The sequence below is a fragment of the Eublepharis macularius genome, chromosome 5 (assembly GCF_028583425.1).
Source record: "Eublepharis macularius isolate TG4126 chromosome 5, MPM_Emac_v1.0, whole genome shotgun sequence".
NCBI classification, from domain to species: domain Eukaryota; kingdom Metazoa; phylum Chordata; class Lepidosauria; order Squamata; family Eublepharidae; genus Eublepharis; species Eublepharis macularius.
In genome coordinates, this window is record NC_072794.1 from 142870404 (window position 1) to 142924469 (window position 54066).

The 54066-nt window shown below is 42.9% G+C and overlaps 2 protein-coding genes across 4 annotated transcripts; both read right to left on the minus strand.

Annotated features, from left to right (window-relative positions):
- Positions 1 to 5511: 5511 nt before the first annotated feature.
- On the minus strand, positions 5512 to 25825 carry BLCAP (BLCAP apoptosis inducing factor). 3 transcript variants are annotated; one of them, XM_054981950.1, is made up of 3 exons: positions 25744 to 25800; positions 10418 to 10590; positions 5512 to 7428 (listed from the first exon to the last, which is right to left on the minus strand). In XM_054981950.1, exon 3 carries the CDS (start codon positions 7292 to 7294, stop codon positions 7031 to 7033), a length of 264 nt encoding a protein of 87 aa, XP_054837925.1. In that variant the 5' UTR covers positions 7295 to 7428; positions 10418 to 10590; positions 25744 to 25800; the 3' UTR covers positions 5512 to 7030. The 3 variants fall into 3 exon arrangements, with proteins under 3 accessions (XP_054837925.1, XP_054837924.1, XP_054837926.1); XM_054981949.1 differs by lacking the exon at positions 10418 to 10590 and having other exon boundaries at positions 25744 to 25825; XM_054981951.1 differs by lacking the exons at positions 10418 to 10590; positions 25744 to 25800 and adding an exon at positions 25679 to 25699.
- Positions 25826 to 30013: 4188 nt separating this feature from the next.
- Positions 30014 to 48661, minus strand: PIGT (phosphatidylinositol glycan anchor biosynthesis class T). The gene is made up of 12 exons (XM_054980637.1): positions 48469 to 48661; positions 45287 to 45464; positions 44156 to 44283; positions 42067 to 42167; positions 41473 to 41559; positions 39873 to 39960; positions 39682 to 39779; positions 37921 to 38086; positions 37169 to 37369; positions 34075 to 34240; positions 33870 to 33953; positions 30014 to 31886 (listed from the first exon to the last, which is right to left on the minus strand). The coding sequence occupies exons 1-12, from the start codon at positions 48641 to 48643 to the stop codon at positions 31634 to 31636; spliced, it is 1725 nt and encodes a 574-aa protein (XP_054836612.1). The 5' UTR covers positions 48644 to 48661; the 3' UTR covers positions 30014 to 31633.
- Positions 48662 to 54066: the final 5405 nt, after the last annotated feature.

Here is a 54066-nt window from a genome sequence, read left to right on the forward strand (position 1 = left end):
GCCTAGGAGCCACCCGTCTTTCTTCTGAGCAACTGTTCCTCATGTTTTAGGAAAGTGGGTGTGATACGCAGCCTAGGATACCCACCATAGGGAACGCTCAAATGCTCCAACTACATATGCAGCTCAAACATGGCAATCCCTTGGAACCAGCAGCAACTGTGTATACCAGAATTAAAGGGCAAGGTTCCCGTGGTTTTCCAACAGCCCCCAGGCACTTCCAAGCAGGACAAAAGAGAATGCCACCCATTATAACTTGGGCTACCTAAAGGCTATTATATCTGCTTCCTCCCTCCTTGACATTTGGGTGATTCTCCATAATTGGGTTTCTGATACCCTTAATGCAGCGCAAGATCTATCAGATACTAAGCCTTATCTATGACCATCAACATCTCTGGAGACAGCCATCAGACACTTGCAATCTACTGTCATCTCTTGAAACATCTGTCTAGTTTGACACTCCAGATACTTGAAGCACATTGATAGCAGCGACTATCATTTTTCCAGTCAAGTAATTAGATGCAAAACCACCAACAGAATTTAAACTTTTTGGCTCCAACACAATTCTGAGGCGCATCCTGTTCTTAGCACTTTCAGCACTTTTATAATATAGCATCAAATGCCCCCAGTTCTTTGCAGCAGTTTTTCCTGGCTTACTGCCTACTGCCCCATATGATTTGTTACCGGCTCCTTGGAGGTGCAAGCTGGCCTCTGTTGCTTCACTCCACTTTCACTCTCCACAGCATAGTGGTTCAGTGGCTGGGTTGCAAATCAGTACTCTGATCATTCGAATCCTACTACTGCCATGAGCTCAGCATGGGCCTTGCTAAGCCCCAGTTGTATTGTTTGTGACTCTCCCTAGTAGTATCCTAATCTGGGACCTCTGGGCACGTGAGCAGAGATCCTATAACTTACCCAGTTTTCATGTATTTCTGCTTGCCATGCACATACAAAAGAAGGATGTTCCAATATTTGGGGAGTAGACATGTGTAGGCTATTTTGGTAACAGGCAAGGCCCTTGCCCCCTGAAGAACAAGTAAGTTGTGAGCCTCCTGGAGGTGCAGGCCTCATAATAGAGATGGTCTTATATATGGCTAATTTGGTTGATGGTAATTGCAAGTGTGGTTCTCTGCAAGCTGTCTACTGAATACCATTGCTCTAAACCATGAGGTGCTACTAGATTTGTGCCAGTAGAGAAGGAGCAGCTCTCCACTGAAAGATATAGAACTTTTAGCCAACTTTTGATGGTATATGAACAGCTACCTTTCTTTGTGAAGCAAAATCTGGCCAGTTATCCAAGTTAGATTACTGCAGTGTACTCTGAATGTTGTTGCCTTTGGAAACACCTGTTGTTAAGAATGTGGTAGCAACTTTCAATGGGTGCTTGCAGAGAACACACATCTTGCCCATCTTGGGAGATAAAGCTGTTAGTGGCCAAAGACAGGGGCTTTTTGACAGCAACATCTGGACTTGGGGCTGTGGTTCCTTCAGAGATCTGGTGCCAAACATGTTAGACTTGGGTCACCAACTTTTTCTTTAATGAGAGCTACTTCTGATTAATGAAAAGTATTCAGAGCGACTTCCTTTTTCCTCTCCAGCACCTTATAAAGTTTTGTTCTGTCTGTCCAAGATGAAGATCATGGTCTAGGAGGAGCACCAGAAATGACAGTATTCACTAAGCAACACAGAAGAAAAATCCTATGAAATAAAAGAATTTTTAAATAGCCTAGAGAACACCTTTTCCTGAGTCTTCTAGGGCATACACAAGCTACTCTCCAGCAGTTGGAGGAGACCCCTTTAGATAAAAACTTGGGTTCTTCTCCCAGCCATTCTGATTCCTCCCCCCCTTCTGCTTGAATGATGTTTTATTTAGTCTTTGCCTAATAGCTTATAGCAATTTTAATCTTTTGCTCTGCTTTCATGCTTGAAGATGCTTTTTTAATCTGCAGCTCTTTCAGAAATCATAGCGCCTGCTGCTGCTTATATTACTTTTCCTGATGGGGGGTGAGGGGTGATATTCTTGATGTTTGCTGGCTGTAGGTCTTTGTTCTGAAGCGCTTTATTCTGCTTCAAGAACCTCATTGACTTTTAAAAAATGTAAATAAATAAATGATAGCATCCTCACTAAGGTTAGATGCCTCTTCTTTCCAAAGTACTCATCAACCCTGTAATCTAAACCTTAAGAAACATATATAATTAGCAGGGGAGGATAGTAGGAAAAGGGAATAAAGGAGCAAGAGGCACTGCTTCAGACTTCACAGGGCAGGGGAAGCAGAGCTTGCAGGAGGCAGGACAAAGGACACAAGGGCCTTGGAAAGATTTTAGATCTTGCAGGATTCCCCTCAACCTATACAGGGAACATGAGTCAGTGGAAACATGGGCTCAGATCCAAAGAATCGTTTAGCGTCCCACAAAGGCCTTATGCTAGACCAGATTTTTGGTTTTGGGTTTTTTTAAAAGGCTGACTGGCTTGCTTGGTGTTCAGCCCTGAACCCAAGGGGCTTTGGATTTGCTTTTCTTCAATAGCAGCCCCTCCTTGCCCCACGTCAACTGCTTTTGAATCATTTCAGAAGCAGCTTGAGAGACCAGCTGACTTCCATATCGCCTGCATGAGGGCCAGATGTTTTAGGCGCAGGACCCGTTTCACACTTCTTTGGATCTGGGTCAATATTTACAGATGGTTCTAGTGGGCTATATTATGTGTAACTTAGGACTAAACACCATCAGACAGGGAAATCCTTATGTATTTGTCCACATGTCCAGCTGTTCCCACACGTAAAGGTGGGGAGGGAGCTATTTGACAGAACATGGAGCATGCATCCCTCATCTCACTGTATGTCACTCTGAGCTCCACTGCTTGGAGCATTTTTCTTCCAGGCGGGCTCTGTTCAAATGCAGATGGGTTGGGAGAAACAAAAATGCTCTTAGCAGCAAAGTGATGGTATACAGTAGGGAAAAAAAGCAAGACACAGCTGTCCTCACACCTTCTACTTTCTATGAAAAAATTAGACTCCTTCCCTCCCAGCCTGAAATATGAACAGGTGCCAGAAAGAGAGCGCACGCACTGGACACTTATGGCATTTTAGTCGTATTTACTTTATTAACTAATGTGTAAGTAGAGCATAGGGAGTGGGGAGACCTATAGATAACTATAGTTTTTAAAGACATATTATTGTTCCTGTGGTCATATAGGATACAGATCCACAGTAAGCAGGGCCGTCAGAACGTAGTGTTTCCCCCCATTGCATCTAGGCTGTGTCCACAAATCATTAGTATGCTATCATTGCATTATAGCAATTGGATTTTCCTGCATGGACAAGGCAATCTAGGTCTGTGGCACAGTGCTGTGCCACAATGCTATCCAGCAAGTTGAGGATATAGCCTTAGTTTGGCAGTCAGGTGGAAGAAACTAACAAGATCAGGAGAACCAGGGAGGATGAGAGTTCATTTTCCCCATGCCATAGTAAAAGCATTTGCTTATTCTTGCTTGTAGCGTCTGATTTGTTTGGCTGCAAGTCAACATTGCTACCTTCCATTCCACTGCCCCACGGGAGTCTTCTGGAGACACAGTCAAAGGGCACATTCGCTTGTCAGTGTAATTGCTCAGCAGGAAAACTTCTGCCATCAACTGGAGTGTTTCCCAATGTAAAGTAATAGCAACAAGCCATATGAAAAGTTTGGGAGAGGAGGTGGGCTAGAACACTAAGCACCATTCCACTGTCTTACATTTGGAACATCCTTATGTTATACTCAAACTGGGATTTTCCCAGCTGCATTTTAGGAATGGCTGTGAGATTTGTGAAGAAAGGCTCCCCTTTATTTTTCTTGCTATGGAAACCTTACAATGGTAGACTAATTCATTTCATGAGCTTTATAAATCCCTCATCATCTCTATGATTAAGGCAATTTATCACTTCTTCCTCTGGCCAATTAACAGTTTTATACCTGAACCCCAAACAAGATATTTTTTCAGGACATTCAGATGTTTGTGATTTTTTAAATTCTGTTTTGGTTATTCCAAAATGCTATCACTCTTGAGCAGCTCCAGGTGTAGTCACACCAGATGAGCACTGGCCTGCAATTATATTTTCTGCTGTAATGTTCATTTGAAGCGTTGAAGAAAGCCAGCCATTCAAAAAGCTGCCCAAGCATTAATTGAAGCAGGCCAACTGGAAACTTTTTCCTCATATGCATGTGGGAATCAGTTCATAAATTTTGTCTGTTTCAGTTAGCATAGCATTGAAGCTGAGTGATGCAGAACCTTCAGCCCAGGCAAGTGAATGGAAAGCTCAAACCAAAGAATATTTCTTGATATGAAGATGTTAGTGTTACCTTCCAAAGGACTTCAGAAGGCCCTCATCTGCCCTTTTCCTGGATTGAGTCTATTTTTTTAAGGTATTTAAGTCTGTAAATATGTAAAAGTATAAAGCTTAAGTGGTTATAGCTGCATAAACTATGACCAGTTGTTCACAGGCAACCACTTTCTTGTTAACAGCCATAGTTCTATAAGTTCTCTGTGGTGGCCCCTATCCTGTGGAATGACCTGCCTGAGGAGGTCAGGAGAGCCCCCACTCTGGCTTTCCACAAACAATGCAAAACTGAACTATTCAAAAAGGTATTTTACTCAAATGGGAGGACTGTATTGTAGGGATAGGGTCAGACGCTTCGCTAATGAGTTAGGGACCATAGACTTCATTACTATATTGCCTTACATATTATCTGTTGCTTTAAATATGTACCCCTATGTACCACCTGTGCACCACGTTGTCTAATGTCAGTTCTAGAATTTATGTTCTGTTCAGTGTTTTTTCTACTATGTATTGGATTCTTGCTAATGCTATGTCTTTTAAACTTGTATCTATTTACCCTAGGGCACTGTTTATGGAAATATACTTGATACTGATTGTACTAATCTCATAATGTGTAATCCACCTTGAGAATCCATATGCCCTTTTAATAAGCCAGGGAAAAACAGAAGACCGTCCCCCACCCCGCTGCTCCCGAGCACTGGGCATAACTAGTACACAGCCCAGATGTTTCAATAGTTTTCCTTGTAGTAGCATGCACACAGCTGTTTGCAACAATTATATCTCCTGTGTAATCCTAGGCATGTTTACTTGGAAGTAAGTTCCATTGATTTTAGTGGGGCTTATTCTTGAGTAAGTGAGCACAGGATCGCAACTTGAAACTAAGGAGAAAATAAGTCTAAATATCAGAGCACTAAAAGAGCATAGCTTGTCCATTATTACAGAAGTCATAGTGCCTTTTGAGCTCCAAAAAATGGTAATTTAAACCCTTTGTGAGAAGGGTCAACAGGCCAGTGTCTAGACTGCACCACCACAGCTCTTGTTTCATCCCCCTATAAGCTTAGCTTTTGTTTTCAATTGCAGTTTCTCTTTGGAACAAAAGGTATGATTTGAGGGGGAGGGGAAAGAAGAGAGATAAAAGGCTACGGTTCCAGAGATCTTAGTCCAGCAATACTGAATACATCACAACTGGCACTAGTCCACAGACCAAAGTTTATAAAGCTTTATTAAACTTTTTGAACAGCTGTGCAATGAACAAACAAAAAAACCAAAAAAACCTCTGGAGGTTTCACAATTGATTTTTCAGTTCCAGCTCCTGTGGGAGAGAAAAGCCTTTCCAGCAATGCTCCTCCAGGGGAAGATTGTGCGGATACTAGTGGGTAACAAACAAGAAGGTAACCTTAAAAAGTTACAGGAAAAAAAACGTGTGCTAGCCCTCCCCAAGGACAAGTTTACATTTTTCACACAAGCAAAGGATTGCTAGGGAAGGCAGAACAAGAGAGTCCCTGGAAATTACTGATGTGCAAGAGAACAAACAGCAAACGGGAACAATAAAGCTATGATGCAGAAAGCTCCAAAGGGCTTTCCAGAATCATTATGGAGAACACAAAAAAATGGGGTGGGGGGACAGGGGTGAAGAAGAGCTGAGAAGAGGGAAGTCTTATTTTGCTTCCTTCCTCCCATGCATGTATGCAGCAGCTCATGTGCTTGCGACAAGACAATAATACTCTTCCCTTCAAAGAGGGGAATCAAGTGTCACTCACATGACAGGTCCAATTCAGTATTCAAAAGCAAAACCCACCTCCCATGGCAAGCCTAGTACATTTAATACCCCCTGCCAGCACTCTGCTTCTTCAAGCTAGAAATATGGAGAGCTTAAAAATAACAAAGGGAATGCTAAAAAAGGGATCCCCAAACATTAAAACGCAGCATGCTTCTTGTCAACTCAAGACTTCTGTAAACCATGGATATTTGGCTGGGAAGAGCGGGAAGAGATTTGGCTGGGAAAAGGTAGGGTAGAGGAAGACGAGCTTCTGTGCCCGTGCTGTAGAAGTGGCATCATGACAACTCTAGGATTTTAGAGCTACGACCTAGGCAGATAAATAGTTCAGGAAAACAATCTGGCAGTGCACACATTCCAGTTTGGCTAGCAGACGTAAATCACAGCCTCTGGCTCGAGCAGCTTCCATGCTTGTTAAGCCATTTGTAAGTTCTCCCTCAGATGTTCCAGGTGACTGAAGACTAGACCTTTACCAAAAGCAAGATGGAAAGGCGGCTTCCTGGCTCTTCAAAGTCAGAGGCCATGCATTTGAGAAGGCCAAACCACAGCTCGATCTGGACACGGGGTCAGACAAATTCAACTCCAGCATCACGCAACATTTAAAAATTCAGCAGGTGTCTTCGCCACCAGATCAGAGCTAGAAGAACCGATTTCTGACAATACAGAAGGCAAGAGCACAAGCCAATCCCACTCCCCACCCCATGAACTGCGTGGCTTCAAACCCCAACACAGATGTTAACACCAGAGTTATCACCATGGACAGCTTTTGTCAAATTTTACAGGCAGATAGTGGGAGGGTAACTGATCATGGATGAAACACTTTAATCCAGACATACAAATAGGCTGCTTGTACTCCAACAACATGCCTTACAATCCTTCCTTCTCATAGAACTGTTCTTTTAAAAGAAAGAAAAAGGAAGAGGAGCTTGCAACCAAGTGGAGGGTTTTAGGTGCCAACTATGCTGGGATCGTGAGCAGCGTCCGGCAGCTGGGAGCCAGAGCAATGATACAAGAAGCAGTTCCCCCAGCAGCTATAGCAGATGAGGAACAAGGCGGCCAAAAAGACCAAGGCACAGATTGTGCAAGGTTTCCGCTCCAACAGGAAACTTAGTAGATAGAAGCCCATGAACATTGAGTGACTGAACCACAAGGCAGGGTTGAGGGGCTTTGGGATAAGCAGAACGGGCAGTAACCACTGGAGGCAGTACATGGTGTCTGGTGATCAGGATGTCACAGTGATGGCAGCAATCCAAAGTGAGTATGAAAATCCTCCTCTGTGCATTCAACTTGTCAGAAATCCGTTGAGCTGCTTTCATAAAACTGCGTTGTAATGCATGGATAAATCTTGATGGAAAAAAGAGGAGAAAGGACAAGTCAGCAAATTTGTTTTCTAAATAGTTTAAAATACACCCCCCCACATACCGAGCAGAAAATCTTTAATTTCAACTACCATGGCAATCCAGATGTCGCTATAATTATCTCTGAATTGATAATGCCCAAGTTAAACTACATAGTGCTAACAGCATTGAGATACATGAATTTGTTCACAACATAACTAGTTTATTGACTGGGATTTGTACTGCCAATCACATCTCACTGGAACATACAGATCTGCATGTAATTCAAAATGCTGGTCTTGACCAAAGATCTAAACAGTGTAGGACAAGTTCTGCTGCCCTGACCATTCTGACTCCATTTTGTAGTCCCAGTTTCTATTTCCTTTTTGGTCTGAAAGTAGCCCTGTCTATCCTGCAGTCTTGGAAAGATATGTCTCACTCCTATATGAGAGCTGCTTGCCAAAAGAATCAGGTGTGCACCTCAGCTAGAGGGTGCATATGCAAGACGAGAGTTAGACCAGTGACCTATTTTTGCATGATTATTAATCATGTAATACGATGGCTAGCTAGGTGCATGGAAAGGTGCAACCTGGGCACAAAAGGAGAAGCCAAGAGAGATGATTCAATCAGGGACAGTAAGTTCTCTAATCATTATTGTAAAAGGTTTCAATCCAATCAAAGTACAATAGCCTGATGTCTGGTCTCGATCTACCCAATAGGAAAGACTTCCAGAGATCTCTGTCCATAACCAAAGAAAGCTGTTTCTAAAGATGTTCTAGCCCTAGTTCTTTCTTGTTCTGGCTCTCTTTATTTGGAAAGGCTTCCACTTTGAAACCTCGCCACCCAGAAAACACTTCCTCTCTGCCTCAAGCCTTCACCCATCCTTCCTTCTCAATACATTCAGGGGCTTAAAGGTAAAGGTGCAAGCACCGAGTCATTACTGGCCCATGGGGAGTATGTTGCATCACAACGTTTTCTTGGCAGACTTTTGTTATGGGGTGGTTTGCCATTGCCTTCCCCAGTCATCTACACTTTATTATTTATTATTTATTTATTCAATTTATATACCGCCCATCCCAGGGGCTCTGGGCGGTGAACAGTTAAAATTGATAAAAACAAAAACTAAAATCAATATACAAATAATAAAACAAATTAACAAGGTGCAGTGGTGGGGAGAACCTTCCCCACCCCAAAGGTGGGAGGCCGACATGGCACCGCCCCCTTCAATCACCAAACGCCTGGCGGAACAGCTCTGTCTTACAGGTCCGGCGGAACGATAATATGTCCCGCTGGGCCCGGGTTTCCCCAGTACCCCCAGAAAACTGGGTACTCATTTTACCGACCTCGGAAGGATGGAAGGTTGAGTCAACCTTGAGCCAGCTACTTGAACCCCGCTTCCGCCAGGATCGAACTCAGGTCGTGAGCAGAGCTTGGGCTGCAGTACTGCCGCTTACCACTCTGCGCCACGGGGCTCTTTCTGCCTCCCACCGTTCATGAAAAAAGTCACACATTTGTCCCTACTATTCCCAGCTCCTATTAAAAAAGCTTCCTCTCAGCTTTTTAAGTCATGCTCAGCTTGGTTTCAGTTCCATTCTACATTGTGTCAGTCTGTTCATCAGTGACGTTCAAATTATATCAAAACTCCTCCTCACACACAAAATCAGATTGTATAGTAAAATTATGCTGATTAGCTCTCATTAATAGCTTGGCAAGCTGAAACGATCCTTGGTGAAGAGACAGCCATTACACTAGGGGAGCACAATCTGTAACCCACCAGCCAGGTACTGGGAGTCTACTGCTCTCCCACATGGAAGGTAACAGAAAATGACTTATGAGGAGTCATGGGGAAAGAAAAATCCCACACCCCCAGGAACATCCACTTTCCCCAACCCTCCCTCCCTGTTCTGGCTGCTTCCCCATACCCGCCCCCCCACTTAGCCACCAAATGTTTCCGCCTGCCCACCCCCTCCTGCCTCCACAGGCCATTTGTCAATTCCTCCCTACACTGCAGTTCCTGTTTCCAGCTTCCTTCCTCCCAATCACCTCTGTCATTACTGCTGCTACCCTCTGTGTCTTTCAGGGCTGTCACTGTGATGGGTTGCCTCAGCAAACTAAAATGTTGAATGAGTTCCTACAAGATTGTAAAACGATGTTTCTTGACATGGGAGAGTATTTTTACCGCCTAGTGACACATCTGGAATTCTGTATGAAAACTGGTTGATCATGTGTGCAAATCCTGAGACTGATGATCCTACAAAGCAACAAGGGAACTGTGGATTGTCTGTAACCCTGGATTGTCAAATGAAAGTGAGCAAAGTCTGTGGAGACAATTCAGCTACTGCTTAAATCCTTAGCTGAGCAATGTCAATTAATAATGGGGATATTTTTCACACATGTACTGATAATGTCAAAGGGCTTGCGGCAAAGGAAGAGGCTGATAAACCAGTTGTCATTAGTATTTTCTAGCTATTAGAGATAACAAAAAAACAAACCATAATTTTCTGATTAGGAAAGACAGAATACAGTTCAAGCAGATGTTAAACATATTAAAATCTTTTTACACCTGCCTCTCTCACTGTCCATGGTTAAATAAATAATGAGAATTTCTATGTAAGAAAATGGCATTCATGGACATCCAAGGTATTAATATTTGGAAAACCTACCAAACAAACCAGGGTTTGAATCCCAGGTGTCAAATCACAGGTTTGGTTCTACAGCATAATACCATACAGATGGAAAACAACCCCATCTTCAATGATTTCCAAGCTGTTCCTGACAGATGAATCATGCAGATGGACACCAATGGAGAAATTCCCAGCAATCAGTCATTCACAAGTAAGTCCCACACAGAACATGTACTTAATGATTTGTAATTCCAAACTTTTTGCATCCCTACTATTGCATCAGATACGGTAATTAAGAGAAACACAAAATCTTTATACATGTCATAGATATACTGAACTTCTTTTGGATTACTAAAAAGACAAAACAGATACCAATTTCATGATGGTAATTCTTCAGACAGTTAGCTGCATGGCCTCTGCAAGATAAATATTTTAGGCGGAGAACCAAATCCAGCAGGGGAAAGTAGCAATAATTGGATCAAATACATGATTCAGAGTCGCTATTAACAGGGTTCTTCAAACCACTGCTGCTTTAAGGTCTGCACCTGGGATAAAAATCAATGATAAAAAATTAAAGCATGAATTTTCAAAAGTTTCAGGTTTAATAAATTTCTTGGAGAAGAAGCATATTTTTAAAAAGGAGGACATTGGAAAGAAGTAGCTCCTTTTAGCTTTAATTCAAACCATTAGCTAGTCATGGTTATAAAAGTTGTTATTGCTCCAGGTTGTAAGATAAACCCTATCTGGAATCAGAAGTATTAAAATAAGAAATGCACTGCATATCATTTTCTAAAAACCATGAAAATTTCATGCCCATTTAACCCTGCTGTTTACAACTATTTTCTTCATACCTATGTATGAGTGTGTGTATACAGGTACAAATTCTGTGACATGAGGACCGACCTCATGCATTCTACTCTAAAAAAGCTTATGTTATTTTTAAAAAGTGTTAAGTCTTTAATGTGTCCTTAAGTCTCCTGATTATATTTAAAATATAATACATCTGAGAATGAATAAAAACTTTATACAGTTTCAAATCAATATGTTTTTGGGTATAGCAATATTTCTTATGCACTTATTTAGTTTTATTCTGGGATATTTAACCCATCTTGATTTAAATAAATCCACCCTGTTGAGTGTTACATAGTGTTCCAATCTTCACTTGTCCACCATATTTTCCTCCCTCCATCAATCACTCTCATCTCAATGGAGATCTTTTAAATGGGACAGAAGACAAGACCAGGATGTCCTCCATGCCCTTGACAGGTCAAGTAATCTTTGCCTTTCGACTATTCACAGGAGACTATTCTCAGCTCCAGGGGTTCTTAGAAGAGACTGATTTTATGGACTCATTGGAACACAGATTGCATTGGTCTCCTTGGTAGATGACCTTTACCAAGAACTAGACAGAGACAGTATGAACCTGTGAGTCCTGCTGGACCTCTCAACAGCCTTCAATACCATCGACCATGATAGCCTTCTGAGCTGCCTCTCAACTCTGGGACTAAGGGGCACCGTGTTACGGTCGTTTGAGTCCTAACTGGAAGACTGGTCTCAGAAGGATTCCTGTTCTTCTCCTTAGCCACTGACCTGTGGGGTTTCATTAAGTCTGACCTTATCCCTCATGTTATTTAATATGCATATGAAGCCACTGGCAGAGATCATTAGGAAGTTTGGGCTGTGGCGTTACCAATATGTGGTGATACTCTGCTCTACCTTTCTTTTCCACCTGATTCCAAGGATGTGGTTGATGTTCTGAACTGGTACTTGAGTTCAGTAATGGGCTGGATGAGGGTGAACAAGCCAAAACTGATTCCTGACAAGACAGAGTTTCTCGACGTTAGTAGAAAAGCAGACCAGGAACTTGAGATCTCTTTTGTCTTAGATGGGGTTATACTTCCCTTGAAAAGAATGGGAGTGCTGCTTGACATAACAGTCACTTTGGAAAACTAGGTGACTGTGGTGGTTGGAAGTGCTTTTGCCCTGCTTTGGCAGGTACATCAGCTGTGCCTGTTCCTGGTTCAGTCAGATCTAGCCACAGTGATCCATACCTTAGTTACATCTAGACTGAACTACTGCAATGCGCTCTTCTTGGGACTACCCTTGAAAAGTGTTTGGAAGCTGCAACTAGTGTAGAATGCTGTAGCTAGGCTGCTGGTTGGGGGCAGCAATCAGGAGCATGTGACCTCAAAATTACAGCAATTAAACTGGCTACCAATCCACACCCAAATATAATTTAAGGTGTGGTTTTAGTCTTTAAAGCCCTACATGGCTTGGGACTGGGGTATCTGAAGGATCATCTTCTCTCAGATGTTTCTGCCCAGGAATTAAGATCACAGTAAGAGACCCTCCTGACTGTTTCATCAGCTAAAGAAGCTTACCCGGTGCAAATCCCATGATTATGGAACAGCACCCCCATGGAAGTCACAATTAATCTTTAGAAGGCAGCTGAAGACATTTTTATTTAGGACTGTGTTTAATTAACTTAGTTTTAATGTTACTCTCAGTCCTAAACTGTGTTGATTTTAAACTTTGCTTCTATCTGTGATTGTTTTTATTTGTATTATAAGCCACCTCGACTTCGTACGTGGTAGAAAGGCAGCTAATAAATGTATAAAAAAATAAAAAGTAAGAAACATACTGAGTTAGTATGGAAGAGGAAGAGAAGAATCCTTCCAGTAGGATTGTTTAGAAACAAACAAATATTCACTGTCAAGTTGCAAATATGCAAGTGTTAGCAGTTATCTTACAGATACCGAATTATTGGGGACTGGATGTACCCATGAATGCAAAGTGCCACCACCAACCATCACCCTCCCTATTCTCATCAGGGTTTGCCTTCCCCACAAACGGCAATTTCACATCCTCATTGCTCAATAGCAGCAACAGCAGAAAGAAGAAAAGCCTTACTAAGTCCATCCAAATGATGCAAGGTGCAATTCTCTGTAACACAATTTTTATTATGAAAAAGGCAAGAATCCCCAGGGTCACAACTCCAGAGAAAAATGCAAAGGGAAGCCTAGCACTCCAGCCACTCCACCATAAGTTGCTTGGACATTAAACAAGAGGCAGCAGTTTTTGCATCATGAATGTTGAAAAACTGAGAAGCCAAGTTATTTTTCCAGCGTACAGCTTACTAGAAATCATGTCATCCAGTTGAACAGTACCTACTTTTTGGAGGCCAATCATAAGGTACAGTTCTGAAGACAAAGCTCAACCCACCTACAATGCTACATAGGTCTCCCCTCAAAGTCAACTTGGAGACTTCAGTTGACGCAGAATGCAGCAGCTCGATTATTATCAGAAGCTGGGTGTAGCATACACGTTATTCCTATTATGCAGTCCCTCCACTGGTTACCCATCAGTTACTGGGTTCAATTAAAGATTTGCGCTATCACATATAAAGTTCTTCATGGCCTTGGTCCATCATATCTACAGGGCTGCTCCTCTCCCTATGTTCTGTCACAGCAGCTTTGCTCATCTGAGCAAGACCTTCTGCAGGTGCCACCCTACACATGGGCAAAACCAACAGCTGCCCATACAGGCACATTCTCTGTGGAGGCCCCCACTTTATGGAATGGCCACCTGAAGAGGTCAGGAAAGCTCCCACTCTCTTGGCTTTCCTCAAACTATGCAAAACTGAATTATACAAGAGAGGTTTTTTGCTCAGATAGGAGGACTGTACTGTAAGGAAGCGGTTTCAAAAAGATGCATTGGAAAAGGGATAGGGACTATAGACTTCATTACTATGTACTGTCTAACAAAATTAATGGCAGTTTTAGTCTTATAGGTGCCACTGGACTCTTGCTCTTTTCTATTGCTACAGTGAGACGAACACGGCTACTCATCTTGATCCGTGTACTATCTGTTACTATAAGTATGATCCTACTGAGTAGTTTCTGTGTTGTTTAATATGTCAAGTTTAGATTCTCTTCTGCTCTGTTTCAGCATTGTTTCAGCTTGTTTTCAAATCTCTGCAAACCCTAGATGTGTACACTATTGCATTGTTTATTGAACATCCCTGCTTTTTAACTGTATTGACTTACACTGTGTAATCTGCCTTGACTCCCAGTGAGAAAGGCAGACTATAAATAATGCAAATAAATTTTAAAAACCCACAATACTTCCCTTCATTTCATGGAACATTTTGCATGGGAGATGTTCCTCATACATTATGCACACAATAGCTTTGTGAAGAGAGGGAATAAATAGCTTACTTCACAGGAAGCATTTCTTTATCAGGTTCTATGCTTTACGCAAGAGCTATTAATTCTAATGTAATAAATATGTTCCCATTGCTAAGGATTTAGCTGTCTTGACGTAGGCGGTACAATCTCTTCCACACAGAGAAGCATCCAATTTTCCTGGTGTCATAATAGCAGATAATGTGGCAGATCGATTTAAGTATAAGAACAGGCTGCTCTGCTGGACCAGTCCATCTCCTCCAACATCCTGTGTCACAAAGTGGCCAGAGCCTTCCCCTGATGCCGCCTCTGGATACTGGCATTCAGAAGTTGACAGGTGCTGAACATGGAAGTTTCCCTTGAGTCATCTTAGCTAGTAGTAATTGACGGACCTATCCTCCATGAATCAATCACCCTTTAAATCCATCTATGCGAGTGGCTGTCGCTGCATGCCCAGACAGTAAATTCCAATGGATAAAGCGATGGTGACTAGCATAGTTGGTAGTCATTGGTATATGGAGCAATGGTGACTAGCGTAGCTGGTAGTCACTGGTATAAAGGTAATTAAACCAGCATGACATTCTAACTAGAAGCTGATGGGTACTTTGGAGGCCATCTAATGATGCCCATTCAAGGCTTCCATTTTTCGTTTCCAGTATTATACAAATGATATGAAAGGTATCACTGCAACACCTTCTATAAAATAAAATTATTGGGTGAATATACACTGAACACACACTGCAACAAGAGTCTTGTTACTCAACTTAATTACAGAGAAAGAACTAATGGCCAGTTCAAATGACTGGCAAGTCGGAAATAGTGAATACATGGTACCCTGTGATAAATGCACAATAAGCCAAATCCCCCATTACCCTTCCTCTTGTCTAAGGTAAAATTACAGAAACGAGGATATACTGTCCAATCATGCAATATGCTGAATACAGGACAGCATGCACAGAGCAGAACTCCACCATGCATATGCTACTCCAGTTTTCCAAATGTGTGAGCAATTTTTAAGTCAACGCAGCTCTTGTACCCGAAAAGTGCCATGAGCTCTTTTGGGGCTCTCAAGTTTGTATTATATTAAGACACCTGGAAATCAAATGTTATTCTTTATTACTGTAACAAAGTTAAAACCAAGCAATGCTCTTTACTGCAGAACCTGGATATCCATTTCAAAGCTCACAGCAAATAACTGGATCTTAGTGCGTTTAAAATGCCACTAAATCTCACAAGCTGAGCTGCATCAAGGCATGGAGCCATTGTTTTTTCTTAATGCCATCAAAGAAATAACTCCACAGCCCACTAAGTCCCCATGCTAAGGCTGCAAGGCAATTATTTCAACTGCAGTTTCATTTTCCAGAAACACTTCGCAAACTGTAGGGTGACTTCACAAAGGCTGTACTTGCACAGCATATAGTCTTCTCTCTTTTGGCATGTTGTCCCTCACCGTGGAGCATTTTAATGTTGCTCTGGGTGTACAAGGTCTGAAAACGTGTAAGGATCATTACAAATTCACTGTTGATAGATACTCCAATCTGCCAGTGGGGCACCAGGCTAAGGCACTTACTTACAAGCTCTCACCAGGCTAAGGCACTTACTAAAAGATCTCCTTCAAATGGACAGACACTACATGGAACATTATAGGGAAAGTTAGTACCCCTATAAGTAATACTGATCTCCTTGCAACAAAACCTAGAAATATAGCCCTTCCCTTTCTACTTCAGCTACCAACAGTACCAGGCATTCTTGGTTATTTCTTAAGACATATGCCTACCACTAAAGTAGCACAGAAATATCCTAAAGATGTATAGATAATTACTCAAGGAGGTCCAAATTCCTCTGATATCCAAAACCTGTTTATGCAAAGCCTGGATTGGATCAGGAAAAAAAATCAATTGCCAGTCCCCCCTCCATTTTGTGATATAATAGGCAAAAATGCATCTTTATAGTTCTTATACTAATTGCCAATACAAGCAGCCAAAAAAAAAAGGTATTAATTTAAGACCTTTTTTGGCTTCTCTGTAGCCCCTGTCTTAGCTAAAGCACATTACTCTATCTTGTTTATTTCTGCTATACCTCTCCTTGGAATGACTTGCAAGCTGAATCATCTTTGCTTTCTGTACCAATATGAAGAGCCCTGCTACAGAAAAGATCACGTTGGAGAGCCTCCCCTTATAACGAAAGCATGGACAGAAAGCAGCCCATGGCTTGGATCCTATGACATCATTCCTTAGTGCTTCTTTCCAGCCAATGCTGAGGCTGTTCTCCTTTGCAGAGCTTGCTTATTCTGCCACTAATACTTCCACAAGACCAATGTTTTTCAAGGATCCCTTATTTGAGGAGAAGTGCTAGTGGCAGAGGAAGCAAGCTCTACAATGGAGTACAGCTTCCACAGCAGCTAGAGAAAAGTGCTGATATCACAGGATCCAAGCCAGAATCCACTAGTCGATCTCCAGTGGTCCAACTACAACTTGCCAGTTGATGAGATTGAGTAGATTCATGCAAATAATGCTAGACTAGAGGGCCTTGGTCAAAACCAGCAAAGAACTGCATTCTTAATAAAGCATGCATATGGATGATGCCTTAACATAAGATTAGTTTGACCTAATGATTGCTTTGTGAATTAACAAACAAACGATTGTGTGTGTTTTAATTTACAAAGCAATCTCTGGAGAACTGAGATTCTAGAAAAGAAAAAAAAGCAGACTGTACAAGTAAGTGGGCAACTTTTGGGTGTTTAATTGACTTTCACCATGCTCTTTTAGTACATACCTATCAACAGAGCTTTTTTACTGGTGGTACATGCCAGCACATAGTACTGACATTTCTTCTGGCCAGCAGGCTTGGGCCCCATGGCAGCAAATGTAATGAGTACTGGCACCTCTTTTTAAAGGGGAAAAAAACACTACGACCAACCCAGCCCCCCCACTCCATCTATGCATTTACAATATCTTCATGTGCTAAACTGTCAGCACAAACCCATGGAAGCAAAATTAAATACTTTCAGAGGAATATTTTAATAGGTTTTTGTGTATTGTGGGGCATTGGAAAAGCAAGCTAAGGAGATTCTGTAGCTGGCTTTATTTGTGAGGAAGGTGCAAAATATTATTTGTAAAGAGGAGCCCCACCCACAACAACAGAAGGAGTATAACTCAGGAACAGACAGAGAAAGAAAAGTGACAAAGAGCTAGCAAGGAGATGAGGCCCTATTTCACTCCACTCTAGACTACAAAGCAATCAGCCATGGCTATGTTAAACTGCACAGTATTATGCACATTGCCATGGAAACATCAGATAAGACTTGACTACTTGGAGGTAAATTGATCATACAAGGATCAGAGGCTTTCTCTGCTGACAGCATCAAATGCGTTGGTAAGACCAACTAAACAAGGTCAATTTGTTTACATTGCCCTCTGCATTTCTAGATAGACTGTAACTGGTGCAGACAGAAGGTCATATGTGATGACTAAAGATACTATAGGAGTAGCAGAATGATACCCTCTCCCAAACTGACCATTCCAGGAGCCATATTCTTTACTCAAACATGTATATCCCCAAACATTTCAAGCAATTAGTTCTTCACGAACGAAATACAAAATAACATTAAATGGCTCTCAAAAGTATAGTTATTTTGCATTCTCTTGATGAAGAGCGAATTGCTTGAAATGTGTTGGAATAAAGAATGCGTCTTCTGCAGCTGTTAAAATCTCCCCCCGCCCCCATCTAAAGATGATCCCTTTGTACATGAAGCTGTACAATGTCCAAGCGAAAGTCAGAAACACAGAGTACCCTTGAAAACATTCTTGCAAATGCTTTCCCTGTGATTCTAACAAATCACTGTTAGAATCAATTACTGTTACTTAGGGGTGTGTGATGCCCTCGCTTGAGCATTTATATGCCACTTTTCTCTCCAATGAGGACCTATAGTGATTTATAGTGCAGGGCAGGTTCTTCTGTCTCTGCCAACAGAACCTTCATTCATATCCAGGCTATAACCCACATGCTAAGAACTGAATACCTTTAAGCTTGTACCTCTGGGTAGTTCTGGCTTTTAACAAAGGTTACCTGAAAAAGAGGAGCAAGGTAGAAGCTGACATTTTACAGTGGCTAACTGGTGTTCCAGCAACCGCCCTCCCCACAACTACTTCCCTCTAGCAGCAGAACAGGCCATAGTGGATATGTAGCAACAAGCTGATCTTTACAAACATTCACCTCATCTGGGGATGCCATTCTTTCCATGTGTCATTGCAAGCTTCCTTAATCTGCCTCTTTGTACTAGCGAGGAATGTAACAGGATCAACTGTAGAACACTGGATAGATTACATTACCAGGAAATTTTAAGGAGACACATCAGTTGAGATTCTGGAAGGCCTCATGAAATACTTTGGCCAGCGATATTACCCATGACTTGCAGTTTGATCCCCCTATTACATTAAATAATAATTATCTTTCTTCTTCACTTTTCCCATACTGTTTTTTCCCCGTTTTAATTAAAAACATTTCTATCACACCTTAACTTTCTGGACTTGCATAAGCATGTTTTCAGATTTTGTTCAGTGGAAACAAAGTAAGTCACCAATAACCAGGAGAACATCTGTTTGGCTTAAAATAAAAACAGAGAGAAATTCAGCATTTGCAGCCATGTGATATGTAGTCCATAAAAGCAAAAAACATGCAAAGAACCGCTCCCCACCCCATTTCAGGGTATGGAAGGGGCTGCCAGAATGAAGAAGAAAAATCCCTCCTAGGATCATAAGACTCACGTGGAAGAAGAGCTGAGTAGATCTGGGCACAACAGAGAGCAGAAGGAAGGGGCTGAAGTGGCTCCATCTGTATTTTCCTCTAACAGAAGAGAGCAGACAGGGTAATTTTACCCCCTTTCCCCTCCTCTCTGCAGCACCCTGACCAGTCTGCTATTCCTCTGTGCATGTCCAACTACCACAGGAATGATCCTTTCCAGGAGTCAGAAGGGGCTACTGGAATAAAGGAAAATTTGTGTTCCATACACACATGAATGAAAACAGGCAATTAATACTTTAATGAAAGTTTTCTGAAACCTGTCATCTAATCAAATGTATTCCACCAAGCATCTTTTCTTAAGGACTGAACTGGAGGAAATTATGAGCAGGAGTCAAAGAAGGGCAATTCCCAGTACAGATTTTGGTGTTTTATCCACTGCAGATCTTGGCAACCCCCACCCAATACAGCTACTGTCAAAAAATATCTGGAAGTAAAAAAGAAGCAGGATGAACTTAACTCAAACAACATCTGTTAAAAGAACCAGTGGGTACTTAATTTGCCTTGGCAATATGAATATTTGGCCTGGTTTACAGTGAATGAACAAATTATTTATTAGAAAGTTTATGCCGCCTCTGCAGTGACCCATTGAGGTAGCATATAATTGTTACTATAAGATGTGAACATTTATTTGATTGTTAAATGTTATTTTAGTTAGATGTTGGACCTTATATCTATAGATTTTTTAAAAATATTTCATCTGAATCACTGTTTTAAAGCCTTAAACCAGCCATTTAATACTGAAAGCAAGATAACACAGAGACTGCTTCTACTTTTGGAAACAAAGATGATAAATATTTAAAACATGACATGTGAGAAAAAGCCAAAGGAGTGGATGCTGTTACTGGTTGAGAAAAGACTAAGGAAAAAATGTAACAGCTGTCATAATAAAGAGGGGGGAAATCATCTACCAAGATTCTTGAGAAAACAGAGGCCACAAAATCAGAAGTTGCCCTCATACAAATACAAGATGAATGTCGTAAGTGTAACTGTGTGGCTTTCCTGACAGCAGCGTTGGTTGGTCACCAGAACAGGTTGAGAGTTTATGGATTCTTTATCCATAGGGCATTTTCCCCCCAGGTGAGATGGACAAACACTATAAAGAATGATGGTTGTTGTGGGTTTTCCGGGCTGTATTGCCATGGTCTTGGCATTGTAGTTCCTGACGTTTCGCCAGCAGTTGTGGCTGGCATCTTCAGAGGTGTAGCACCAAAAGACAGAGATCTCTCAGTGTCACAGTGTGGAAAAGATGTAGGTCATTTGTATCTACTCAGGAGGGGTGGGGTTGAGCTGAGTCATCCTGTAAGAGTTTCCCAGGGTGTGGAATGCTAATGGCGGGAGGCTTCACTGTATCCTGAGGAGGTTCTTTTGCATATGGATTGGGGCTTGATGTGCTAATCTTCTCTGCAGGGCTATTGTTGGGGATAGAATGTTTTGTTAGCCTGGTGTTTTTCAGAACTGGAAACCATGCTCTGTTCATTCTTAAGGTTTCTTCTTTCCTGTTGAAGTTTTGCTTATGCTTGTGAATTTCAATGGCTTCCCTGTGCAGTCTGACAAAGTAGTTGGAAGTGTTGTCCAGTATTTTGGTGTCCTGGAATGATACTGTGCCCTGTTTGCGTTAGGCTATGTTCAGCCACTGCTGATTTTTCAGGTTGTCCAAGTCTGCAGTGTCTTTCATGTTCTTTTATTCTTGTCTGGATGCTACGCTTTGTGTTCCCGATGTAAACTTGTCCACAGCTGCAGGGTATACGGTATACTCCTGCAGAGGTGAGGGGGTCTCTACTGTCTTTTGCTGATCGTAGCATCTGTTGTATTTTTCGGGAGGGTCTGAATACTGCTTGAAGGTTATGCTTTTTCATAAGCTTTCCCATCTGATCAGTAATTCCTTTGATATATGGCAAAAACACTTTTCCTGTAGGAGACTGTTTTTCCTTGGTTGTTTGATTCATCCTGGGTTTGATTGCTCTTCGGATTTCATTTCTGGAGTAGCCATTTGCCTGAAGTGCGTGGTTTAGATGATTAATCCTCTGAAGATGCCAGCCACAGCTGCTGGCGAAACGTCAGGAACTACAATGCCACCTCTGAAGATGCCAGCCACAGCTGCTGGCGAAATGTCAGGAACTACAATGCCAAGACCACGGCAATACAGCCCGGAAAACCCACAACAACCATCGTTCTCTGGCCGTGAAAGCCTTCGACAATACTATAAAGAATATTTTAGTCAAGGGAATTCTGCCACTCCAGGACCATAACCAGATAATTGCTAAGAATTTTAAACTTTCCAGGTGTATAAAAAAAATCCTGCAATGTCACTTCAGTGTACAGGCACAGACCCCACAACAAAAGATCTATAACTTGCCATGTGCAAGTATGGGGGGGGGGCACAAGAGAATAGAGAACTGTGCCTTCTCCCCAAGAAAAACATGAAGATGATGTGGGGACCCAGTTAAGAGATGGCATGCATAGCCTTGAAATAACAAACCACTAATTTTCAAAGCATCAAATTCACATTGCTGCAAGAAGAGGATGGATGTTCTTATAATAACAACAACAATAATAATATTTGATTTATATACCACTTTCCAGGACAACTTAACACCCACTCAGATCAAAGTGTGTTATTATTATCTTCACGACAATCACCCTGTGAGGTGGATGGGGCTGAAAGAGCTCCAGAAAGTTGTAACTGACCCAAGGTCACCCAGCTGGCTTCAGGCGGAGGAGTGGGGAATCAAACCCAGTTCTCCAGATCACAGTCTCGCAGCTCTTAGCCATTATACCACAGCACTACCACCTTTACACAATGGTACATGTATATCCCAACACTTGCTGCTGTTCAGGAACCTACTTATGCCTCTCTGCTCAATTTAGAATATATCTTAAAAGCATAACTCACAAGCACAGATGATAATTCCTGAATTCTTTCCCATCTCTGTAGTCAAGCACTGACAATTTCTGTTTCATTGTCATAACAGACATTAAGATAGGAATAAAGACTGTCATCTTTAAAAAGGTTTTGTACAGATGTTTTCAGAGAAGAAGCATTCTTGCCCTCTTTTTGATTTATGAAATACTTCCATTTTCCCCCCTGGGTGTATACTTCTATTACTAGCAAGCCTCATCAGCTCCTTTTCAAGTGTTCTAGGAGCTACCAGCAAAATCTGAAACCCATATCTTCCTCTAAAAAGCACATCCCTGATGTTGATACAGGCACATGTTTTTGTGCAACTGGCACTAGCATCTTTTAGGCAATGCCCATTTTATTACTATAACAAGCCACGATTCTCCCTCAACTGATCCCCAATGCTTCTACAACATTTTAAAATTGTTATATATTTGGAAGTCAGCTTTCAAGAAAAAGGCAACCATTCACCCCTATTACCTAGCTCTTTTAGTAATAACATTTAAAAGTGAAATCAAAAAGAGTCCAGTAGCACCTTTAAGACTAACCAATTTTATTGTAGCATAAGCTTTCGAGAATCAAGTTCTCGAAAGCTTATGCTACAATAAAATTGGTTAGTCTTAAAGGTGCTACTGGACTCTTTTTGATTTTGCTACCACAGACTAACACGGCTAACTCCTCTGCATCTATTTAAAAGTGAAGGGCTATCCTTTTTTCTTTTAGGACATGTACTCTTCATTATAAGAATGCACAATTTCTTTTAAAAAGAAATTGAATGTTGTCTTCCTCCACCCACTGCAATGCTATCTCTCCTACAGGACAGGCCCCCACCATTAATTTTGTACATTCATCACACTACTGACACCAGGCAAAAATGCAAGCCTCCATAGTACTGAAGTCCTAACTGCAGCTCCAAAAATGACCATCTGTATAAAACCTCTGTTACTTCAGAATTCTTGCATGGGTTCTGCTGCTGAACTATAACATAAAAACTTCCTTTTTAAACCTGCAAATGGAGGCCAATTCCAAAGGCATATCCTCAAAAAAAAAATCTCCCATAACCTCAGTCAACAAAATGATACTCAGATTCCAGTGTGTCCCTCCCTTTACTCCAGCAAACTGGGCATCAAGAATTTTGGGAACTGTTATATCTGCAGAGACAATATACAGAATTTTAGATTAAATGTATTTATTTTACTTCATTTAAACCCTTCCTAAACTATCTTAAATGACTTTTCTTCAGAGGAACACCCTACAAGACAACAACACGGAAGTATTCAGAATCCAAGGGGCTTCGCGTCCCAGGATCAGCAACAGTATCTTTTTCCTCTTCCTCCAGCTCTGCCACATGGAACATTACATATTTCCTACGCTATGTTTTCCTCACACAGTTATCTTTAGCAAAGGATGAATCCCAGAGGAATCTCTTGCCACGCTGGATACAATTCCACAGAAGGAAATCTTTCATATACCAGCCTTATCCAAGTTCGGTGTTCAGAGTAGCCCAAATGGTGAAAAAAGAGAATCTTTCCAAAGAAAACAAGTAATCTTTTCCAAAGTAAAGTAAATTCATCAACAATAGTTTTTTACTTTCCAATTCTCATTCAAAATAGGCAAACATATGATTTGAATAAGAGTGTGACATAGTACATGAAGGGTGGGGGGTATTACAAGCACTGCCACAAGCCATCCATTTTGTTAGGCAAATGAGGCTAAAATACATTAGTTTCCATAGTTTGTTCTATCAGAGAGTAACAGCAAATGTATCTAATAAAATTTCCACAGTGAATTGCTAGCAAAAGATTTGCGCTATCAATAGACATTCTTTGAGAGTTTATTGGAGTTGTCAAGATATCCATGCATGGCTCAGCAAAACGTGACGAGGCTTGTGTCTTGCTTCAGCAGGAGAAACAGAGAGTAACTGCAGTTCAGATTAGTGCCCAAGGAAATAATTATACACGCACACAAACTTATGTACCAAACAAGGTCATTTGGTAGAGAAGGAAGAGGCTATGCTTGTATGTTTGGCTAGCTAAAGAAATATGCAGAATAAATGTTGATAAAAAAGCAATCAAAATTGATTAGGGAATGAATAAATCCACAAGAAAAATCAAGCAACAGAATTCCAAATAAAGTTGATTCATAAATCACTGTTAGAACTTATTACAATAAAGCATTCTTAATCATAAAAAGCACGGCAATATGTTTTTCATCCTCAAAAACTTGTGATGCTGGCCTTACAGAACCAAGAATGAGAAAAGGCCATCAAGTGAATCCAAGGAGGAGGAATTATTTGAACTCTGTCAGGCTCAGGTCCAACACCTAATTCATGGACCAAGATATCTAGTAATTACTCATAACAGTGATATTCAGCTTTTAGACTTTTCTGTCTTTAAATATGTAGTTTCTATTATGGCTTCAGTCTGCTCCTCTATCCTTTCCACACTGAAATTAACCTGCATACCAATCAAGAGGTAGTATCAAACATGGGCCCTACAAAATGAATTTGCCTAGGATGAAGATGTGGCGATAGGGATAACTATCACCTTTCCCACAAATTCCAAGCCAAGAAAAATACCTAGCTTTTCTGGCCAGAGAAGACACTACAAGTGCCAAAACATACACACACCCTCTCCATACCCCACTGTAAAATGTTGTGCTGTCTCCCAATGTTTTGTAGGTAGAAGAATATAGTCCTTTCAAGATCTTTCATTTTTTGTCTTAATTCTTACTCTTTAGAGTTACCTCAAGTTATTGCCAAAAACATTTTATAACCTATTGAACTACATGAACAGTACTCAAACAGGCAGGGGCCAACTTCAAGTAATGAAAAGTGATTAAGGGTAGCATGGTAGAAGCAAAGAATTAGATAAAGTGTGGTGCTACAGAATTCAATACAAAAATGACTCGCAGGATCATACTCAAAGTTCATCTACCCCAACAGTGGTTTCCAGTGGTTATCTTCTAAATACTCCCAGGAAGTTCATGAGCACCTCGTATCTGTGTAGATATTATAGTTAAAAATCACTGACAGATCTCTCTTCCTTGAATCTGCCTAGCTCTTTTAAACAGCCACCCCCATATCTTGCAATAGAGAATCCCATTCATAATTTACCCTTTTTATGTTTTCTCATGTCCGTCCCTGAACCTACATTGCAAATCAACCTTAATAGGCAAGTTTGAATATTATGAGAAAGAAATTTTCCAGTATCAGGGGAGGGGGAAAAGAGTCAGCGATAAAGTTACCCCCACACGAACAAATTAAGTTGCCTTATACAGTGTCACACCACGGCTCTGTGTATCGCCCACTCTGACTGGCAGGGTTGTTCAGGATCTAACGTGAAGATCTTTCACATCACCCCCGGCTTTTTAACTGCTGACGTCGAGCCTTTCTGGGTACAAAGCAGATGAGCCACAGCCCTCTTTTAAGGGGAGGAGATTCTACCGGGGTAGGGGAGCAAGGAACAGAAGGTGGTCCAAATCGTCTTATCAACTAACTGCCCTCTATACTACCGTTCCCCTTAAGCAGAGGCGTGCATGAGTCGCCGTCTCATTTTACCCTCACAACAACCCTATGGGGTAAGAAATGACAGCCCAGCAAGCTCCACGTCAGATGAGAGAAACCGAGGCTGACTCCGGAGATCAGCTGCCCTTCCCGTTGCCAGGGGCACTGCTTGACTGGAGCCTCCCTTTCCCTTCAGGTGCGGGGCACACGGGCGCTTATCCCAACCCCGGTCAGGAGCTCACTAGGAAGGCCGTGGTGGGTTGCCGAATTCCCTCCCTTCTCCGGGGCGCTCGCTGGGCCGCGTTACCTGAGCCGCTCGCCATAGCGCCGCCTCGCCTGTGGGCCGCGCTCCGTGTCGGCCTCCCTCTGCCCGTCTCTCTTCGCTTCTGTCACTCTCATAAGGACCCACCAACAGCTCACTCAAGACCCGAGGAAGGCTCGTCAACACTGCCTGATTTCTAGGTTCATCAAATGCTGCCCCTCCCCGGAGACTCTGGACTTCATTTGCCGCTGAAATCACCTTATTTCATTGACGTCCCTCCGAAAACGTAGGGTCGACGCTCAGGGGTTGAGTCGAGTTTAATCAGGCATTGTTGTGGACAGCCCAAGAGAGAGCCCCCTCCATCAGCGAGGGGGCGGACCAGAGCAGGAGACTGGGGTTATGCATATGCAAGAAGAGGGCGTGAAGAGAAGCTGGGCGTTGGTGACGGGAATGCGCAGTCGCGTTGCGCGAAATGAGTAAGTCCTGCACCAACTGCAACCTCGTTTATTTATCTCACAAGGAAAAAGCAGCCCAGATACGAATATGGAACTGGTCTGCACACCTCAGTTTCCCCAAGTCAATGTGGGGCCGTGCGTAAGGTTGCCAACCTCCAGGTGGGCCCTGGAAACCCAGGCCACTCTAGTAGATACCTCCCGCCTGCCACCGGGAGACTGTGTCCTTCAAGACTATCTCATGCATCATGTCCAGCCCAAAGTTTTGTCCCCTTGCAAGGCTTCGGCGACTAGCTAACTTGATTTATAATCTGCCTTTCTCGTTGAGGCTCAAGGAAGATGCCAGAATTAGAAAACAATGCGAGAAAAGACCGCTATAATGTATACGCAATGCAACAAAACTGGACCACAAAACTGCAAAAGCAACTAAAACCAGTATAATATACCCAATGAACAATGCAGAATTTTAAATATCTACATTTCACCCCACAAATACTAAAATTACAACTGTTCCCATTATATAATGTCCTGTTGAACAATTCCATTTGTAAGTAATTTGTGACTAATGCAGATCTTTGTTTCATTGAAGCTTAGCTCATTTACCCTGAAAATCTTCTTGATCTCTTAAGGTGTCACTGGACTCAAATCTTGCTGTTACTTCACAGGGTTAAAGTTTTTGAGATGAAGATGGAGGCAAAGGGGGGCTCATATATCCCACTCTGACAGGAAGCTGAAGGTGGTTCCCAGTTCCTTATTTGCAGTTCCTAGTTCCTTATTTGCAAAGCCAAAGAAAAATATTGTGGGGAAATTGAAAAGCCCTGAACCCCAAAATGAAATTTGCAGGGGCACATATTATACACCTCCAGATTCAGCAGACTCGGCCATCTAAGTGGACGTATACTGGGTCATCCTGCAAAACCCAGATCTTGAGTTAACAGCTTTAAAATAGCGTGCCCACAGAACAATTCAATAAGAAGAATGGAGCGGCAGCTGCAGCGGAAAAAAACCTTTGGATCACCCCAAATCACACAGACCTGAACTCCAGAGACTGTCCCCTACAAGAGGACATGTGCTGGTACCGATCCAGTATCTGGTTCTGGAGCTGAGGCCTCCTGTTTCACCTTTCTCCCAGAGCCTTGTATTAGACATTGCTGTGAATAAGGAGCTGGGAATCATAACAGCTCTCTGCACCACCAAATAATCTTCGGATCACTACAAATCACACAAGACAGGAACTCCAGAGACTGTTCCGGAGCTTTGACCTCTTATTTGTGCTGCCTCCCAGAAGCCTGTTTTGGGAACAGCTTCTGTTTCAAAGCAGGTCATGTCTTGGGCCTGTTCAGATTTGGATCCTGGACTTATCCATTTCAGTGCCTGATTTTAAGTGGTAACACTTGCTCTCCTGATGAGCCCCTTATGCCTCTTATATTTCCCAGCTCCTTATGCACAGCAATGTCTAATACAAGGCTCTGGGAGAAAGGTGAAATAGTAGGCCTCAACTCCAGAAGCAGAGATTGGATCAGAACCAGCACATGTCCTGTTGTGGGGGACAGTCTCTGGAGTTCAGGTCTGTGATTTGTGGTGATCCAAAGATTATTTGGGGGTGCAAAGGGCTCTTATATATCCCAGTTCCTTATTCACAGCAATGTCTAATACAAGGTTCTGGGAGAAAGGTGAAATAGTAGGCCTCAACTCCAGAAGCAGAGATTGGATCAGAACCAGCACATGTCCTCTTGTATGGGACAGTCTCTGGAGTTCAGGTCTGTGTGATCTGGGGTGATCCAAAGGTTTTTTTCCGCTGCAACTGCCACTCCTTTCTTCTTATTGAATTGTTCTGTGGGCACCCTATTGTTAACTCAAGATCTAGGTTTTGCAGGATGACCCAGTATAGGTCCACTTAGATGGCTGAGTCTGCTGAATCTGGAGGTGTATATGTGCCCCTGCAAACTTCATTTTGGGATTCAGAGATTTTCATTTTCCCGACAATATTTTTCTTTGGCTTTGCAAGTAAGGAACTAGGAACTGCAAATAAGGAACTGGGAACCAACTTCAGCTTCGTCACCCTGACCTCCATGGAGGGGAAGGTATTATATATTTTTTTCCCTGAGCTTTTTTTATTTGCACTAACAGACTCTTGTCTTTGGGCTGTGTACACATGGGTTAAGGTTGTTACCATGTTTCCCAGAAATGGAAAGAGGCAAAGTCATATGCTTTTATTTAGAATAAAGAGGGACAATGTTTTTTAAAAAAGCAAACTCAAGTCGTTGGTCCAGCAGAGTATCCTAAATGCCCAGAGGAGACTAGTGTACAATCTATATAAAGATGGGGAGGGGGGGCTAAAAGAGAATAAAAGGGAGAATATAAAACATACTTTGTCTGAAGAGAAGGGTGTCTGGTGGTATTCAATTCCCTGAAGACTCTGGAGGAGAGATGGTCCTTTGAGAAGGCAGAGAGTCCACTTTTGGTTCCCAAGGTCGCTCCTGTGGGAATTGCTGGGCAAGAGACCCCCTTTTTTATATTACTGGTCCTATGGATCATTGGGGTTTGATTTTGGGGGACAGGAAAAATCCAGTTTTTGGTAGAGCTACCAGGGCCTGGGAGAGACTGACTGGGTGTGACAGGGGACTTGACTGAGATAAAGTGAACAAAGAAGTAGCTTGGGTTGTGGTTGGATTATTGTCTTGCATCTTTGGGTGACTTAGGAGACCCACTTTCATTTTGGGTGAAATTGATTGGTTTAAATCTCTGGGAGTGCCGCATTCACAGGGTGGAGATAAAGTAATTAGCAGCCACCCAAGACAGGCTCTTGACAGTGGTGTGGCTCCAGGCTCTCCAGGACTTGGTTGGCCTCTTCTTTCTTGTACAAAGTATGGCTAATCTTTAACCCTTTGATGGGGGAAGGACCCTAGTGGCCAGTTAGCCCATGTTCACTATATCAGAGATACAGAACTCCAAGAGTAGGGGGGAGTAGGGGATAAATGCCTGCAAATATTCCTACAAATAAGGAGCTGGGGGATATTAGCACCCCCCAAAAAAACCTAAGTCAGAATCCATACTCTGTTGGAAAGGGGGCTGCAAGCCTGTCATGTAGGATGGCTCCATGACTCAGGCAGAAAAGAGCCCTTCATTGGTGGGGGGTAGTTACCTCTGTATTCCCGAAGAACACAGCTGCAGTTTGCTCCAGATATGGGGCAGAACAGAGCAAAAAGCTTGAGTATCTGCCGCATCTGAGCAACCTGCAACACCCATTCCTCACTGAGTGGTAGATAACAAAGCTAGTATATTGTTTGTGTGTGTGTGTGTGTGTGCATAGTCACACATGTGCACACACAACCCAGAACCTGTGTATCACAAGGGAGGTAGGACTCTATTGCTGCCTTTGCTAAAAGATCCGAAAGCTACAACTTTTACTTAAGAGTGCAACTGTGAGTTGGGAAGAGATACCTTATAGAGTTAACTCAGGAAGAGTCCCTAACAAATTCCCATCTGGACGCTCAAAGGCCTTGTTTCAGCATATCAGATACCCCTTGGACATAAAGCAGTTATGAAGCTCTGATATTCCCACAATCAGCAGGCAGTCAGTGACAGCACAGCACGCACAAAAGAAGAATGTGCAAATTGGCACACAAACTGGTATCTTTTTCTAGAGACAGGGTTCTCAATACTTTCAAGATTTGTAGCACTGCACCATCTGGGAACACCCATTCCAGTTTACTCTTCAGCTAAATCAGAACCTCTCATTTTGAAAGCTGCTTAGATTTTGCTGAATTCTCATCATCATGATACCCATGCCATCTTAAGTAACATTTGCACATTAAGAGGTGGGTCTTAAACTGTACTGATTAAAAGCAACAACACATTCCTTAAATGATAAAGATGTCTTTATTGTGGAAACAAAGGGGGAAATGGTAATACTTGTGGTGGTGTTCTGGGAACACCTTGTGGCTAGAAAAAGGACTGCCTACAACTAGAAAAGGATGAGAAGAATAGGTATTTCCTGCAGCAGAAATGTAAGAATAGAAAATTCCTTATTTCCTAGACAAGATGATCAATGTATCAAGTATTTCATAACTCCCAAGCTTCATAGAATGGGTCTTGTCAACGCTTATTTTTAAAATTTCAGCCTGGCTGTTGTGCATGATGCCTGTTTTAATTTAACAATTCTATAATTTCCTTTAATATGGATCAACTATAGATGGAAAGTACTAAAAGGTCCTTGGATTGATCAGCATTAGAACCACAATAAGCAAGGTATTTAATATAGGGTCATCCATCCTGGGCTGGGAAATTCCTGGAGATTGAGGAGTGAAGCTTGGGGAGGGACCTCAGTAGAGTAGAAAGTCCACCCTCCATAGGTGCCATTTTCTCCAGAGGAACTGTGTTCTGTTGTCTGGAGATGTATGGTGATTCCAGATCTCCAGGCCCCACCTGGAGGTTGGCAAGCCTAATTTTAAAGTGAGAGCAAACTAAGCAATTCTGGCAATTCTAAGCCAGTTTGGTGCAGTGGTTAAGAGCACGGGACTCTAATCTGGAGAGCCAGGTTTGATTCCCCACTCCTCCACAAAGCCAGCTGGGTGACCTTGGGCGAGTCACAGTTCTCTTGAGCTCTCTTAGCCCCACCCACCTCACAGGGTGATTGTTGTGGGGTAATAATAACACTTTGTAAACCGCTCTGAGTGGGCATTAAGTTGTCCTGAAGGGCGGTATATAAATCGAATGTTATTATTATTATTATTATGGGCAAGAAATTGCCTTGTTACTTCTAATGAGGATTCTCGACATTTGGCAGTCTTGGACTGTTGCCCACTCCTATACCACCTGTGCCCTTCCCCCCTTTGGCCTTACTTAAACATTCTATTCTACCATTTTGCCAGCTCCCTGCCCCTCCTATAGAGTCTTCCTATAGCCCAGCCCACTAGTTTGTTAAACACAGGAAAGAAGTTTCTCCCTCAGAGTGGGGCAGACAGTTGCCTAGCAACATCAACCCAGACATTGCCTCCCCACAGCCCAGCAAAATGGCTAAATGGGCCTGACTCAGATGCAGTTACCATGCCAGGACATTATCCCACTTGGCTGCTAAGAAGGTATGAGTGATGTATTGACAGTGGTTGCCAAGGAAACAAGAAGAGCTTGGCCGATGCAACGGAATGTCTGTAGAGAAGCAAAGCCGAGGGGACAAAAGTTCAGGCACAGGTCAAGTTTATTTCCAGAATCTCTTCACCAAACATAAGTTATTCCCCTCTCCCAGAAAAAAACAACCCCAAATTAGCCAGTTTTTCTCCTGAGTGCTTTGCATTTGTAGTCTCAAAATGAATGATTGATGCACAAGATCCAGTGCTTTTCAATGGTAAAAAAAAAAGACAGGATCGATTGGCTGCTCAAGAATCAGAAAACTAGGGAGAGGGGTTGACAGCCATCTTGATTCTGAGGACGTGGCCCCACACGTGGCTCAGAGTTCCCAAAACTGGCGGTGCTAGCCTCCTTCAAAGAGGAGGGACGCCTCTCATTTTTCGGATTATGTTTGCCAGCCGCTTGGCCAATCCTCCCCTGCTGGGTTCTTCCACATGGAATGTTCTTGTGAGGAGGTTATAAAAAGAACCATAGCACACAGCCACCACAGTACAGGTCAGGCAGATGACATTATAAGGCATGCTGAAGTCTGGCGTTGGCAGGTTCACCAGCAGCGGTTCTGTATAGAGGCGTACGAAGTAGCTGGAGCCATCGGAAGAAGGAAACCTGGGGAGGGAGGAGAGGGAAAGGATGGGTGAGCTGACATGAAAGGATGGATGAGCTGACATGAAGCTGTACCACTTCAATTAGGAGACTGGGGAAGGACTGAAGGCAAGACCCATATTAAAATCAAACTAGTTTTCCACATGGAAATGTTGCTGTTGCAGGCACATTTAGAGAAGCAACAATTTCCTCCTCTCTCACACAAGCAAAAGTGGTAGAGTCTCATGACAGGACTGTCGCACGCCAACAACTCAACCAGGCTTCAGTTTTCTGCAATCCTGTCCATGTAGTACCCTATGCGGTATCTAGAATCTGTCCCACAATTTGGATGCCCAAGAGTCTTAGCTTTCCTTCCCTCCCTCCTGTAACCATGGGGAGCTGTCTGAAAACTTACAGCCCTTGTGTAAAAGACACAGGTCAGGAAATGCATCCCTACTACAGCCTCATCTGGATGCTGAGAAGCACTTCAGGCTAAACGTAGACAAGATTACGCTTTGACGAAAGCTCTGACTCCTATCACAATACAACGATGCTACGAAGTAATATAGGCAGGGCCTGATATCATGATTTGTTGAACTTATGCTTGCTGACTATCTCATCTCTATTGCTCCTATGAAGCGTTTTATGGTGCTACAGAGTAGGTAGGCTGATAGTGTTAGGGTGAAATGAAGGTCTGTCTCACCCTCTTTTCTAGTACCTTAGCCACTAAATTAGTAATTTATAAATCATTATAGAGTTAGAACATTACAATCATTTGTCTACTAGGCCCTCTGAATTCACTTGCGAATAGAATGGTTAATAATGGTCATTGACTGTGATTTGAACTGATATTCCCTGGGAGGGTGATTCCCTTTGTTGTTTACCAGAGAGGAATGGGGCAGGAAAAATGCCAGGAAAACCATCCTGCAAGTAAACTGCCCTGCTGCCACTGTGCTGTACTGGCAGCTGCAACAGCGACAGAGAAACTACAGCAATGTGTTGCCATGTAGAAGTCAACACATGGCATGGGGCTACACACCAGCACCACCCACAGAATGCACACAGGCAAAGTTCTACCGGCGCTCTTATCTGGCAACCTTGGCCTGATGCAGACACAATCTACCCATCCACCCATATCTCTTAACCATGATAAGGAGTTTGAGAGCATGTTGCAGTCTCACACACTTCCTGCCTCTCTCCTGTCAATCCTTCCCCTTTCATTAAAACTACGGTGCAGTGGTATGCTAGCACTGACTGTCGATAAGACTGGTTACAAACTCCAGTTTAAAGTCAGTCAGAATGGGGTTCTCAAAAAATGGAAGGAGAAAATTCATGTCTGAGCGGAAGCAGGAGGAAGTGCAAAGCATGTGCCTGATCTAACCATAGGAATCAGGAAGTTTCTAAATGAGACCGTAATGACCCAAAGTGACTTATCAAATCATTTTCCCTTCCTCCACTTTCTTTTAATAACAAGCCCGTGAGGTAGGTTAGACTGAGAGTGTGTAACAGGCCCAAGTGAGCTTCTATGACATAGTGGGTATTTGTCTTGGATCTCCCAGGTCCTAGCCCGACACTAACCACTACTCCACTTGCATCTGCACTGGGTCTTTCATAGTGACACCCCCTCCCCACCCCTGAATACCTACTGATAGGTCAATTAGAAATATTTCCGGTCTGGAAGACAGGCAAAGAATCATCCACAAACCTTGCGCTGTATCACCACATAAGCAGTTAAGCCAACCTGGGGCTATCCAGAACATCTCCTGCCAAGCTCTGCAAATAGGTTAACGCTGTGTACAGACTCCATTCTAGATATACCCATCAGCAATTCTTACCCTCAGGAAGACATTTCACAACAAATCATGCAGAGAACAGTTTTGTGCCAGAAAAAAATAGAAACAACTGCAGAGTTAGCAAATACTAATTCCAGAGTTAGCAAATACTAATTCCATACTAATTCCACCTTCCCCATCTCTCCATCTGGACCAGACACTCCAATGCACTCACAGGGAAGCAAAGAGGGGGCTTAGCTCTTCATCTTCCTCCTTCATTGCAATAATGCTTGGCACCAGGGCACTCAGGACAGACGGACTAAAGGCAGAAAAACAAAGCAAGGATGTTATGCAAGTTTAGGCCCCGCTGGGGAAATAAATGGGAAAACATGACGCCAAGGCAGACGATCACTGACGGTCTAAGACTGCTACAGCCTTACCTCACGTAAAAGCCATGGTTGGGGTCAGGAGTGTATTCTGTCCACTTCAGCAAGGCCCTCTCAAACTGGATGGTGATCTTTGTGACAGAATTTGCTGGCAGCTGAATCAGCATCTCTAGGAGATGAGGGCGCCGCCGGTCCTGTGCCGGCTGATAGTGGATATAACCTAGCACCGAAAGACAGGCAATCATCACATGACCCTTTGCCATCATCCTTACTTGAGGGTTGCATAACAGCCCTTCTTGGGCCCCACTGGACCCTCCCCCCCCCTCTACAGCAGCTTTGGAGGAGAGAAAGAACTTGGACCAAAATGCACTTCTCTGACAGCCTCCACTCTCTCCGTCAAGAACACAAAACTCTTGTGGAAGAAGGCTGAGCACAGACTGTGATTAAGGCTGCAACTTTATGCACACCAACATGAAGATATGTACGGCTGAATCAAATGGCATGCTCCCCCCACCCCAATAAACATACACAAAAAAGAAGTTTAAGGTTGTCTCCTAGCCATCCCAAGCAGAATTGCACCAGTCTAAATCCACTGACTTAAGCTTTTCTCAGGATGTTGCTGTCAATGCTGGGCCTTAGTTTCACATCTAATTAAGCTGCCTTGGGCATGCCAGTCTCTTTCTGCTTCACTCCACACTCCTTAACAATCAGTTTATATACTGCCCTTCAGGACAACTTAATGCCCACTCAGAGCAGTTTACGAAGGACGTTATTATCATCCTCACGAAATGTGCCCTGTGAGTTCTGTGGGGCTGAGAGAGCTCTGAGAGAGCTGTGACTGACCCAAGGTCACCCAGCTGGCTTCAAGTGGAGGAGAGGAGAATCAAACCTAGTTCTCCAGATTAGAGTTCTGCTGCTCTTAACCACTACATCAAACTGACTCACTACACCAAACAGTGAGTAATTCCAGAGGGGAGAAGCTGAGGGGACTGATTATTTGTTGACTTCAATCATTTCTATCTTGCTTTCTGTAAGAAAGCACATCAAGGAGCCAACAATCGTAAAGTTTTTTCCTGCAAAATTCAGGATCAGCTTGCTAACAGAAATTAATTAACAATGAATAAAACCCATGTATGAAAGCATTGAGAAACAGCAATCAAAATCAAAGAGAACGGGAACAACAAAGGCAGCTGTTAAAAAGCAGCACAATCAATTCCAAAAGCCTCCAGAAATGTCACCTTATACATTTTATTGTGCTTTCCCCTAAAAAACTCAGGAATAGAGTACGTGGTTCTCTCTCCCACTTGCCTCCAAATTTTATCTTCACAAGAACCCTGAGAGATACTTTGGGCTGACAGAGTATGCCCAAGGTCACCCAGCTATGCAAAACAACAGAGGCGTTCCCAAAGGGAAAAGTATACTAGAATACCCGAAAGACTTCCCAGGGAGTGAAATATGTATATGAATTCTTGTTAAAGGTTTTTCATTGTGGTTTTATTTCACTCCCCGGGAAGTCTTTCGGGTATTCAAGGTCACCCAGCTGTCATCGGAACGTTAGAAGAGAAAGCTAGTGGACTTCTGCCAGGAGCGTGCTCCCTCATCTTGGGGCAACTGCCAAAAAATGCTCTCCTGAGCGGCTGCCAGCTTGAACTCACTGGCCTCCCAACAGGCCAGCTCAGGAAGCAAGACCAGTTCAAAAGTCTGTAAATACAACAACATTAGCAGAAATAAAACATGTCTATATTTATTCAACATTTAAATATTAAACATTAAAACATTTCACCATTAAAAGCATTTAAAATAAAGTATGTATACAATAATTCAATAAAAACATATAAACGTATCGGGGGTATGCCAAAGAAAACAAAAAAGTCTTCACCTGCTGGCAGCAGATAACAATAGTGGGAGACAAAACACCATTCCATAGCAAAAGCAGTATCTTGGATGATGCTAACAAATCTCTTATGCCTCACTCATAGTTTGGATCCAGCACACTGGTTTTGACTTCCTCATTATGGAAGTTAAGATGTTCTTCCTCTCTGTGCAAAATTCTAGGGACCTAGTAACGTGCACAATGTAGAGTTGGTGTAGTATGCGCATGCCTGCATTTATAAGATGCCGTGTCTCCGCACAATGGGAGGGAAAGTGGGGTAAAAAGTTATTCATAAATAAATCAAAGCATAACCACAAAAACTTTGCAACAATTCTCGTCTCGAGAAGGAAACTTTAGTCCTCTTTGTGAAACAAACAGGGAACGCCACAATCAGTTATTATTACCACTACTATCCAAACTAGTTTCCTTTGAAGAACTGCTTATAGCTTGCAAAAAATCCAGGAACAAAGTCCTATATATTTATTATGTAACAAGTCCTAAACATACAAAGTGCACATATACAGGCAATTTGTGTAGAAGGGGGAAGCAAGATCATAACTTCTACCTTGCCCCACTCACTCCTGTTTAGTCCTAGATCAGAATAAAGCCCACACATATACAAATCACATATGCACAGGCTCTGCTGATATGACTGTGAATGCGGTGTTGTGCATAACTGCATTGCTTCTGTAAATGAATGAATGATAAATTTGTTTGTGGCCAAAGGCCATTACAATCATACAAATATAACATATAAAACACTCTAGCATGTAAACATATGTACAAATATTAAAAAATTAAAATGATCTCGGCAGAAAATGCCACTCAGATAAAACCATTGCTGTCTCTGGACACAACTCTAGCCTGGATTTTCTTAGCTGCTAAGGTGAACAGAAAGACTCTATAAGGGACAAATGCAGTAGTGTCAGACAGGAGTAAAAACAACTTCTCAGAGTCTGAAGAGGAGTTTAAACCGATTAAAAACTCTTCTAGGAATTTATTCCTTGGCTCTGCATAAAGTGGGCAGGATAGTAGGTAATGTGGTAAATCCTCCACAACATGAGCACCACAAATACAGTAGCGGAGGGCATAGCGCCCAGCTAGCAATGCTGTGGGCATAGTCTGGAACCGGATTGAGGTAAGGGCTGTTCTGAGGTTGTGAGGAAGGATATTGACCAAATAGGGTGCTGCTACTGTAAATATCATTTGTATGTGTATTTAAAAACAGAAAAGGAGGAAGATGCATTTTGGATTGCAAGTGGGGCTCATCCTTACTTGGTTTGTTTTCCTTTCCCTTTGTGATAATGGTCAGCGTATGAATGTAGAGTCGCAGGTACCAGGGCACCGTCTCTAGTAACAGCACAGGGAAAGCCCGGTATGGGTGTGTATTATAGACAAGAGTGCTGATCTCTCCAGTCTGAAGACCGTAGCCACTCACGTAGCGCTGAGCATGGAGCACAGGTGCTGCCAAATCCACTGCAGGAAGGAAACACAGGAGGAGGGAAGTAAACTTCAGCTACAGGTCTAAATGCAAAACAGAGGTGGAACTATGGATGTGGGGGGGCGGGGAGCCAATAATCTCTCTCCCTAAGAAAATGCAGGATGAAGCTCCAGATCTTGCTTTGCAAGAAAATGAAAGTCCATCTGCTTCCTTACTTGTACTGGAATTCTCTCTTTCTGCATTCTGAGCTGGCAGCGAGTATTCAGAGCACCGCTTGCTTATATGGATGCTCTAACCAGCTGTTTCCATTTGCAAGGACAGCAGAAACAACTCTGAATCTCTGAACTGTCTATGGTGCCTGTTTAATGCAATTTCCCCTGGGATCCTTGGTCTTTTACTTGTAATCAAAATTGGACTGAACACACTGAACTGCCGCAGGGGTAATTTGACCTCTGAACAGGAAGGATGCTTTCAGAGGTGGTTCCAGCAGAAAAAAGAGCAGTTAAATACTACAACAATTGTACCCACTGGCAAGGGATTGAAGAGGCTGTCAACATTAAAGACGGGAAAACCACGGATTACTCACAGCTATCTTGTGGCCGTTTCCATTTAAGCTGCACATTGAGGCTACGAGACACATTAAAGAGTCCTGGGTCCAGGAGGTCGTAGACTGCATAGGTTCTTCTGTTTCCTTGGACAGATGCTTCATGTACAGACTGAGGAGCTGGAGTAACCTCTAATAACTCATTCTCCTGAAAACAGAGGCACCATATTTATCGACCATCAGAATATGCCATCCACGTCATATACATGAAAGCCTGGTCTCAAGCCAAGCGATGAATTCATTTAAAAAAAACCCCCAAAACATAACAATGATCAATATTACAACAAACCACTAAAACATCCAGCCGCCTAAAATGACATCTCTAAAACAGTTCTCAGGCTAGAAGCAGACAATTTTAAAAAGCTTTAAAAAAATGGAACACTTCATTTAAAAATCCTGGGCCGACTCCAGACGGCCCTCTGCATGCCGAAACGTTGCGCGTCGTCGCACAGAAAACACGATATTTCGTGTTTTCCGCACGACGACGCATGACGTTTCGGCATGCAGAGGCCCGTCTGGAATCAGCCCTGGATAAAGAGAAACATTTTTCCCTAAAAGAACAGTAAAGTAGGTGCCATGTGAACCTCAAGGGGGAGCACATTCCAAAAGAGAAGTTCCTTACTGAAAAAGTCAATCACTAGTTGTTTACTTCACTTGTGTAGGTGGGAGCATAGACAGCAGGGCTCTTGAAGATGCTCTTAACTGACAGACTGGACAGTATAAGAGAAGGCCGTCCTTCAGGTATCCTGGCCACAAGCCATTTGGGTTCTTAAAGGTAGGAACTCTGAATTGCGCCTGGAAGCAAATAGGCAGCCAGTGCAGATCTTTCAGCATAGGAGGTGGTACAATCCCTACACTCAGTTCTCTATAACAACAGCATTTTGAACCAGCTGAAGTTTCCAAACAGTTTTCAAAGGTAGCCCCACATAAACCATATTATGACAACATCACCTGGATTTGATCAAGGCATGGAAGACAGCAGCCAGATCACACTTTCCAAAAACAGCTATAGCTGGTATATCCATTGAAACCAATTAAAAGACATGACATGTCAGGGAGGTGACTTCCGCCTCCGACTGTAGGCAAGGCTCCTTTGGGGATCCTTGGGGGGCGGCGGGGAGCCTCACACTGTCCAGGACCGGCTGACCCTTCCACTCACAAGTGACTTTGTCTCCGACAATGAGCATCTGCCTTGTCTGGACTAAGCTTCAGTTTACTGGCACTCATTGATCCTAATACCTTCCCCAGGCATTTGTTCAAGACGTCTACAATCTCACCTTACGCAACTGTTAGGGAGAAACAGAGCTGGGTTTAATTTATTCACTCCAGATCCACAGATTATCTCTCCCAGTGGTTTCATGGGGGCATGAGGGACTCCTGTGGGACTCCACAGCATATATGTCAATCGACTGAGCAGCAGCCCCCAGCATCAGATTCTGGAACTGGATGGCTGGGAAAGAGAGAAAGCACCCAAGTCCTATGTTCTGCACACCCAGCCCTGCCAGTTACTACATAAGGATAGAGATGTTGAATTCCTGAACAGCTGTAGATATCTTGTTCAATATCTTCCCCATCCAATAACACACTTTAAGCAAGTTTTATTTTATACACACACACCCCTCTGTAGCTGAGATCAATGCCATTTCTATATGGATATACCACACAGTAGATAGTAATTGATGAAATCTGCATTTTCTAAGGCCATGCTATTCCAGCAATATCAGTTGAAAAGAAAAAGCTTACCTGGCCTTTGCTGGAAATGTCAACATAGATCTTGCTTTGAGATGCCAAAGGACATGCTTCGGTAAGAGTGCGAGAAAAAATCTTGAAAAGGGACCAGTCTGGGATACAGATGGACACAAGAGGTCAGCAACACAATAAAGAGGGGTGACCACATGAGAGAGGCAAGTCTATGTAGGGCAGGTTTGAGTTACCTTTTTTCCCTTGGCCGGTGGCAAAACTATCAAAAACAACTGTAAGGGTCTGTCTGAGTTCCCATGAAGAGGTCAAGCAAGCGCCATCCTGAGAAAGAAGGCCAGAAGGGGGAAAAAAAGATTTTTAAAAATTATTGTCATAAAAATATAATGAGGTGCCCTGCCAGATCAGACCAAGTTTCTGTTTCACTCAGTGGGCAACAGTTGCCCTGGAGGGCCAACTAACAGGGAATTGAGTTCAAGAACTTCACTTGATGATGCCTCCTGGTATTCAGAAATTTACTGCTTCTGAATAAGGTTTTCCTTTATCCTCCATGGCTAGTGACCACTGATGCACTTCTTCTCCATGAATATCCTCAATCCCTCTTTAAAGCCATTGATGCTTGTGGCCATCACTCCGTCCACGGCAAACAATTTTACAACTGAATTAATCATTAGAAACTTACACAGCCTGATGTATTAGAACACCAGCTTAGCAAACACAAAACAGACGTTCTTCTAATTCACAATGTTTACACTCTCTGTTCCAATATTTAATTCATGGAACCTGCCACAGCAGCAATGTACCAGGATTTCCATTCAAAAGATGTATGCACACAGTTCAGTTACAGAAGCTATTTTCCTTAACCATTATAAAACAATTAGTAGATTGCAAATGCTTTGCAATTACATTTTTTAAAACAACCAACACTTTCTCAATAAAGGGCCTAATCTTAAAGAGAAAAGTGGAAAAGAAAGTGAAAAAGAAAAGTGTAAATGAAAAGGAAAAGGGAGAGTGCAAAGAAAAAATGAAAGAGAGAAAAGGGGGTGAAAAGGAAAAGTGAAGAAGAGGTTTTCAGTGTTACCCTAAAGATTTTTTACTGAAAATATTGCAGAGCAGTAAGAAAGTGGAATCAGAGGTATCTGTGGTTTCTCAACATGGATGAAGATAAGACAAGGGACACAGACACAGGGTTAGATCCAACCAGTTTTTTCACTCAATCTTGTCCAATTCCTCTCCTTACTACATCCCCTATCCCATGTGGCTTTTGTTCATAATGTTCTGTGATTACCAGCACAGCTTTTTTGGTGTTCAAAAGGGAAATTTGGTTTGATCTAACCACAGTCTTGCACAAGTGTGAAGTGAGCACAGGGCTTTGATTCTCCCCCCTGTTGACTGCACTCCTCAAGATGGCCAGGAACAGCTAGAATACTTTAAGGCATCTTGTTCATTTAGCCAGCAACAAAGTGAAGACAGAATGTAATTTGATGTTCTGCTAAAGAAAAAACATTTATATTCATAGCAGCTATTCAGATGCATTATTAGGAGTGACAGATATTTCCAAATGACACATGAATTTCTGTATTTCCTTCAGTCACAAGGAGCCTTAAAAGCACCAAAAGAAATGAAACGTGCATTCTCAATTACTACTAAGTAAGCTTAGTACTAACTATGCTTATACTTATGCTTAGAATGCTAAATATGCTTACTACGTACATACTGTGTTACTAAGTTACTATCACAAAACTGAACACAGAATCTCCTAGGCTCAAGTGTGGTTTAAAGTGATGATAAAGCTGTGCATAGGTTACACACAACATTAAACAGTGTCAGACTCACCCTGCAGATGGGGCGGATGTGCACGGCTTGGGAATGATAGCTGCTGTGGAACAGGCGCTCAGCCTTCAGCAACACAGCCAGGCCAGCCTGTGGGAGAGGGGAGGGAGTGGGAAGAAAATGTGGATGAAAGTCTACCTTGAAGAATTCCCCCAAATAAATCAGTGGCCTATGCCACCAGGTCCACTTTGGGAAAGACCAAGGGGGACGAGTTTTAGTCCTCCCTCTTCCCTGCAACAACTTGCCCCAACTGGGGAAGACTCAGAACCTCCACAACAAAAACACCAAATGCCCAAAAATATATGAACGCATTAGGTTGCCTTATACTGACCCAGACCCTTGCCCTATCAAGGTCAACATGTCTACTTAGACTGGCAGCAGCTCTCCAAGGTCTCAGCTAGAGGTCTTCCGTATCACCCACTACCTGATCCTTTTAAGTGGAAATGCTGAGGATCGAAATCGGGACCTTCGAGTGCAAAGCAGATGCTCTACCACCGACCAATGGACCCTCCCCAACAGGACAAGGGAATCCAGGGTGAAAGCATATGGAGGTGTCCCAAGGGACAAAACATACTTTGTTACAGGTTCTAAGTTCACCTTTGAACTGCAGGGCAATAACTTCTTCCAGGGCGTGAGATTCTCGGTGCAGACGACTTCACGGGGCAGGACAGCATATCGTAAGAAGTGATGATCTGTAGCTTAATGAGGAAATGGAGAGTTCAGAAACCCTGTGGCCGGAGAGACGTGCACAGAAATGCTCAAATCTAATAACTCATTTAATAGAAGTGGAATCTGCCCAGCTTGTAGAAGAGTCATGGGCAGCTCCCACTATCCCTTGACATAAAAGGAAGAGAGTGACATCAGACCATCCAATATAGCTCAGTGTTGCTCAGCAGCTATCACAGCCCAGGTGGATTAGACAAAAGAGTTTAAGTCTAACAGCCTTTCCCAGTGTCCAACCAGATGCCCTAGAAGGTCCACAAGCAGCCCTGAACAGAACATTTGCCACCATTTGTCTAATCCTACTTTAAAACAATCTAAAAGACTATTGCTTAATTGTGGCAAACTTATCTTAGTGTATGAGATGACAACTGGGACTGAGGGACAGGGAGCTGTGAAGATCTCCCAACTGCTAGAAACTCCTGCAAACATTCTCTAGATCTCTTGGCTCTAGCTAATTACTATTTTTACCTTTTCAAAGTTAGTATCTGCAAATATAACAGCTCAGAAGCATATTGTTTAAAAAGAGTGAGTAAACCTTCCCTAGGTGGCCTTAAAAAAAACCTCTGCCAAACCCACAAGCCATTCTTGCGCTTAACCTCCCATCTGCAATATGGGGATAATATAAGGCAGGGCCTGGTAAGGATTACTGAGATCATGTATATGAAATACTTCCAACACTCATGCTGTCACGATGACAATGTAACATAATGGTACTTATTTTTATTTTTAACCAGTCCTGAGATGAAGTGGTGCAGTTGTCAAAGCATCAAGATTAGACAGTAATTCTGTTCACATGTTACAGTGGACACATGTACAATTCATGCACGGTGTACGCTTGAGTGGATCAAGTAATTCTCATGCTGTATTCAACACACATACAGCTTAATTTGTGATTGAAACCATATATCCCTGGCTTCATTTGTAAAATGAAGACATGTTCATGCTTTTTTACGAACAGGTACTGGTACTGGTACTGGTGTACAGTGTACACGTGTTCACGGTAGCATCTGAACAGGGCTTGAGGAGACTCTGGTACAAATCCTGCTCTCTTGAGGTCTAATGACACAATACATTGTGCCATGTCTGCCCTAGGGTGCTGCCAGGCAGACATGGACTGGGAATTCCTAGTTGCTCATCAGGGCACATGCAACTTCTCAAAAGAGCCATGCCAGGCTGTTTCAGGTTGGGGAAAAAGTGCAGAGTGGGGGGACTGAAGCCCCTTCTCCCCTCACACCATAGTCTTGATCCAAATTGGGTCCCCACACGTAGGAATTTAGTTCTTCACAGCTGATGTGAGACTGACTGTTTCAAAGCTAGGCTGGGCGACCAAGATACGTCAAAAATCATAATGTGTAGTTTAGCCCTCGGGGCATACATAGTTCTCCCTTCCCCATTTTATCCTCCTCCTTTCTCAGTGGAACCTACTGTACAGTTTGTTGTGAGGATAAAATGAGGAAAGGAGAACAGCGTACACCGAGTTCCTTGAAGAAGAAAGGAATAAAATGGAATAGACAAACAAAAGCACAGTTGATAGCTAAAGGTCTCAGGTGGTTATCTGTGCCATCCCAAGTAGAGCTATGCTTTCGAAGCTCATTGACTTAGGCTGTAACTCAAGACCGAATTTTAATACAAAGTAGTTAGTGATAAAAACAAAATCAATAAAATGTAGCAGGTAAAAACTTCCACCAGTTGAAGTTATCTTTTCTCTCCTCCAGCCATCCCAAAGAATGTTTATCATGGTTCCAAGGTAGCAGTCTAAAACTGTCATCCCAATTATGACAGCTCCTTAAAACCTCCCACCTCGTGCAGCATCATCTGCAGTTCACCCACTCCCATCACCCTCCAAGTCTACTTGCTAGTAGTGTATCATGCAAGTAATAAGCTCAAACAGCAATTAAGTGCTGCTCTTCAGCGCAAAGCAAGCCTGTGCCAGCACAGCATGCATGCATGCGCACACTCTCACCATTAGCCAATCCCAGAGGTTTGAAGGATGCTGTTGGAGTGACGGTGTTGGTGGAATCAATGAAGTTCAGAGAGGCACAGAATATCCCTGAGAGTATGTTACTGAGATCCTTCCAAGCCTTGTCAACACTAGATGAAAGGAGATCAAATATGAGCAATTACTTGGGTCAGTGGAAATTTTATCCCAAACTGATGTTTTTGACAAAAACTGTGTTTAAACTGTATTGTTAGCTATTAAACCGAGTCTGAAATTGAACATTCTTTTTGGATGCCATTCTGTTAGTGCCATTCTGCTATACACAGACACACAAGTAAGTCTATAATAGAAAGCATGGGCTTCATCCCAGTATCTGTATTTCATAATACTATAGCAGTGACAAAAGTTCGTATTACTAATAAACAAGAATGTGCACAATTACAGCCCAGAGACGAGTGCCGTCTAGCAGCTAGTAGCTGGTGTCTGTCTCCCCTGTTGTCACAGTGGGTCATCTCCATGTGGTAGAGATACCATGGGCCTTTCAGAGGCTGCTGCTGACTCACATACTCTGCACTCATCCTTGAACCAAGCAGCTAAATACAGAAGAGGGCCTGAGATATATTAGGAGTTTTAAGATGAACAGCTGTATCAGTGCTGCTTTCACAGAATGGGCTTTTGAAAACCACCTTGATTGTGCAAATTAGCTAGATGGTTTTCAACCCTTTTAATGAAGACTGAAGGCTTGATAAACCTTGCTATTTATGTACATAATAAAATGAAAGAGGGGAGAGAAAATAGCCACAGTCCATAAAATAAATTCATTGCTGTGGGAAAGAGTGTTCCTTTAGGAGCATTGCGACACTGCATAGCACACTGAAAATCAGGGCACAAATCTGATGCCCACAATCTTAAGGTCTAATGTCAAAAACGCAGGCCCAACATTATTCATTAGGATATTCTAAGAGTGTAATATGAAGTTTATACAGGACTGCATACGTCTCAAGTGACACTCCCAAGATTATTTACAAGGGTCAATTCACGTGCATTTTCAAACCCAAATGTTAATGTGCCTGGCCCGGGGGGAGGGGCAGTGGAATAGCCCTCATACACTTCTCCTTAATTACTGTGAGGGGACTGATCACCTTCAGCACTTACTCAGCAACAGAGTCCTGAAACCAGACCCAGAGTTCAGCCCCAGCGGGAGCTTGCAAGTATGGCTGTCCCCAACTCCGTGTTCGCCAGAAGCCCTGAGTGAGGGAGAGATGCAACTCACGCACTGAATACTTAGAGATGAGCTGTCCCAGGGCCTTAGGGAATAGCCTGTAGTGAGAGACTGGGAGGGGAGGAGGGAAAGAAGCAGAGGAGAAATCTAGAGAGAAGTTCCTCTCCCTTTCACCCCCATACTGCAGCCCAATGCTAGGATTCAGCGGAAGTTAGGCATGCCCATTTAAATCAGTCACTTTCTACTCTCTCAGCCGGCCTTGGTACCATTCTTTTTTCCCTCTCTGCATACGGCTGACTGGTGCAGGTTTCATATCCTATTGATTTACTCATTTCTTGCCCCAGTGAGTCTTACTTATGTTACTACTGTCTGTGAATATGCTGTCCTTAAAGCACAGCTTGGTTTCCATTCCAGCCCAGCACTTCATGAACGCTCCCTGCTCCCAAGACATAGGAATCTTGTTCCCTTGACAATGAAGGAAACATTCGTGGAGAGTACGCACAAAGGTGACTCTGAGTCAGATATTTGTTTTGGAGGACCAGCACACTGTTATGATTAGAGTGTTGGATTAGGATCAAAGAAACCCAGGTTTGGATCCTCATTCTGACACAGAAAATTGCTAGGTGGTTTGGGGTCTTTCGGTCCAATTTTAGTATATGTGCTGCCGAAGCGAGCACGGTTTGGGGTCAGTCAGTCACACATATGATTGGCCCAGCCTACCTCGTAGGGTTGTTGGGAGAATAAAATGGGGAAGTGGAGAATGTTGTAAGCCACTTTGTGTTCCCACTGGAGAACAAGGCAGAGTATAAATGAATTAAATGAACAAGCAAACCTGTTTTAGGGAGTTGCCTCCAGGAACAGCAAGGGTGCCTCCTGCATTTTGCACTCATTTTTGCACCCCTTGCAATTGGAGCTAGAGGGGGGAACAGGTGAGCCTCTGCTCTGTCCTAGTAAGCGCCACGCAAACACTGGTTGCACCTTTTAACACCCTATGCATATTTACTCAAGAGTAAATCTCGCTGAGTTCAACAGGTCTGCCCTTCAGTAACAGTGCATAGGGCTATAACCTGACTTGAAGCGTTGCCTTGCACAGGTGCAGATAGGGGCCTGATGTTGGCATACTGGATAGGAAGGTAAGCAGCAAAGCCATGATCTGACATCCCTCCTAGAACATGCTATGCCTCTGCTCACTTGGAATCCATGTGAGGTCAGCGCGCATCTCTAGCACCACCTAAACTCTTTGCACTTGTGTAGGGGCAGGCCTTCCCACTGCAGCAGTACAAGGCTGAGATGTGCACTTTTGCAAGCAAATCTGCCTTACAGTGCTAAACACCATAAGTCCAACTTTCTGCCTAACCATCAATCCCCTCAAAAACTTGACAGAAGTCTATATAAAACGACCAGCTTTTTACATATGCACATTGGCCCATTTGGTGAAAAGGGAGGCTGAAAAGCACTTCAAGTGGATGTGTGAATTCCACTTAAAACCTACACGCTAGTCTGGGACTAAGCCTCACTGAATTTACTAGTCAATCCACGCATGTTTCTCAGGCATGTCCATCTCTGTTTAAAGGGCTATACTCGTAAGATAATATGCCCCAGGACTACAGGCTTAGTCTGTAGCAGTAAAAACAGTAAAGAGCCTGGCAACAACCAGAGAGGGCAATCCTAAATGCTCAGAAATAAACACCACTGAATTCAACGTAGTTTACTCCTAAACAATGATCCCAGTGCAGAAACTGTGTTAGCTCACTGCAGCAAAATTAAAACCAACACTTTAAAGATTAAATTTATTCCCACACAAGCTGTTTGTAAGTCAGAGTCATCATCACTCCTGTTTAATTTTACTTCCAGGTAAGTATGCACAGGATTACAGCCTTACAGTGAAATCCTAAACAGAGTTACTTCAGCTTAAGCTCTCTTGTCCTGGGGTATTTCAATGGGCTTAGAACGGAGTAACTTTGCTTAGAATATCACTGTCAGTCTGGTGTTTTTAATTTTTTTTAAAAATTATGTTATTTATATTCTGCCTTTCTCACTGAGATAGGAGTGCTCTACTGTAAGGAAATAATCTCAGAGGAATAGGGACCATAGACTTTACTACTATGAGCTGCTGTGTGCTGTTCTGTTGCTTTAGATATGATTCTACCAGGCAGTTTTATGGTGTTTAATGTATCAGAATTGCTTATGCTCTGTTTCAGCATTTCTTCAACTCTGTATTAGATTTCTGATGGTTTTAAAATCTTTGCACATTTGAATTTATAGACTGTAATTTTATTTATTGAAATTATTTGAAGTCCTCCTTTCTCACTGAGACAAGGTGGGTCAGTACAGTCAACATCAAAGACATTTTAATAAGCAAAGTAATAGAGTATGAGGAAAGGCTGAAGGAGCTGGGCATGCTTAGCTTGGAGAAGAGGCAACTGAGAGGTGATATGATAGCCCTCTTCAAGTATTTGAAGGGCTGTCTCACAGAGAATGGAGCAGAGGTGTTTTCTGTTGCCCCAGAGGGTTAGACCAGAAACAGCAAGTTAACATTGAATTAAAACTGCTTTCAACTAAACGTCACGAAGGATTTCTTGACACTTAAGAGTGATTCCTCAGTTCCGCGGGAAGTGGCGGCTCTCCTTCATTACAGGTGTTTTAAGAAGAGGCTAGATGGTCATCTGACGGCATGTAGGGATGAGGCTGTGCTTGGCTCTCGTGGCCCTTTCTTGTATGCCCAGGGTAACGCCGACTTTTCCTCCAGGCCAGATGAGCCTGGAGGTATTTTGCCTTCCTCTGAGCCTAGAGCAGGGGTCACTGAGGAAGGGTGTGTGTGTGTGTGTGTGAGTGTGAGTGAGAGTATAGCTGTGAATTTCCTGAACTGTGCAGGGGGCTTGACTAGATGATCCTTGGGATCCCTTCCTGCTCTATGTTTCTTCTTCATTTTGCTACATAAATCTTAAGCACGTTTACCTGCATCAACAAAACCTTCCGACCAGCCCCTCACCCGCACCCCCACCCCGCAGTACCCACCCGCCGGCTGTCTCGCACCACCCACCGAGGCTGCCCACCAACGACGGTGCAGCCCACTGGACCAAGCCCCACCCTTCCTAGGGGCCACGCCCCTTACCGCCCTCCCGCTGCAGGTCGGAGTCCCAGCGCGTCCGGAACTGGAAAGTAGCGGCCAGGTCGCCGGAAGGAAGGGGGCTGAGCAGCAACTCCTCCCTCAGGGAATCGCGGAGGGGCTCGGCCGCCAAGGCCGGCACCAGGAGCAGAAGCCCCAGCAGCGCCTTGGCCTGCTCCATCCCCTCGCCCCTGCCTAGGCTAAGCTCCGCCCACTGTCTTTTGGGCGCCAGCCAATGGGAACAGGAGAAGGTTCCTGTGCGTCCGCCTCCGTCCTCCTGCCGGCCAATAGCGAGCTTTTTTCCTGACACGCAACCGGGGGAGGCAAAGGACGCACGCAAAGCCTGTCGGAAAAAAGCATCTTCCCCTCCCCTTATAGTCCTGTCGTTTTCAGCGTGAAGCTGAAGGGCGAAGGAACTTCATAATGTCCCCCCATATAGAGAAACTATAAGAAGCCTACAAATTGCAGTGTATTATTATGGTTAAAATAGGGGAATTGTTGTTGGAGTAGCACCGACAGAAGCAAAGAGCTTTGTCATTTCTTCAGAGTAGTCGGTTATTACTCAAATTGTAATAGTAGATGATTCCTTCCAAATTCAATTTACTTTTGTTTGATCAACGGCCTCCTGGATTTTATAAATGGAAAAGTGAAGAATTGGAAGTGACCGTACCTAGCATGTGATGTGACTGTGGGCAAAGAGCTCAGTCATTTGGTAACAGATTTTTTTTTGTTTTTAAAGTGAGCTTTGTGGTACCATAAAGACAGTTTATACAGTACCATCCTAACTGTGTTTTGTTTACTCTGAAATATAAGCCCCCCCCCCCCCGAGTTCAAGGGGACTTACTTCACTGAAAACCCAATTTTGGGGCTAGTCTTGCAGCAGAAACAAAGTGAAAGCTTATGGTATCTTGGAGAGCATCTGTGGGCTGGAGCCTACTCTCAGGTAAAGCGAGCAGGGTCATGTGCCAATTTCTCTGCACTTTCTGTCATCACAGAGGAGGGTGGACTGAGTTGTGAACTGGTCTTGCTCCTGGAATGGCCTGAATGGAAATCTGAAGGCTATACCTGCAGCCTTAAGTATTCCTGAACAACTTTTTTGTGATGCCACCATGTAACAAATGAAGTAGAAAGAGTAACCAAACACAATTAAGTGTCATGGTAGTGATCAATCTTTAAATATTACAGATTCTCAAGAGCTGCAGATAAATATTTGACAAACAATATTGTTTCTTTTTTCTCCTCCCCATGGGAGGAAGGGCTTGCTCGGCTTGCAGTTTCCAATCCCCAGCATCTTCACAAATTTCTGTTTTACTTTTTAGAGCCTTGTCCTTTCATCTACCAGTGGGCCAATCCACCCATTGCAAAATACACAAATTGGATCCAGGGTCCCCACCCTGTGTAATAGTCGCACTGTAACACTAAAACAGTTTGTAGGTTCTCAGTTCCTGTATGTGCTATGCCTGATTCAGCCTCCCCATCCCATGATGTTTCCCCAACCTGTAATTGTGTACACTTGTGGGTTTCCCTGACAAGCTAAACAGCACCTTCCAGGACTGTTTCAGGTCAGGAAAATTGTATTTCCATGCATACTGCAGTCATGATCCAAACTGGGCACAGCACAAATGGCAACCTGCAACTCATGTGGGACTGTGACACAGGCCGCAACGTAGGGACTTTGGGTACAGAGTACAAAGGGACCAACCTTTGTACTCTGTAATGTGTGAGTCTAGAGAATAGGGGTATTGAGGATCGGGAAAAGGAACTCATGCAGAAATTATCTTACTATCCTTTCATCACAGCCCACCAATTCTTGTATGCAACAGCAGAATATATACAGATACTTAGATAATCACTCACAGATTGTGTGATTCCTACTTAGATTTGCTCAGTTTTGCCAGGTTTAAAAATACACAGAAGCCAGATATTTTGTAGTCAATTTTTATGGTGGAGAAAAGGGATCTTCATGACATCCACAGAGGCGAGTGTAAGATGGAAGGAAGTGAAAGTAAAATGGGGTGACCTCAAAGCGCAAGTGTTTGAGAGAAATTGGGAAATCAAAAACAGATGACTAACATCTTAGAAGATAAGGGTCATTTTTTAAAAAGGATCCAACTTCAACATGTATTGCTTTAAAGTTGCCTGATATTGGTTCAAATAACTACACCATGAGCCAGCTTAGAAGGCAGTTGGGATGGGGTGTTACAAGGTATAAAATAATTTATTAAAAAGTGCCTAGTATTCACTGCAGGGCTGGATTGCATATTAAGTTCCTTAGTAACATTCAAGCATCAGGCTGACTAAGGAAGGATATAAAGGAACCGAAAACACACAATCCTTTTGCTCTGAACTCTATACCTATTGTAGTGATGTTGCTAGATTAGGTTGGTAGCTGCATTTAAAAGTCCTTCATTAACTTAGTTCTCAGAGTTGTGACTTTACCCATTGTTACTTGGTACTATAAATAATAACAATAACCATATTTCTGGGGTTTGAACAGGCATGAAGCTGCCTTACCAGACTTGGTCTATCAAAGTCATTGTTTACTCTGACAGGCAGTGATTCTGCAGGGTCTTAAGTAGAGGTCTTTCTCATCACCAGTTACCTGATCATTTAACGAGATGCTGGGGACTGAACCTGGGACCTTCTGTATGCAAAGCAGATACTCTGCCACTCCTCCTCTTGGTGGTGTTCTCATGATACTGATGATATTTGGAGTTGCTAACAGGCTTGGAGCTTAGTGTCCTATCCCTTTAATACAGACTTCATGTGTGTTAATGACCTGAAGCTTTTCAAGGCATAGAGATGAATAATAACTGGCAAACAACATTCCGGCTGTTAAACTTCTGTTAAAGGGACAGAACATTTTTCTCACTTGGGAACCCTAATTATTTTCTCATGGAGATGTCAATCATACACTGTAGTTAAGAGCAAGCTGCGTTGTTTTGCTTTGAAATTCACAACTGTTACTCTGATGCATATCCTGACCTTGGTCAGCTTATCTTGGCTTTGGGGAGAAGGTTTTGCAGACCCTGGCATCTGTTTAGATTCCTGTGGAGTTTAAGAGTCCTGACCTGGATGTTATTCTTTATCAGCACTTTTTAAATTTTGGTTCTCTTGTGTCAGTGGCATTTCAGTGTCAGCATGAAATTGCATCTCAGCAGGTCTGTCCAGGAAATGCATTTAACCCAGTGTTCCAGATTGCCTCGAGGGTAGATTGTATGACTCTTGCACAGACTTATCAAATATTGCCAAGCAGTCAATGTGTTGGAAATTATTTTTCATGGTGAGTTGAATGAGTCTCCATAATAGATCCAGCCTGGCAAATATACAATTGAAGGCTATGGAAATAAAAAGCAGAGTGAAATACAAAAAGTGGAGGTGTAGATGCTTTAGAGAACAGGGGAGCAAAATCAGTTATTCACATTCTTTAAACAAAACAGAAAATACAGTGTTGGTGAAATAATAGCTTTTATTAGACCAACTATTGTTCATAATGCAGTATGCAGCCTTTTGAATTATAGAGTCTACTTCCTTGGGCTAAATTATTCAAAATAATTTAAACAATATTTCTGGGAATGTGTGTGATGTTCAGGCCAACTTGTACTTGTTTCAGATTTTTTTCAGTCTTTAACTTGGAACAGAGAAAGAGAGAGACTGCATACTCCAAATGGAAACATCTTTATTTAATCAGTTCTGTTTATTTCAGTGGAGTTTGCTTCCAAGTAGCTGTACATGTTTTCAGCCTTAACTAGGGGAATGCTAAGCCATGTAAGAAATTAGACAAAGGTCCCTGGGACAAAGCAGTTATGAAGCATGCAGCCTTTGAAAATATACAAACCAATTGCAAGATGTCTGCCATTTTCTCTCTTCAAGACTTGCAGAACTCTTGGAAAGCAGGGAGAGAAGAGAAATGAAATTATAATTCTTTTTATCTCAGCAAAGCCAAAGATCAGTTTTGAAAAGCATACGGTGTACAAAAGTCAACAGGAGCCAAAGAATACAGCTGAGAATATATGCTTAGATCCATTTCCCACTAGAGGGCAGCTATGACCCTTTTAAAATTCAGTCATCCAGTTTTGGAACCAGGGAGTGCTGAGCACTGAACTCTCCAACCTAAAATTCTGTCCTTTAACTCAGATTGTGCTCTGGCCAGGGCCATTTGTGCATTACAGAGTCCATGTAATGGACATGTTGACTGTCAACAGACATGATCTGGGAATTCCATGCTGGGAACTTAATTGGATCAGGTACATGGAGAGAGGGCGCGTCATCCTTTATGCCCCTGGGAAACTATTTGCCTCATGGGCTAATTTACATGTACTGAGGACTACATGTAAGTTTCTCCAAGTTCAAACAGCCTTCATAATAGGAAAATGGCAGTAGGGGTGGGGGGAGAGTCTCCTTTCTCCAAGAAGATGATGATGATGTTGATTTACAACTGTCTCATGAGGATCCCATCTGCCGGGCATTTCAGGCTGGAGATGACCACAGGTGGCTTGCCATTGCCTTCCTCCACATAGCAACCCCAGTCTTTCTTGGTGGTCTCCCACCCAAGTATTGACCATGGTCCACCGTGCTCACCTCCCAAGTTCAGATGAGCCCAGGCTAAGCTGATCTATTCAGATTGCGCATGTGCCATAGCTACTATTCAGATCAGGCCTGTGCATGTCTAGGAATTAAGTTCCTAGCATGAAACACCCAGCAAACGTCTAGTTGACTTTCCATGTGTCCACCGCATGGACTTTAACAAACTTCATTTGAAGTGGCCAAGCAGTCCGACTGGTTTTCGTTAATTGCCCCTTGCAAACATGTGGACTCTTCATTGAAGATCTTGATAAGGAGAACTTGACATTTCTGCAACAGTAATATCAACGTGATCTGGAGACATGGTACTGTTGGATAAAGACTTGCCCAGAGTACAAATCTGACTGTAAAGAAATGGAATTTCTATCACAAAGAACTCCGGTGCACCAAGGAATTCATTTTGAATATGCTTTCATTGTTTAGTGGTATCTCCAAACTCTAGACTTTCCAGTGTTACTTTGACCATAAATGCTGAGAGCAGAGCATGATGAAAGAGGGCAACTATGGTGGTGCTTGCAGTCAATAACACCACTTATAAACAGCTCCTGAGGGGTAGCCATGCTGGTCTGTTGCAGCAAAGGCTGGAGAATTTTTTTTCTGGCATATGCTTTTATAAGTCAGTGCTCGGTTCCTCAGATGCATGGATATGCATGTCAGTGCCTCTGGTGAAGTGAGTTCTGGCTCATGAAAGCTTGTGCTGGAGTAAAATGTTAGTATTTAATTTGCCACTTGTCTTCTGAATTGTAAGCAAGACTCTCATGGCTCCTTAAAGACTAACAGATTTTTTATTCTAGCACTAGGTTTCATGATCTAAAGTATTCACCAGACCCATCTGAAGATGTAGGTTCTAGTCCATGGGAACCTATGAGGAAGTGAAACCCTTTTAGTCTTTAAGATGCCATGGGTTTCCTGCTTCTCACTGCAACAGACAAACACAACTACTCCTTCTAAACCGTTAGCCACTTTGGGTAGCCAGGAGGTGGGGGGAGAGAACAGTATGTAAGTGACCAAAATAACCAT

Coding starts and splice junctions, on each gene's coding strand:
- BLCAP (XM_054981949.1), bottom strand. CDS start 7,294: ATGTACTGCCTCCAGTGGTTACTGCCCGTTCTGCTTATCCCAAAGCCC.
- PIGT (XM_054980637.1), bottom strand. CDS start 48,643: ATGGAGCAGGCCAAGGCGCTGCTGGGGCTTCTGCTCCTGGTGCCGGCC. Junction 39,780..39,872: donor CACCGGCCAAGGGAAAAAAG/GTAACTCAAACC, acceptor TCTGTATCCCAG/ACTGGTCCCTTTTCAAGATT. Junction 34,241..37,168: donor GGGAAAGGAAAACAAACCAA/GTAAGGATGAGC, acceptor TTTCGGTGCTAG/GTTATATCCACTATCAGCCG.